Raw genomic sequence first — 51,485 nt, 5'->3', positions numbered from 1 at the left:
CAGTTCCACAGGTTTTAGTCCGAAGTTCAAAGGAACAGACTAATTGAGATGTTAGCTTACTACCAATATAGAAGTATAACATATATGCATTAAAATGAGAAAAAAAGGCAGATCACGCCCACTTTTTCGTTGAGTTCTAGCGTAGCGGGCCGTATTCTGCACTTATGCCTTTGTTTGACTCCCAGAACGAGAAGTTATGCAGAATTTGATCTGAGAAGCTTATTGCGCCAAAACTCGTCAAATGTATTAAATTAAATATTTTAGAATTATTAATTTTTTATTTTATTATTCATCTAAAAGTAGCTATTAGGTATATGTACCATAGTTGAATCTTTATGGAATGCTTGCATTTTTTTCTAAACTATTTTACGTTGTATGTTTTACCTTTTCATGTTTTACCGTTACTTTAAGATTTTTGTAGTAGCTGGTAGGATTTTTACAAAAATGTTTACATTTATTTAGTCTGTTCCAATAGCAGTCCGGTTTACAGGATTTAGTCAGAACTTACAGGAAGTCGTTCCTATTGACATAAAACCTGTAAGTGGGAACACTTTTGAGAGAGTAACTGAGCAACTGTTCCCAGTCAGAAGTTACAGGATTTAGTCCGGAGTTTGTTTTCTTGTAAGTACATGAAAAGTGTCAAACGATCAGCTGATTTGCATTTGCAAACAAAAACAAAAAGCGGTGAAAGCAAAGGACCTTATATTTGTAAAAAAAAACGGAAGCAAACAACGAAATGTTTGAATATGTATAGATTTTAATAATTATTNTTGTACCAATCACATGTAAACAAAATTGTGACTTTTGGTCATTTTTCTAAGGGGTCCCTAGGGAACCATAGGTGGTCGGGAGTAACATTTTTGTCAATGGCGGTTCATGCCCTCTCCATCGATCTCCATCTCTTTAACAACCACTCCTATTGGAAAGCCAACCCATATAGTTATTTATTTTTACAAGCAAATTCTAGATATCAACCTAGTCTAGATATGAACCGCGTTGTAGGCATTATGCCAAGGAGATACAATTAGAAGACTCCAGATGCCGCCCCGCCGGAAGAAGTTAGATATTGCACCTAAATATATGCACCATTTACATACGCTACAGCGGAAATTGACGACACGCCATTTCTTTAAATGAAATTAACTGCTGCTATATGTACATATGTATGTTTATACAAAAAGTAAGCAAACAACATTTTGCTTGCATAGTCTTATGTTCTCTTTCATTGCAAGTTGAATTATTTCAATATCTATTGCAAAATTTGGTACATAAAATAAAATGACACTTTTTAATATACAACGCTTTTATAAATGAACTAAAATTTAGAAAATAAATTAATGTAAAAAAAATACAAACAAATACAATAAACAAACAAAGATATCTTAGAAATCTTTTTCAAAGCAACATTAAATGTGAATAAAATAATGTAAAAAAAATATTTTTTAAAAACAAGCTTTTATTTAACATGTACAATCAAAGGAATAAAATAAAGTAGTGTAACAAAAGATTTTTTAGCAAGAAAATTTTGTCAAAACTGCACTAAAATGAATAAAATAAAATAAGTTAAGGTCTCGTTAAAGTTACTAAAAGCCATATAGCGAAAGGAGTTATTCAAACTATAATGAATATTACTAACAATTTGTACTAATTTTTAAAAAAGCTGTCGGCGAATTCAGCGTACATGCATAATTGGTTAGGTATGTATATGTATGTATGTATATATTTAAATGCCGGTTTGCTATTCGCGCGACAAACTTTTTTAAAAACGAAGTAAATTAGTGCAAATTGTTAGTAATTTTCATTAGAGTTTGAATACCTCCTTTCACTAAATGCCTTTTAGTAACTTTAACGAGACCTTAACTTATTTATATTTTATTCATTTTAGTGCAGTTTTGACAAAATTTTCTTACTAAAAAATCTTTTGTTACACTACTTTATTTTATTCCTTTGATTGTACATGTTAAATAAAAGCTTGTTTATAAAAAATATTTTTTTTAAATTATTTTATTCACATTTATTGTTGCTTTGAAAAAGATTTCTAAGATATCTTTGTTTGTTTGTACCTAATTAATGGTAATTTGTAACAATAAATTGCACAATAAAAACAAAAAATTGTACTCCTTTCTTATGTCATGTACTGCTTTTTTTCTATCGAAAATATAAATGTACTCCTTTCTCCGTTTCAAAACCTGGCAGCCCTAGGTACAAGTGCATGTATCAAAACTAACGAGTAAAGTAACGATACGAAAGATACGGGTCAAGGCGAATTTATACAAGGTGGTGTCATGAACCAAAAATACAAGATCACGTAAGAACGAGACGTTGTATTTGTAACTGGTTTTGAGAAAAATTTTGCGAAAGCGGGTTCGTCAGCTGAGCGTTTGTTTACATCACAAGCACCACTATTTTACACTTTTATGTAAGTAAAGAAGAGTTAATTCAACATGGCAACACATTTTAAAGCATTTTGTTGCACCATTTTACCTAAATTGTGCGTTTAAAGTGGCAGACAATAATTTTAGCTAATTTTGGTTTTCGTAGTTTTCTTTGCTTTGTATACTTTTCGCTCGTTTTCCAGTGAAACAAGATGGCGTAGAACCCGCTAAAAAATCTACTTTTTTCACTCTCTTGTTCTCACATGATCTTGTGTCTTTCGTTCATGAGGTGGTGTTATCGGATCCGCTGATTTCACGGCGAATTTGTACCTTTTGTCAAAAAGGTGTGTTTGTTGTAATTTTGCTTTGTACTGATTGTCAATGTGCGTATAATTTGTTGTTGTAATTTTTGTTTTTGTCTGTCAACACCACCTTGTATAAATTCGCCTTGATACGGGTGTTGATTGGATTAGTAACGGATACATACGGGTATCCGAAATTTCGTTACTTTTATAGCTCTACAGACAAGGCGAATTTATATAAGGTGGTGTTACTAGCTCAGCTGATTTTGTGTATGTGTTTCGCCGCACGGCTTCTGATATCAAATTGAAAAATTTTGTTTGAATTTCTACACACACTCTTACAGATTTTGACAGTTTATGCCGCCAAAGCAAAAACAAAATACATGTAAATTTTTGTTTTTGTACTCCTGCTATCACCTTATATTAATTCGCCTTGCNAAAATCTGTAAGAGTGTGTGTAGAAATTCAAACAAAATTTTTCAATTTGATATCAGAAGTCGTGCGGCGAAACACATACTCAAAATCAGCTGAGCTAGTAACACCATCTTATATAAATTCGCCTTGCAATGAAGTAAAATTTTCTTTGATGCATGTTGTGTGCATTGTGGAAGATTGTGTGTGCATTGTGTGTGTGCATTGTACACAATGGTTGTGTGTACATATGTATGCGAGTGCACAATCGATAGTTTCTTTTTGATATGGTCAGACGTTTTTTTAGGGTTCTTGGTTCAAAAGTATCGATGCCAAAATTTCTTGGTATCGAACGAAAGGTATCGAGTATGGATTTGTATTTACTCGTACCGTTTCATTCCTAGTTCTTATATTTTTTTGCAAATACGGACCTATATTTAATAAGAGGGTTATATATATTTACCCGTAAATTATGAGTATAAATGCTGGACGAGTTGCCGGTGATATGCTGTATGGCACCACACTCTCTGCCGAATCGATGAAAGTGATAGCTGAAAGCATTGGCGTTGGTTCACTGCCCGATGATGCAGCTAAGGAATTGGCGGAGGATGTAAGCTTTAAAATCAAGCGCATTGTACAGGATGCGGCCAAATTTATGCATCATTCAAAACGTGAGCGATTGATTTTAGGCGATATTGATCAAGCGCTTAAGGTGCGCAACATTGAGCCCCAATATGGCTTCACTGCAAACGATTTTATACCATTTCGGTTTGCCTCAGGTGGTGGTCGTGAATTACATTTTATTGAAGAAAAAGAGATGGATTTGAATGATATTGTTCAAAGCTCTGCACCAAAAGTTCCATTGGACATAACGCTACGTTCTCATTGGTTAGTGGTGGATGGGATACAACCAACGATCCCGGAGAACCCACCACCACTATCCAAAGACTCCCAAGCTTTGGAATCTGTTAATCCAGTGGTGAAGTTGGAGCAGGGAGTTACCAAAGATGCAGCGGGCAAGCCAGCAACGGGGAAAATACATAAGTTGCGAAATGTAGAAACTGTGCATGTTAAACAATTGGCTACACATGAGCTGTCAGTAGAACAACAACTCTACTACAAAGAGATCACCGAAGCCTGTGTAGGTTCAGATGAACCGCGTCGTGGAGAAGCACTTCAATCGCTTGCCTCAGATCCTGGCTTACACGAGATGCTGCCACGTATGTGCACCTTCATCGCTGAAGGTGTAAAAGTGAATGTTGTGCAAAACAACTTGGCGCTTCTCATCTATCTAATGCGTATGGTGCGTGCGTTGCTGGATAATCCGTCTTTATATTTAGAAAAATATGTAAGTCATTTCAGATATTTTTAAGGTTTGCTAGTTAAGTTGAAAATATGTACAAACTTGCATATGTGCTCCATTTCAGTTACATGAGCTGATACCATCAGTTACCACTTGCATTGTTTCCAAACAACTATGTATGCGGCCAGAATTAGACAATCATTGGGCGTTACGCGATTTCGCATCTCGTTTAATGGCGATGATATGTAAGACCTTCAATACATCTACTAATAACCTACAAACGCGTGTAACACGGTAATAAGCTACATCTGATTCGGAAAAAGCTGTTATCTACTTTTGTTTCATATCTTAAAACAGAATATTCAGCAAAGCATTGCAAAATGACAAGACACATCTATCTTCCTTGTACGGAGCTATTGCCGGACTAACGGAAATGGGCGCCGAAGTAGTTAAGGTGTTCATAATACCTCGGTTGAAATTTATATCTGAACGCATTGAACCACTTCTACTGGGTAATCAAATGCAGAGCAACACAGATAAAACAGCAGCGGGTCACATACGTGCCATGTTACAAAAGTGTTGTCCACCAGTCCTCAAGCAGATACGTCGGTCGCCAGATTACACTGAAGAATATAGGTTAGCCCATTATGATGTTAACTAGTTCATAATAAAAATTCTATAGTTTTCATGTATTGGCTTCAGAAATGATTACGGCTTTATGGGACCAGCGTTGTGTCAGGCTGTGATAAAGGCACGAAACGCCCCACCATCGACCACCACGCCAACCCCAAGTAGCATTTCGAATGCGCCTATTACATCGGCGGCTGCTACAGCTTCGACAGTAGGGCGACCCCAAGTGACGCAAATCAGGTGATACACGGAAACTAAAATATTAAGCGTTTAATATTTTTGCAGTTTTAATATTTATTTACACTTAGTAGTCCCGTTGTTACGGCTATACCACAGCTGCGCGCAATACAACACCCAAGTCAGCCGCCACAAAAGTTTGTCATTGTTTCGCAGGCTACTACACAACAAGCTCAACAACCTCAACAAGCACAACAGCAACAGCAACACCCACAGCAACAACAAATACCTATTGTACATCAACGACCGGCAACCCCACAATCGGTATTGTTGACCACACAACTAAATGGTAGCGGAAGTAGTGGAGGTAGTGTGGGTAATTCGCTTTTGAATAGGAGTGATAGAGTAAGTGTTAGCTTAGCCAAATAAAAATGAATCACAATCAAAATAAATAATTAATTAACAATTTCTGTTTAATTTTCAGACGTCGGTTGATTCAAACTCAATTATTATTGAGACGGAAGATATACGTGCTCCACCGGAGTTGGACGATTTATCACATTTGGAATAAGACAAAATTTCTATATAATATAGAAGTAGTTACGGTATATAGTATTTTAATTAAGTGTTAAGTCAATCGTGGGAAGAATAACTTTTTTTTATTAGTCTGAGTAAACTATTTAATTTTTGTAATATGGTGTTTTGAAGCCATACACATAGGATAAGGGCTTTTCAATAGAGCTATTCCAACTTGAAAAAAAGTTTAAATAAACATGCAGAGTTACTAAGATGTTTAACTTTTACATTTCGTTCAGTCTTTTTATCAAAACCAAATATCGGTCTAGCAAATGATGCCATATCCCTCCCACCAACTTATATCTTAAAATAATAATTTTTTAAAGTGTTTTAAGCTAAAAATTACTTTATTTTTTTTATTAATGCTGCTGTGGTGTAGTGGTAAGCAGTGCGCGCAAACCTCCGAGTATATTTCTGCCATGAAAAACTACTTCTCATAAAAATACAATCGCTTGGTGTGACAACATCAAGGCGCACGACTCAAATTGGAGGAGAAGCTCGGCCAAACACTTACATATGTGTAGGCGCCAATCTATTATTATTATTATTATTAATGCATATTATGAAAATATGTATAATTTTTCCGTTAGCCACAATTTTGTGTTTTTCGAATCCGATCAACCGTTTACCGCTTATTAATTTTACCCGTTCAACATGTTTTTGTTGCTTTCCGAAATATTAAAGCGCAGACAGTAAGTTCATTGATTTTTCACCGTTTCTAAATATTCGCCACTTGAGCTATGTCGGGCGTGGTGGCACAATTTGCATTGCACCTTGTTGTCTATTTCCAACCAACCACCCTCCCACCAAGTCAACCAACCAGCCTTACAATCACACATCCAGTACTTGAGTGTTATCAGACTTACACACCCTTACAAATTTAGCGCAGGCATACAAATACACACACATACATGGCAGATTTTAACAAATGTGCTCGTTCGCTTTGTAGTCGCACAAGAAAAACCGTAGTGAGTAGATACAAAATTTTTTAAATCTGAACAAAGGACAAGCTTTTCAACAAAGAAATATTAAAATTTCACCTTAAAATAGTGAATTAGCCAACAATTAAATTTATAAATCATAAGTTTATTGAAAATACAATTGTAATGCGCGCACATTTTGCTGGTGATGTAGCCACAGCGGAGGCCCCAACAGATGCTGGTGAAGATAGCATTGATAAAATTGAGGCTGAAGCAGAGCCACTGGATGCACGTATCGACGAATTCAAACAGGACTCGAAGAATATGGAAGTAGTCTCAGAATTTATTGATGATGTGCTGCAAAAGGCCGAGGCTGAGGCTGTGAAGCAGCAGGATTCGAAAAATGACAAAACTTTGCAACAGGTAAAGGATTCAAGAAAAACACACATTGAAAAAGGAAATGGTTTACAATTGGGGGTTAATATAAATTACTGTGTGCCGATAAAAAAAAAATTGCTTCTTTATATTCTTATATTGCAGCCAAAGGAAAAAACGCGTCAGAGTAAGTTTAGCCAAATATTCATTTTGTTGTTTTGTGTGGTTTAACTTAAAATTAAAATGATATATTTACGTTACATATGTATGCATATATTTACATAGCAAATACAAAAACAATTGCACAAAATTATGGAAACTTGAAAGTATCGGGAGCATAGTCACGCACGCATTTCGTTGTGTAGAAAACACGCTCGCACGATTCCTTGTAGTTTTTTTCTGCAAAATATAATATATAGGATGGCATGAGTATATTTGATAGAAAAATTAATATTTATCTTTGTAATTTCAAAGAAACTAATATTATTTTTTGATTTGTACTTACGCACTTCCTTGCAAGCGTTCATTGCTTCCCTGGCTGTGTCCTGCATCTCAGGTGGTAATATAATTGGAATTTGTGCCAACGCTTTTTGCACGCTAAAATCACCCTTCTTAGTTAACTATAAATAGAATGTTAGACGAAAGTAGATGATCATGATTGCACACATACGACAATTTTGAGGAGTTCATAATTTTTAATGTTGGAAGCGAAAAAAATAGATATTTGAGCCTTTATATCGTTACCTCAATATAGTAGAATGCCCTTAACTAATTTTCATTCATGCATATTTTGGAAGACATCTCTAAAGAATCGAATACAATTTATAAACAATTACTAAATCGATAAATTAGTTACAGCGCTTTGAAAAAAAAAAAGTTCGTGCGTAAAGAATTTCAATATTTTAATGTTTTTTTTATCTCATATAATAGAAAACTAAATATCTTATATAGGGAGTTTATAAATGAGGGTAGCGATACATAGGAATATATCGTTACTATAATATGTAAAACCCCTAACTCATACCGTTTTTAGAATTTAAAGACAACTACTACATCAATAAATCAATAATAAAAAACAATGTTTTGAAGGAATTTGTAACCGAAAAATATAGCCTTATTCATAAAAAATAAAGCAGGTTTAAAGAGCTTTATAAAATAACGTTTTCATAAATTTCTCAGTTTCTAAACCTCTTTTAAAGCTACTTAATTTTTTATGAATAAGGTCATTAAAGTTTTATAAAGTTTTTTTGATTACCCTTATATATGATAGACCTTTCTATGAAAGTAACGATATGTATCTCTACGTAAATACATACATGCATACAAAACATAAACATATGTACATCTAGAATATATGTACATACCCTGACGGAAACAAGTGATTTTTTTTAAATCAACTTATTGAAAGACTACTTTAAAACACGTTCCCACGACAGTCGGGTCTACGTAACCGGAACGACCCAGATTTATATCTGGCCAAGGACTGTCACTCCAGCAACACTCCCCAAAAAGTCTTTGGGGAATTTGTATGCTGCTACAACAACAACAACTACTTTAAAACAAATGCAATGAGTAAATGTTTCGAATTTTTATACTCTTTGCTCAAAAAACAATTTGTGTCTTGGAAGTATGAAAAAGCATCTGTGAAGTCCAGAACGCAAGCGTATTCAAAGAAACATACTGACTTTGAAGTTGTGTAAGCCAAATTCATTTTAAAGTAGTTGAAATTAAATGCAGAGTCGGACAGTCGACCTGCTGTTTGCACACAATTCAAGCTGAACATCTGAAAGCGCATTTACATGTCTGGCTGTAGCTGAGCGTGCAAAGATGTTTGCTACAATTGGTCGCAGCCAAGAATGTCCATGTTCAAATCTCATTTAATTTAAAATTTTTAATTTCGGTTTTTCTTAGTTATGAAAAATCATCTGTGAAGTGCAGAACGAAAGCGCATTCAAACGAAACATACTGACTTTGAAGTTGTTTAAGCCAAATTCGTTTTAAAGTAATTGAAAATACATGCAGAAAAATGCAATTGACTGCTTCCTAGGACATCGCCATGTTAAATAAATGAGTTTTTTGCAGGTAAAATAGTGAGAATTTCAATTAGTTATCATTGCAAATAAAGTAGTTTATAAATTACTTTCAAACTAATTCAATTTCCTGCAGGGTAGTTATGCACAATAGATATACGCGCAATATAAAATAAAATAAAGAATTCATTGATAAAAATGTATGTATGTAATATACATTTCGTTAAATGCAACTTACCGTTCCTGCTAGTTGTGCTACGCATCTGGTGTAACACTTTTTTATTTACAAATAAATAAAAATTATTAGCAAAAACGTTACACTTAATTTCAAGATGATTTTTTATTCTACATTACTTTCAATTCAGAATTGTTTTCCACAAAGTCACCATCTCTTAAACGGTCTAGTAGTTCGACTGGAATTTTGAATTTCGGAGCACAACCATTGCGCATCATATCCAACGAAGTCTCGAACTGTTGCATTGTTACCTGGAATGTATGTATGTAGAAATAAAATGAGGTTATTTGTATATCAAATTTTAAAGAAGCAATAACTTATCACCCCAGACCTAACTGCAAACTTTAATTATTGAAAAATATCCGATAGCAAAGAACTAACTCATTGCACAATTAGGAAAAAATGGTTTGGCACATTTACGTCCGTTTTTGTATTAAAATCTGTTAACCTGTGACGTAACACCTTCTCATAAAAAGAAGAATTATAGAAATCGGTTAACGTGGTCCACGTAGGATGGTTCCGTGCGCAGAAGTGGAAAACTTTTGACTGCCATTCACCTGGGAGTAGCCAGAAGCGATTCTTGTGCGTACGGTTCAAATCGCAGCTTACAACGTCCGGATATTTATATCCACGTATCCTCTGGGTAGCAACCAAACACCCGTTTGGGAGCGAGCTAAAGTGAGAAGGCGTAAAACTTCGCGTACGCGCCCGCCCAATGAAAAAGAACAAACAGCCTCGGATCGGGGTCTCCTTTTTTTGATGACGATTTAAGGGTATGCACCTTTAATATCCGGACCCTTAATGGGGACGGTGCCTCTGCCCGGCTGGTTGATGTCCTCGGGAAGACAAATGCTGACATCACCGCCATCCAAGAAATGCGATGGATGGGGCAAGGAAAAGTAAGCGTAAAGCCTTGCGACGTCTACTACAGTTGCCACGTAAAGGAGCACAAATTCGGTGTTGGATTCGTGGTAGGAGAGAGACTCCGTCGCCGAGTACTGGCGTTCATCCCGGTGGACGAACGTCTAGCCACAATCCGCATCAAAGCTAGATTCTTCAAAATCTCCCTCATCTGCGCCCATACCCCGACGGAAGAGAAGGACGTGGCGTCCAAGGATCTCTTCTATGGGCGCTTGGAACGTACATATGAGCGCTGCCCCCGACACGATGTCAAAATCGTGCTTAGCGATTTTAATACCAAGGTGGGCAAGGAAGGAATCTTTGGCGCCACTTTCGGAATATTCAGCCTCCACGACGAAACGTCCGATAACGGACTGAGGCTGATCGACTTCGCCGGGGCCCGAAGCGTAAGATCNACCAAGGTGGGCAAGGAAAGAATCTTTGGCGCCACTTTCGGAATATTCAGCCTCCACGACGAAACGTCCGATAACGGACTGAGGCTGAGCGACTTCGCCGGGGCCCGAAGCGTAAGATCATCCACCAATCTACATGGCTGTCTCCAGATCGAAAAACGAGAAACCAAATCGATCATGCTGTGATAAACGTAAGGCGTATTAGACGTACGTACACTCCGAGGGCCAAACATCGACTCGGATCACTATCTTGTTGTAGCCAAGATACGCACCCGCCTCTGTGCAGCAAAAAATGTGCGCCAAACAATGCAAGGAAAGCTTAACGTCGAAAAGCTGCAATCACAACAGATGACCAATTTAATTTATTCGCCACTCGACTCACACACCTGCTCTCTGAGAGCACTCTTCACCAATCCGACATACGCGAGCAGTGGAACCACATTTCCCGATCATTAAGTACCGCCGCACACTGGGGCCGCCCCATATAAGCGGGTGCTCAAAATTCTGAAATCATTTTCTTTCCATTAGACTCGCTTGAACTACTTTTTAAGAGTAAATTTTTGACGTATTAACCCATTATTGATCATGCATTAACCCATTGGTGACCCATGATTCAATAATTAATTAAAGGTTTGCTCATTATTGACATTAGAGTTTTGACACTCCCTTAGCTCCCTTACAAAAGCTTTGCACACACACACGAACCCACACACAATGCTTTGCTAAGGGAGCCGATTTTGTCAAGAGGGAGCGAGAAAACTGCTTTTTGAGCAAAGCTTTTATTATTGAATGATGTTTGTGACCCAGGTTTTTGTAATATCTTATGTTAAGTTAATTTGATTTTATTATTGTGCAAATTATAAATAATTTAACCCATTTACGACTTTGACTTAACGCATTGATGACCATATTTTAACCCATTAGTGGCCAATTTTTTAATACGAGTCCTTTCAATTTGAGGATAGCTTTATCAATAAATTCGCAATAATTAAAGCTAAGTTAAAAGCGATAAAATGTAATAAAAATTTACGTTTTAATTGTAAAGCATAATGGACCACCGTTGAGGTACCACCTTTCCGATAAGAAAGAATTATGGAAATCGGTTAACGTGGTCCAAAGTTATGCGGTAACATACATTACAAAAAATCCCGACGAACTAATAACCTCCTCCTTTTTTTGAAGTCGATTAATAAAATAAAAGTCAAAACTTTTCAATATGTGGGTGGCTTATAGGTATGATGAGCACTATTAAAAGGATTTTCAGTATGCAGTTTTGTAACCCATTTAATTGTAGTACATTAAAGAGCAACTTTGATGTAGCTGGGTCTTACGTATTTCCATACGAAGTATGTCCGACGATTTTTTTATTTGTAGAAAATGAGCGACACCTTCACAAACAAATTTGCCAAAAATCAACGGCATGTCCTAGCTACTTCCGACTTGCACTCAAAATCTTTTTTAAATATCTAATTAAAAACATCGATATTTTTACGAAGTTTGAAGCTTAGATTTATTCGATTTTTGTTAAGAAATAAACTATATTTGTATAAAAAAAAAAAAAATTAATTTTAAATAATAATAAAAAATAGTCAAAACTTGTCAATATGTGGGTGTCTTATAGTTATGATAAGCACTATGTAATGAAAACTGTGACACTTATTCTTCATAGTCGGAATCTAAATCCCATCCAAGCCCCGTTCAACTAATATAATTCCCTTCAAGTTCCACAAACTCCATTGCTTCAGCAAAGAAAGATCTCCGGTTGGTGACCACTGGCAACAAGTGCGAGCAAGTAATCAGAGGGTCTAATAAAACTAACAATCTCCTAAATTGTCAGCGCGGCCCGTTTTCCTACTATAGATCTAAAGTCTTTTAAGTCCTTATTCGAACTAAATCCGCTTCTCACTAAAGATTTTTAAGTCCTCGTTAGAACTAAATCCGCCTTTTGTTCATTGAGCAACCTATAACTAAAAAACAGTTTAAGTTCGAAATGAAACAGAATCAAAGTTAACCAGAAGTATATGTTTTTGTGTTTAATTAAAATCAAAGAGAAATTTTTAAAACCATTTTATTCAGAAATGCGCAAAGTGCTTTTGGTTTTGATCCCGGATTTTTAGTAAAGAAGGAACATTCTTTATTGCAGTACTGTCAAATTTAAAAGCGCTTTGAGCATTAAAAGAAAGTGATTTTGAAAATTACACTTGCAAAAAACAGAGGTAAGTTTAGTTATTTGTTAATCATAATTTTTTTAAAACACATAATTTCAAACAAAATACACCAAAAGAATAAATAAGCTCCATTTGAGGTAATGCAAAAAACAAAATAACGAAATATAATACCACTTTCTTACAGTAACAATTCGAATTGCACATTTGAATTTCTTAGTTTTGAAAAAACCAGTTTCTTGTTCAAATTTGTCAAGCTTGGACACGCATATCTCCTAGCCGAAAAACGATAGAAAGCTGAAAACTTAGCATTAAATGAAGAATTTAATAGGGAATAAAGCTGCGTTTTTGTTTGTCCAAAAACTATTTTTTCAAAATTAAATTTTGAGCACGCTTGGCTTCAGTGTGCGCCGCCGTAGAAGTAGTTGGATTTCAGCGAGCCTGAAAGAACAACTGGTACGATGAGGAATGTTAAGAAGCCGCAGAAAAAAAAGGCGCCGCTTACACAGGGTCGACAGGAAGAACGCCCAAAAATTCTACCAGAGGGTTAGGCGACTTACGGAAGGTTTCAAGACCGGGGCGAACTCCTGTAAGAACAACAACTGAAAGTAATAAAGAAGACGAACCCGAGTCTCCAGTCGATGTTGATGGAGTAGCTGTCCCACCGCCTGACTATGACGAGGTACGAATAGCGATTACGCGGCTGAAAAACAACAAAGCTGCTGGAGCTGACGGCCTGACAGCCGAGCTATTCAAGTACGGCGGCGAGGAGCTGATGAGGTGCATGCATCAGCTCGTATACAGAATATGGTCAAATGAATGCGTGACCGACGACTGGAATTTAAGTGTGCGACTCCGCCATACGCGCCAACAATAAGGTCTAATCGAGTGTATTATGCGGAAGACTGTAGCTCACCGTCAACGAACTGATTGGACCTTATCAGTGTGGCTTTAGGTCTGGAAAAATCACCGTAGATCAGTTATTCACAATACGCCAAATCTTGGGAAAATACCCGCGAGAATAGGATCGACACACACCATCTATTTGTCGATTTCAAAGCCGCTTTCGATAGCACGAAGAGAAGTTGCCTCTATGCCGCGATGTCTGAATTTGGTATCCCCGCGAAACTAATACGGCTGTGTAAAATGACGTTGAGCAATACCACCAGCTCCGTCAGAATAGGGAAGGACCTCTCCGAGCCGTTTGATACCAAACGAGGTTTCAGACAAGGGGACCCCCTTTCGTGTGATTTCTTTAATCTTATGTTGGAGAAGATAATAAGAGCCGCAGAACTGAACCGCTCAGGCACAATACTTTATAAGAGCGTACAATTGCTGGCGTATGCCGACGACATCGATATTATCGGTAAAAACAAGGGCTACGTCTGTTCTGCCTTCTCGGGATTGGATAGAGAAGCAAAGCGAACGGGTCTGGTGGTGAACGAGGATAAAACGAAGTATCTCCTGTCATCACACAAACAGTCAGAGCATACGCGTCTTGGCACCCACGTCACTGTTGACAGTTACAAGTTTNCGTCACTGTTGACAGTTACAAGTTTGAAAAAGTAGACGACTTCGTTTATTTGGTTACCAGCATTAACACCACGCCTGAATTAGAGTCGTTTATCTACTACTAGTCGACACTTGCAATAGGGGTCTCGGTTTCGGTTTCGTTCCTTTTCAAGTCAAGATAACGGTTATGGTTTCGGTTTTGAAAAACGAAACGGTTTTAAACGGTTTAAACGGTTTAAAACCGATAATTTTCGAAAGCTCAAAGCTGGCAATATTTCTAGAAGGCGTGATTTTATCCGATTTAAAAAATTTTCAAGACGGAGTTTAAACGGTGTTACGTAAAAAAAAAACTTATTGGCGACGGAAAACATATTACAGTTATCAGGCAACTTAAAAAGTGAACGTTGGGTTTGGGTTATAACTCTTATCGGCAAAATAAAAAATATTTCTCACCTAGTAATCGTTATGGAACACCGTGTCCCTGATTTAAATCATTATATTTAAACCCTTTAATATGTTTTTTAAACGACCATAAATACTAAGTCTTCAACCGCTTTTAATCGCAATTAAACCACCAAGAATTTCAGTGTTCGCCAATTTTTTATTTTTTTTTAAATTATGGTAGCGAAAAAAATATCTGGCAATCGGTTTTGTTTTGGAACTTTTGTGATTTTATTCCTGGTGATATTTTAATCCGTCCGTTTTTAGTGATGTCATTTGTAAAACTTTTGCAAAACGAATGAGGAAAATTTAATTTTAGCACTTTAACAACGTTTTTATTACTTAATATATGTTGAAATCTTGATTTTTGCCAAAAGCACAATTTTTTCAAGACTATTTAATTACTTTCATCAATTTTGATTTCTGTAAACTTAAATCTTGTAGGTAGTTTTGCAACATTATGTAATATCACTCACCGCACNGATGAGATTTAAATCTTGTAGGTAGTTTTGCAACATTATGTAATATCACTCACCGCACTAACACCTATAATACACGCTAATAACGGTAGAAAATTTCTTATTATATTCAAACCAAAAAGCATTTCCGTATGTTATTCAATATTTAAAATAGATTCAATTTTTTATAATCTTTTAGTTTTTGTAGAGAAACTAATCGTATAACCGCCTAAAAACTCATGATTCGCCGCTGCGAGGTTCAGTTACTTTTATAATCTTCATAGGACGCAGTACACGGAATAAAATTATTATGAAACTTGGGAATGTGTGGTATAAGACACATAAACATATGAAATATCGCTTTTCATGTGTACCTCCCGACTTTTGTACAACATGGAATTCTGTACCAAATTAGATAGGGCCTTTCGTTATTAGGGTTAGGGAAAGCTCGAATTTGCTTGCTAAATGAATTTCACCACTCGTCTTTGGCCAGATGGATTCCAGTCGATAGTTTTTCTTGCGATGCAATCAGCTGACTTACGTAGCGTGTGGGCAATCCAAGACCACTTGGTCTTAAAAATTTGTTGTGTAAGCGCCCACAGTAATTGGTTGGGAATGACCTCGAGTCAGGTAATGAGTGGAATCTTTCGGCGGCAATGGTTGATGACAGATTGGAGACATCCATAGAGAAGGACAGATTTAAAATTCAAGTTAAATAGCCGGAGCCTTGTAAATTTGAATAATCATTAAGATCATCAGATGCTTTTAACCATTCCAAATGCTTGCTTTTTCCTTGCTAGCATGAGACACTATAGCGTGGAGTTTAGCTTGAATATCTAAAGGCCTCTCAGTTAAAACGCAACTGTCATCCAAGTATTTTTAGCCTTCAAGTCGCTCAAGTAGGCCCAATCCGATTATTTTACCTCTTCATGTTGCATCTCGCATTGCAACAGCCAAGGTAATATTTAATAAGAGAGAGGACAAAATACTGCTGCTGGCTATTTGTCCTTCAAGAAGGACTCGGCATGGGGTAAAGCTCCAAGAGCATGGTTGGTACGCCCTTTACCTTAGGGCATTTCAAATCGCACCATCGCATAAGGTATAGGATGTCTTGTTAAAGTGGATTAATTCAGATTAACGATGTCGATGTTCAGATTAGCGATGTCGGCACAGTTAATATGGGCTTAATAGTGGCAATGCTGAGGTCAGTCCATTGGTAAATAAATTTGACCAGGCCATATACTGCATATGAAAGGCGTAAATATGTATTCATATCGTCGTTTAAAGTACAAAACCGCGTATCGTCATTCTGCAAAACCGCGTAACTGGCATTAGCTGCAAAAAATTGGATTTGCCCACACAAGCTCTTGGCTCAATCCTTATCCACTCGTCCTGAAATATACTGGTCAGGTATGGAATCGCTTTATTAAAAAGAGAACCATTTTGAAATATAAGTGTTTTTACTCTCTAGAAGATAATTTACGTAATTCACATACGCGGTTTTGCATTTTGTTGATACGCGTTTTTGTATTTTAAACGACGATATGTATGTACAGATAAGCCGGATCCTAGACTACCAGTCCACCCCTGTAAAATTGAAGCAAAATATTTTTTATTGAATAACCTACCAAATCGGGGATGCTCTATCTTTTGGTGTATTTCCGCGTCTCGGTTTCGACCGGAATTAGGTTAAACTGACCGGAAGTCCTTTTTTTAATTAGACACGCATATTTTATTGTCCATCCGGATTCTGCGAACAAAAATACATATCATTTGTCGGACATTTTTTTCTAGAATGGACTTCCGGTCTGTTTAGCCGGAAGTCGGTAATACGACCAAAATATAGACCATCCCCGGCTTGGTAATTTAAAATTATCGCTTTCCAATAAAAAGTATCTTTACTAATTTAAGAAGTTCAGAACGAGTTGAAGTTCGAAGGTCATTTAGAGGTTGAACAAGGTCGATGTACCACCAGACGATAGAGCACCCTTGATTTGGTAGGTTTAATTTTTGAGTTTTCAATAAAAATTTCCCTCCATTTTGGAGGCGGTGGACTGCACTGTACATATACATATGTACATGTATGTAGATAGGTCAAACGATCATTCCAGATCTCTAATTGTTCGTTAGATGTACAAATAGTCTCAGCATTCTGATTTTTATCACGCACAGTAAAACTATTACATTCTTTTTTTTTATTTTACTTAAAAAAGTTAAAGAAATTTTTAAATGATATACCAAGCGATTATAAGTGGATATTCAGCGATACTATTTTTTTAAGTGCAACAATCTGAAATGCATTATCGGGTAATTAAAATAGCAGGTAAACAGTTACAGCGTTAGGCGACAAAAACTAATTGCTACAAACTTTAAATGATTTGAAAGCTACTAATTATATTTTGGTAAATATTGATCACAATGTAGCCAAAGTACTGGCATCATCAAATCAATTGAAGCTCGTTAGAAACGCATGACAAACGATAGTGTGGCGTATGAGTGATTTTTATAAGCTCTTGAAGCGGCTATTAAGTCTTGCTGTTGTTTGTAGTATTCGTTTTTTTTTTCAATTGTTGTTTGTGCTTGTCCTTTGTTGCATGTATGATTTCAAATGCTAATGCTGTATTTTTTCGCAATTTTCACCTTTTTGCTCTGCACCCCCATCAAACCTCAATAAATTGAAACCATCGCTTAAAATTAATGCAAATTATGCCTACAAAAATACATCACAAACATATGTATTTAAATAAAAAAACGCACAACCACACAATACTTGACATAAAAAGGTTTTACTATACCAGATTTAAAGAATGGAAAAATGGTGAATCGTGCGCGCGGTTTGGTGGTGCGCATCTTTGATGCCATCTGCAACTGTGCCAACACGGCTGCTGGACCGGCGCAACGCATCAAGTTGCGAGCTAAGCGTGCAGCATCAGCAGCGACAGCACCAGCTACAGAAAATGGCACAGATGGTAAGAAGGACGCAAACGTCAAGGAGAAAAAGAGCGACAAGAAGCAAAAAGATGGTGACATCGCTGCTGCTAAGGCAACTAAAGAAGAAATTAACGGAGAGAAAGGTATTGAAAGCGTTAATACACCTGTCGAGGATGGGAAGAAGGAAGCTGATGCAGTTGAGAAACAGGAAACGGAAGCAGATAAGCATTAATTGTATGCATGAATGTGACAAAATACTACATACATATGCGTTTGAGTAATAAGAAAACATTGCCAATAATATAATTTCCATTGCTTTAAGGAGTCTCCAAAATAAGGCAAGTGGATGGAGAAGTCGAAATTTTCGGGCAGGGAACGTATGTATGTAAATGAGGAGTTGCAAGTTTTGCATTGTTAAACATAATTTGATATAATTAAACTTAGGGCAACTTGGTCAATTTAAAAGCATTTATACAGGAAAATTTTGCATATAATATAGTACATACATATGTACCTATGTATTTACCAGGGATGGAAAAGTATGCACAATCGTGCTATTTTCTCTCTTTTTAATGCCACCCGGCCCTTTGCGTACTTAGATTAAAAAATATGGTTATGCTAATAAAATTTAAATTTTTTCTGCTTTCCAACGTATGTACAATATTAGACTGCCTCGCTCCCCATACAAAAAACAATCGGTATTGTGTTTCCTTTGGAGTTATAATATCTATTAAATTTTAAGACTTGCACCAAAATATTTCGAAAAAATAATAAGATTTACGTGAGCTGAACCGATTTGAAAATACTTCCAAAAATTTAGTTTTTTATGAATAAAAAGTTTCTTAAATAATTTTTTGAAAAAATATCCTCAGATGAGAAAACAGTTCAAGCCTAAAAAATCTGTATAAATACATTAAAAAAAATGTTTCAACGGAATCGTAATAATAAGATTTTTAATACTTTTCTAACTCTTTTCAAATATTGGTGTAAGGAAAGCTTGAATAACTCGACCAAAACTATTCCGATATACACTTATGAGGTATTATTGGAAAGGTATTTTCTCTTTCATTTATTCTTTTATTTCTATTGGTAAAGGGACGCGAATGAGTTAAATTTTGCAAAAAATAAAAAAAATGGTTAAATACCAACCAGTGATACCTCATAAATCTAAATCGAAATAGTTTTGGTCCCACTTAATCAAGTTTTTCTTAAACCAATCTTTGAAAAAAGTTAAAAGCAGCATCAAAAATCTCATTATGATTTCGTTGAAGAATTTTTTAAATATTTTTATGCAGAATCGGGTTTTCATTCTTTATCTTTTTTTCAATAAGTTTTTTAAGAAACTATTTCGTTGAGTTCTTAACTCTTGCTTCATGGAAACTTCAAAAACTCAATCATATCTTTTCCAATTTTCGAGTTCAAGGAACCATGGTTAACACTGATTTCAATCATATCTTTTCCAATTTTCGAGTTCAAGGAAGCATGGTTAACACTGATTTCTACGATGTTATTAAAATATATATATTTTTCTCTCATTTTTATATCTTTGACACAGTAGTCTATTGCCATCCCCGAATTTATAAGCAAATAAATGGTCTGAAATGTTTAGGTTTTCAAGAAAGCTAAAATGGGGAAACAACCTTCCAATATTCGGCCCTTTAATCTATATTGCGGCACATTTTTTATCCGATTGCGGCCTCATTTCAAATATTTAAATTCCATCCCTGGTATGTATATATGTATGGTATGTATGTATGTTTATTATTAAGCGTTCCTACCAGGGAAGTTGCGAATATTTGGATTCGCATTCGTTATGTGAATAATTCGCATCATTTTACACATTCGCATTCGCATCGAATGATACGAATGTTTTGCGAATGCGAATGTGTACATGGGCAGATAGTTCACTCTAATATTGTTGAAATGGCTCTAAGTCTTTCTCATGAACCAAAAATGCAAGATTTCGCCTTCTTCTTAGTAGCCCGTTATAATCGCATTTAGGAAAAAAGTTGGGCGACTTTGACATTAGCCGTTTGTTTACATTTGTTCGTTATTTACAATTTGGTGGTGGCTTTTTGCTGCAATTTTCTTAATTTTCGCTTGTGACAACGTGTGTACACATACGGTAAAGAATAATTTAACACAACGACATGATTTATAGAACAATTTGCATAATAAAAATGATTATTCATGCATTCAACAATTACGCGGTTTTTTTTGTTCTCTTCGTTGTTTACTTCTTACAACAAAGATGGCGTCGAGATTTCAACAGCTAGAAAATAACTTTTTTCTTTCTTTCGGGAAGGCGGGATCTTGTGTCTTTCGTTCATGAGTCTTTCTAACCAGCATGCGGGCAATAACCGGCTTTTAGCTTCAGGCGCTAAACGGTTAAATAGCATATCAAGCAAATTGATGGGCCTTCAACAAGTACTGCTAAAAGTCTTATAAGCAACCTAGAAATAATTTAAACTCTGCATAGGTTAAGCTCTCGTTCTATGTTCTAATAATTTAAAAAAAAATTAAGTAATAAAAACGGTGACTTAAGTTGATTATAGCTTTCTTAACGCTATTTCTAACATTCGCATTTGCGAATGTGAAAAATATGACATTCGAAACATACTAGTTCTTACAATAGTTTGACATACATAAACACCATTTACAAGTGTTCCATTGCCGACTTTCTGACTTTTCTATTCACTTACCAACCATCGCTGATTTACTCTTCTGTCGCCTAAAACATACACACTTAGATATTAAATAAATGATTGCCGTAATAATTAAGCAAAATTAAGTAAGAGGAAATATATGCATACATAGTTTCCAGGCAACCACTCAACGGTTTTCCAAGCACAAGTGCGGCTCAAATGTTGCATTTAATTTGCACAACAACATACATACATAAATAAGCTATAACTTAAACAAAACGTTTAGCTATAAGAAGGTAGAATATACAAAAACAAGTATGTAATAAATCACAATCGATGTCACTCATTCCACAAATAAATTATCTTTACAATTGTCCACTTTTTATAGACCACTTATTGTCTAAACTAGTCAAAAAAACATACTATATGCTTGTATTAATATTTGTATGTTTCACAAATCCACCGTTAATTAGACTTTAGGCATGTAAGCCTTGTAAAAGTGCGCTTTAGTTGACTGAGTAGTAGTTTTTTTGCAACAACGGGAACTTTAAGACTAAAAACCATTTTTGGTGTGAAACCATGTGAAACCTGTTTGGTTTGGGCACTGTGAAATTTTACTTTGTACCAGGGACCGAGAACAAAAGGTATTATCGAAACTAAATGTCGCTCTTGTAGTTTTCTTAAAAACTTGCTTAAAGCCCAAACTGAAATGAAAAAAAAGCGTTTGGGAGTGTTTCCACAGGGACGAAAGTGAGAATAAAACTGACGAGAACGTTCTCTACGGGAATTATATAAGAACAAAACGCTCGGGAACGTTCCCGAAGCAAAAAAATGCAAACAATATGTTCGGGAACTTTTTTAAGAGGACAAAATGGGAACAGAAGTCTCCGGAATGTTTTGGTAAAGAACAAAACGGTAACAGACGTCTAAGGAACTTTCTCTCGTAGAACAGTTTGGCAAGATAATGAAACGGGACCAAATCTTCTCTGAACTATTCGCGAGAATTAAGTCAACTTAAGACACGAACTTTTTTCTTTAGCTCAGAAAATAAAAATTTGTTCCATACATGGATAGTCCACCCTATTAACAAACGATCTGGAAGTTAAAATGATCCATCTTTCCTCTGGCTTAAAATTAACAATCATTGTCCCAACTGAAACGATTTTTCATAAGCACACGCAGACACCCCTCTCATTCTTAACGTTAAATTCTCAAAAATTTTGTTCTATAGCAGAACGTTCCCGAGACTTTCTTTCTCATTGGAAAAATTTCCGAAAATTTCGTTCTCATTCTGTACTTCTTGTGAACGTTCTCGAGAGTTTGATTTCACATTTTAGTCTTTTTGAGAACATTCCCGAGAGTTTTCTTCGCATTTTGTTCTTTGCGGAAACGTTCCCGAGCCTTTTGTTCTCATTTTGTTCACGTTCAAACTAATTTCAATACCTTTTTTACCGTTTGGTTCTTTTGTGGGAACGTTCTTGACAATACATTTTGTTCTCGTGTTGAATTGAACCAAAACCGGAACGCGTCCTCGGTCAATCCTTTGTACTTTTATAACAGGGGTAGGCAAGCCGGTGGTAATAAGAGCTACATTCAAATTATGTTTGTTACAAAGAGTACAAAAATCACTCATAAAATTACTAAACTAAACCAGCTAATGCTTAGTTTTTCTTTTGGGTCTTGATCAAAAAATTCTCCCCGACTTTTTATTCGAGGACTTACATATATATTGCAGACTGCATCACCAAAAAAAGTTGCGGTTTTTCCACAGCAATTACAAAATTTAGTATATTTGAAAACTTCATTGAAAATATTTTAGAAAAATATTAAGATTTACGTGAGCTGGGCGGATTTGAAAATACGTCCCAAAATGGAGTTTTTGTGCATAAAAATAGTCTCTTAAAGGATTTTTTGAAAAAAAAAATCCCCTCAGAAGACAAAACACCTCAAGCTTAAAAAATCTGCATAAACATACGTTTTGTCAGTATCGTTTGAACAACAATCGTTTCAAAGTAACGTGATTTATGCCCAGGTCTTGTTCTGACTGCAAGGACTTTTAAAACGCGGGCAGAAGCAAGCTCTTTCTTCTTCGTCACACTTCCTGTTGGGCTGTTGCCTTAACTTGTGAATGCAGTAGAGACTTGAGTATCTGCGGACTTAACTTTTCAAGTAGTTTACTTTCTTGTTTCCTAAAAAATAGCCAAATACGAAGGCTCCAAACGGTACTCTAAACTTTAGAATTACTTTAAATTTTCTCAGAGAGTTTTTATTTAAAAGCTTTTTAGTTTTTTTATGATTATAGTTTTAAGCGATAATTATCTTGAACATCGATGAATTTTTTAAACTTGTATGAGGACTTGCTTTGCCGGAAAAATTCCTTTATTTTTGATTTTTAATTCCTAATTACAATATAACCCATATCAATACTACCACACAAAAAATATCCACCTGCGTATGCATATGATCATTATCGATAACTATCAAAATTTACTATTACAAGCAAATATTTGTGTAAGGGTTTATTAACCCACGTACATACATATAATTGATGAGGGAATTATACGAGCACACAATCAATGTATTTTCTAACTAATTAACCTCTTATACATATTTACATACCTACTATACATACATATATACTTACTTATAACCGCAATATAAACTAGTTAAGAGATAATTACTAATGAATATTATGCAAAAGATAAGAAGATACTTAATTGAATGTAGGTAAATGTTATATGGACATATATATATATATATATTTGTATATACATACATTTTAATACAGATATCATATAACACTTGATTCGGGATTGTATGAATGTGCAAAAATAGCAAATTAACACTAATCAGAGCATTTTACATTTAAAAAGAAAAATGTTTGTAAAGCCTAAATGTGTACTGATTTTATGAATCCAAATATCTTGAAAGTCCTTAGGTGTTTGCTCACTGAAAATCATTAGCTGTACTTTTACAGTAGACGTACTAAATGTCATTAACAGAACAAAAAGAAAACACGATTTTGCAAGGCACCGTCTTGAGTTAGTCAGGTTTTTGTAAAGCTGTATACACACTTATATACATATGTACTTGCATACATATTTATGTACATATCGTCGTTTAAAGTTCAAAACCGCGTAACTGAAATTTGCACCAAAAATGAGTTTTGCTCACAGAAAGCACCTGGCAGCAGGTCTTATCTATTCGTACCAAAATAGCGATTTGTAACTAGCCTGAAATGGGATTGCTTTATAAAAGAGAAACCCGTTTTGAAATAAGACCCACGGCAGTCGGGTCTAGGTAACCGGAACGACCCAGATTTATATCTGGCCAAGGACCGTCACTCCAGCAACACTTCCCAAAACTCTTTAGGGAATTTGCATGCTGTTAAAACAACAACAAACACAATTTTTACTCTCCACTGTAAAATTTCGATAACGTCATATGTGCCGGTTTGCTGTATCTTGATATGCGTTTTGTATTTTAAACGACGATATATGATTCTGAAATTCGAACTATATACATACATGTAAATCTATTAAAGATGTTTTCACATGATTCATTTATTTTAAACCACCTAAAAATTATTAACACATAAATGTGTATTTTAAACTTATAACGCAAACCGGTTTAAAAGAAGTATGTATGTATTACCTAATAGACTATGCTGTGATCCTTCCCTACTATTATTATTTTCTGTTTTATTTTTAACCCAAAGAAAATATCTATTGTTAGCTGTATTTCTTCCTATGCGTGTCTTTAGAATTGTTAAGTTTGCCAAATTAAATTTTTGTTGCTTCATTCCTGTGATGAAATGCCTTTGACCTGTATGTCTTTAACCCGCTAATGGAACAAAAAATAACAATATAAAATTATAGATGTTGGAATAACAAATGAATTCTATAAAGTTACAGCGCAGATTTTAAATACATAATATGCATATTATTTGCTCAGAAGAAAAAATGTATTTAATTTGATTTCGAAAAGCTTCGCATTATGACAACAGTGTGAATCTGTTGACCACCCGCTTGTTATTTTTATTTAAGTTTCACTATCGCTAATCTGATATCATTAAAATGGAAGAACTAAACAAATTTTGTTTATTTGGTTTTCGAGTATTTTACAATTATTTCAAAAGGTTCACTTTCTACATGAGGAAAGTTAATAAATACCATCGTTAATGATCTCTCTAAATGGTCTCAATTTAAATATTTGTTTTCTTTTAATCGAACATGATTCCACAATGTTTTTATTGTTTTATTTTATTGCAATGAGTAATAAAATAACTACAATTACTTTGATGCCCAAATGATGGGTAAATTCAATTTGTTATTGATTAATAAAATAAAAAGAAATACATACATATTATATTACTATTATATTAAAACTGAATTGATGTAGTATTTTATAACGGCAATTGTAAGCTTAGTAAAATAATAAGCAATCATTAATAAAAATGCATATGAATAAAACTAAATTGTTGTAATAATTTTGAAATAAACAATGAAACGATTTCCATTTCGTTTAATAATTTTACCAAGTGCTTATGAGGAAATTTAGGTGAGTATGGAATATAATGTGTTAGAAATTTATATTTTAACCCAAAAAGAAAGGATTCTCCTTTTGGCTAGCCGTAATAAAACCAGATGCTAAAACATTTTGTAAAAATTAAATCTGCGGCAGTTACAGCCTATTTCACGAAAGCAATTTATGTGAAAAAATTATTTTAACTTTTTGAATTTTATGTGAAAATTGACAGAAAATAAAAAATCATTTTCCACTTAAATTGCTGGTGAAACCGGCTGTTAGAGTAAGTATACTTTATTGAAGTTTCTTGAATCGTCTTCTAACATTTGATTAAAACGATCTGTTCATGTAAGAGTTAAGCGCGGGATTTAAAAAATATACGTTTTCCTAGAAACCGGTTCGTACAACTGGCTTCTTGCTAGAGCTGCGGCTAATGAAGGTGCTAAAAGACAGGGGTTCTTAAACTTTTAAGATGATAGAACCCTTACTAAACCCCATTAATTTTATGAAACCCCACATTAAATTACTAAAAGTTAAAGGCAGTGCAATTTCTATATGAATAAAAACTTTTACTAGAAATAATAAACATACTCTAAAACTTAATGTAGAGAATGAAATTGTTTCACTGTTATTAATTAGGTATTGTATAACATAGTAGTTCGATATAATGTCTGAAAACTGTATGCACATTTCTGGGGTAGCATCTAATTTCGACCTGAATTTGTTTTTTGTATAAGTGTAAGCTGAAAACCCTGTTGACAGAGTACGTTGTAAAAGAAGGAAGCAAAGTTAAGATGGCATTTTTAGCGACTTCATGATATTTACTCTTAACACTAACCCAAAACTCTTTCAGAGACACAGATTCAAAGGTGTGTTTCAATGTCGAAGTATTCTGAAGATTTATGAATGCTTCGTAAATGGATTTTGTACCAAGTTAATATTACTACGACCATCCGAAAAATAATCTGACGAAGATTTCAGGTGATTTACCAAGTTCCCAGTTATGACATTTCACATTTCATTTGGCAATTCATCGCGTTCCTTGCAAAAAGTTGTATATAACCCTTTGACTACAGCGGCCAGCAACACATACCAGTGAGAAAAAAATCAAGCTGACAAGGGCAAGTTCAGCGCTCTTATGTAGGTATGGCACTCAGTACGGCAATCATACTAACTACGAGTACATATCGTCTCCTGTAATGCAAAAAATGTAATAACATCGCAACTGAAATTGAAAAAGTCGTGGCTAATATATCTTTTGTCATAAAAGTATGTGGAAAATGTAATTCTATGAAATCCATCATATAAATCAAAAAGTGAATTTTGAATTTTTTATTAGTTATGACTTTTTACATTTCAGCGATGATGTTTGTTACGTTTTTTTTTTTTTAATTTCAGGTGACGATATGTATACTTCAAAATAGATAATTGCTTGGCGCGCAATACCTCGTATCCGCCAAATGCAATACCACGTATAAGATAGTCCGAAAATTTCACAAAGGAGCGAAAAAATGTACTTTCTTCAAAATTTGTGAATAGTTTCCCAACTAAACGTACTAAATATGAGCTGCTACTATAATTATCCACTATTAAATTTGTAAAGTAGAGAAGCATTGAGACAGGGTAACCAAAATAAATTGTTTTCAATGCCACCTCACGGATGCGAGGTATTGTGTGACAAGTGACGATATGCTATTGAATTCTTTGACAGTTTTGAACCGCCGCACACTGGGCAGGAGACCTTCATAACTGCCATCAAATTAAATAAAGCTTTTAGACCTTCTAATTAAATAAATGTCTACTATTGGAAAAAACTAGTCAACAAAAACAAAAAAAATGCGAAAAATCAGGGGTAAGTCCTATCTACTTCAATATAATTTGGCTCTCAAAGGGCTTAGAGACAAAGGGCTTGACACAAATTAAAGGTCTTGAATAGCACTAAAACGCGCTTGTTCTTCGAGTGATAAAATTGTGTGAAGGATACACAGCTGCATACAAATAAAATAATTATAATAAATAATAAATTTTTACAATTGAGGTGTTCAATTTTTTTTCGAATTTTGAACAGTGGAATCGCGTTGCTCGTCTCAAAATCTATAATATTAGTATAATAAAAATATAAAATTTCTTTTTTTAATAAATCCGGTGGATTTTGCATGTTTTTTCGAAGAACACTATTTTTGACCAATTTTTTTAAGGTCAAAGAGTAATTATGGCTCAATGGCAATATTTTTCGGTGAAAAGGAATTACATTAGCTTTCAAAACCATTTTGTTTCATATCAAAATGCTGCTTCTGTCGAAAGCGCTATGATTAATTCGCATGTAGTGTTCAAAAAGCACACTGTGCATTTATAAAAATATATATAATATAGCAAAATAAAATATGTTTCATACTTGGGCGTACACAATTTTTGATTCTTGTTTCAAGTTGCTAAAATTTTGCGTTGATTTTTAATACATAATTTCGTTTGCTGACGGTATTGTGCATTTTCTTCAATATAGAAAACTTTTAGAACGTCCTTTGCATGGAATAAAATGCGAAATACCTTTAACAAAAAAAATTCTCGAAAATCGACACGAGCAAGCAACTTGAAACTTGCACTTTTATATACTGGAATTGAATAGGCTATAAACCTACATACCCTTCTCTTAAACTCTCATTAGAAATGTTGAAATATTGATGATAATTTTTTTAAATTTTTTGAATTTTCGCAAGTTTTCCACAAAACTTGAAGCTTTAATTTATGGGGTTTCGACATAACTTCCAAGGACATAACTTCCACCGAGCCGTGACATAGGATCCATGGGAGTTATGTCGTGAAATTACTACCATCGATCGATTTTTGGCCCATGGCAGTAAAGTCTGACATTATTTCCACAGATCTGATTCATGTAAGTTATGTCAGGCATAAGTTCAATGATAATTGTATATCACCACCATTGTATATCACTATCTCTTATTCTATGTTGTGTAAAAATTTAATAGATATGTATGTATATCGATTTTTATAGTTAAATTACTGACAGGCTCAATTTCAAGTCCGCTTCTTCTGGGTGAAGTTAGCCAGAATGTTCCCTCCCTGGTATCAAGACACTTTTGTCCCCTATTTCTGAAAGCTTGCAAAACTAATTTTGAATTGCACGACCCACTCCGTTGCTTATGCCAGGATTTTAACTCTCATTCCAGCACGTTTGATATATCTCTCTCAATAAATGAATTATTAACATAAAGACATAACATCAGCTGATGAATTTAGTTCTGTAGCTGAACAGTTTTAGATATCGACACTTAACAAACTCCTGCCTGTCGTGACTCGGCGCAAAAATTGAAAATACTGGTTCCGTACGTCATGCGGACTGCGCCCCTCCATGATACAAAAAAGAAGGTAGTTTCATTTAATGGTATTCGTTGTTGTTGTTAACCATTTGACTTTTAATACAATTATGACATTTCCTTAAATTCGTGCTACCTTATAACGAGCAGTAATATTTTTTTAAGCGGAAGATTTCACCAGTCTACTCAAAGATGTCGAATATGATGAACTTGAAAATTAATGTATAATCTCAAAAAGGGAGTTGACGAAACTAGGTTTCAGAACGGATGAAGAAAGTGATCAAAATTGTACTTATGCTAATTGCTTATCAGAGGGCGGCCTGCGCAAGACGAATTCAAGTTTTTTGCATACATTGGAAATTTTAAATTCGAAATTTGTTGAAGTTGGTGATACGCTAACCACAAAGCCTAATTTTTTGCAAAATCTGATGAGAAATTTAAAAGTAAATTTCATCACGAATCACGAATCTCATGTGAACAAATATTCCCAAAATTATAAAGTAAAACAAAAATAATTTTTCCCAATTTGTTTTTGTTTTGCATGTTAAATTATGAGAACAATTTACTCACATGGAATTGGCGATTATAAAAGGATTTATTTGGAAAGACAATTTCTCAGAATTACATATTTAAATTGCAGCATAATAACAACATAACAACAACAACATAATGCTCTCGTGATTTTTATTATAAAATAAAAAGAACAATTTCAATGAAGTCTCCTTTAACATTACATATTTTATATATCTATACATATAATAAAATTGTAACAGGTCGATGTCTGTACATTATAGATATTAAAGAAAAACTAATGTGGGAGGTCTTTATTAGAGCACCAGAGGCCAAATCAACAATTTTTTGAATTTTTGTCTGTCTGTCTGTATGTTTGTTCGCGCATCACTCGAAAACGAATGCATGGATTTGAATGCAGTTTTCACCGATGTATTGCTAGAGGTCTAACTTAAAATATAGGAAGAAAAAAATTAGAGAGTTGCCACCTGTTTGAAAATCGGAGTTTAAGTAAATTGATAAGAAAAAATGAATATTGCAATATGGGCGTCAAAAGAACGAGGCTGAAGAAGGCTTACAGCCAAAAATATTTTTTAGAGTTGGCACCTGTTTGAAAATTTACATTTAATTTAATTTATGAGATAAATTGAATATTGCAATATGGGTATCAAACTGAAGGGGTTTAGGAGATTTTATTGCCGAAAATGGTTTTAGGAAGGGCTGCCACCTGTTTGAAAAATTTTATTGTATTAAATTGATAAAATAAATGAAATCTATATCTACATCTAGATATACATATAATAAAATTGTAACAGGTCGATGTCTGTACCTTATAGATATTAAAGAAAAATTAATATGGTGGGTTTTTATTAAAGCCACAGAAGCCAAATAAACAATTCTTAGAATTTTTGAATATCTGTCTGTCTGTATATTTGTACGCGCATCAGTCGAAAACATGGAATTGAATGCAGTTTTCACCGTTGTATCGCTAGAGATTTAGCTTCCAATATAGAAGAAAAAATTAGAGAGTTGCCACCTGTGTTTAAAATTTCAGTTTAGGTCAATTGATACGGTAATGTGAATACTGCAATATGGCTGTCAAATGAAAGAAATTTACAAAGGCCTACAGCTGAAAATATGTTTGTGGAAGGTTGCCACCTATTTGAAAACTTTAATTTAATATAATTGATAGCATAAATTAAATATTGCAATATTGGCATCAAACTAAAGACGATAGGAAATTTTAATCCTGAAAATATTTTTAGGGGATTTGCCAACTGATTGAAAAATCGTATTCATTAAAATTTGTAAAATAAATGAAATATTGCAATACGAATATTAAACTAAAGAGGATTAGGAAGCTTACTTTTGAAAATATTCTTGAAGCGGGTTGCCACTTATTTGAAAACTTTAATTCAGTTAAATTTACTATATAAACTAAGTGTTGCCATATGGGTATCAAACGAGAGTACTTGAGAATAATAAAATTGCAACAGGCCGATATCTGTACATAATAGATGTTAAAGAAAAATTAATAGGGGGTTTATTAGATCAACAGAAGCCAAATCTAAAATTTCGGTATGTTTGTCTGTATGTTTGCAAGCGCATCACGCAAAAGCTAATGTATGGAATTAAATGCAGTTTTGCTAGAGCTCTAATTGAAAATATAGAATCCATTTTTTTTTTGTTTTAGTTTATCGTCGATCATTATTCCTAGGTATTTGAACGTATTAACTTTTTCCAGTGCGTCGTTGTTTATATTTAGAGTTAGCAACGCACCGTTCTCAAAATTTCGCCTTGATATAACCACAAACTTAATTTTTTTTTATTTCTGTTTGGAAGGGTTTTCGCTAAAAAAAATTTAAACTTTTCGTTGTTGCTGCCAAAAAAATTAAGAAATCTGAGACGTCACGTTTTACAATTTCATACAGTTCTCTTTACAATGCATTTCACTAAACTACTAAACGGCTGCATCGACTTGGTTCATATTTGGCAACACGTTGAAAATAAATATTCTGACCAAAAATTTACTCGGTATTTAGCTCGGGATATTCCTAAAATTCTTATACAGACTAAAACGTAAAAAACCAATATATCACTAAAACCAATTACGCTGGGGAACTGAAACTTAGCACTGATGCATATATTGCAAATGCATTGGGAAAGGGGGCGTGGCTCCTTCCTTCCATGCAAACTGAACTTCTCATATAGCTTATGTCTGGAACTGCTTACGCTAACGTCCTGAAATTCTACACAGCTACATATGTTATCAATACCGTAGTTATGGCGAAAAGTGGTAATTATTGGAAAGGCTGGATCGATATACATTTACGTAAACGCGCAAGTATCATTCGATTGGGAACCATTTTCTCCTAGATTTCTAAATCCCATTGAACTATTGTAACTTTGTCTTTAATTTTCAGTAAGGTAAAATTTATGTGAAAATTTTGAAGAATTTTTTTAAATTTTTCACAAAGAATGGAGCTTTGCTTTTACGAGTTTCGCTATAAACTGTCCTATCTACATACCTATTTGCATAAAATGATAGCCGTTTTCGTTGTTCGGAATAAACTCAAAAAACACTGAATAGAGTTCCGTCAGATTGTCGGAGGTTATCTTACATACATATATGGTCCAATTACATGCTACTAGAAAACTCGCTAGGTGGTGCTGGAGTAGAGTTATTTATAAAAATCGTATTTATTAACCGATTTCGTTCAAATTTTAAATGTGAGCTATGTACCTGTATGATGGAAAATTGTTTTGATTAAAATTTGCCTGATTAGTGCCGCTGGAGTTAAGGTTGAAATTCATAACATGTATTTATTTTATGGTAAGCAATGGTTTGCAGAAAATGAACCCAATGGATGGCGCTGCAGACGAAATGTATAGAAACCCCGTGTGGTTGGTCTGCTTTGGCCCTATGTTTAAGTTATACGAATTTAGTTTTCAGATGTCTAAATGAAGGATGGGGTTAAGTTTTTCTGACGCACGATCATGCGGTCTTGCATCTACCCAGACATCAGTTCATAAATTTTACCACGAATTGTAAAAGTGGTGAACTAACAAGGAAAGATCACCGTAGGTATATCAATTGCTTCATTTGAAAGATACTTAAGAGATCACACGACTCATTTAGCAATGTACCGGAAAACTTTTCATCCTGTGGAACAGCGAGGATTCTTGGCTCTCCTATAACAGGAAACGCACTTCTGTGCTCTTGAGTTTCCCTATAAGAATTTGTATTGGCATACGCATCGCACCAATGTTGTAGTTGCAAGATCATACAAAAAGATTACGCGTGCCTGACAGAGATCCCACAGGTGGAAATAAGACCATCGGTAAAGCTCATGACACCGAAAGGGATTGGTATTCCATATGGTATCACAGCGTTACTATTATTGGCCTATGTGTGAGGAGGATACTGCACCTTAGTGGTTTCAACTTAAATCAAAAATTTTGACTTTACCGACTAATTTTGTTTTTCAACGCTCTTTTGCATTGGCCAACGCAAAAGCTCTTATTAGGCGCCGCGAAGTAAGCGGGCATTGGCTAGTTTTTAATAAAAAGGTGCGAACCACGTAAGTAAAAAAATTACCAAGCACTTATGATTTTTCATTTGAAGTATTATTAAATTGGTAGAAATGTGGGAAAGAAAATACTCCGATTTATTGTTTTAATTTTATCAAAGTGGCAAGGCCGTTGGGAATGCTCACAATTTATGAAACTTCACAAAATTTTATTATCTGTCAAAAGTTGTTGCTGAATAAGAATAAAGAAAACAGAGAAGATGAAGACACTTCACTCCCGGTTATTGGATCAAGTGAAAAACTTTGCATATTGTCACGAGGAAAATCTAATTGGCTATAATCGCCCAACAACCTAACAAATATTCACGTATGATATAGACGTGTGAGGTGTGAGGACAAGACCACACTACATATAAATATATTCATCTTTTGCGAATTTCTACACCATGGCCGATATTAAAAAAGGTAAAATAATAACTTCACTCACCGAACTGGGTGTGGATGTTCCACCCACAGCCACAAACACTCAACTGCGCCGCCTTTTACAGGGTGTAATCGGAGATGCAGCGAATAATTGCTGATACTGCCGTTGCAGATACAATTTCTACTACTGCCGCTGCTGCCGATATCGTTATTACTTCCACTACTGCTGCTGTTAGATATTATAACCACTTCTATTACTACTGCCGTTGCCGATATTCCTACTACTGTTACCACTGACGCTGCTACCGATACTATTACTACTGCCGCCTATGTTTATATCGCCGCTACCGTCACCACTGCCGCTACAGTCACCACTGCCGCCACTGTCACCACTGCCGCTAGTGCTGCTACAGCAACCTTTGTTAATACTGTCGTTGCCAAAGCTCCTACTACTACCGCCTCTACTAAAACAACGACTTTAGCAGACCTTGCCGCCACCCCCGGTGCCACTAGTATAAATAACATCGACGATGAACTGGCAGCGCTACGATGACAAGTAGAGATGCTGCGTCTAATGAAAGAAGTCGACGAGCTGAGGAACAACGGTTGCTCATCACAACAACGCCGACTAGACTACGGGGATATTGAGCATGCTCTCCGAAAATTTAGCGAGGTTGATATATCGATGCCAATACATAATTTTATTAGAGATTTCCAGGAGGTTACTGAAGCGTCAGGGGCAGATGACCGCTTTAAATTATTGGCACTCCGACGTTGTTTGACCAGTACAGCTAAAGTCTTTCTTTCGTCTACAACAGCTTTAAATTATGGAGAGCTGAAAAAAGCTTTAGAGCGTGAATTTAGTGTACCAGTCACCAGAAATGAAATTTACAAAACGTTAGCACAGCGGCGCTGGGACAAAAAGAAAGAATCCCTGAATTAAAATCATTGATTAACCGATATGAGAGGAAGTATTTAGGAAGTGACGTGGTGGCCACGGCAGGACGTCGGCAAGTAACAAGTACGATTGATGACACTAAGCCGAAGTGTTTCAATTTTTCGAAGAATGGGCACATTAAGCCCAACTGCCCTTACCCATTGCGACCAGACGGGTCACGCTTCCGCTGCTGGCGGATGGGCCATGACCAGGCAAGGGCAGAGAACGAGCACACGCTCAAAGAGCATAACCATCACGTGTACGTATACAAGCAAGAGCGTAACGATGAGAACGCGGCAGCATGCAAAATTAATTAGGCACACTATACATTCTCACTTTCAGCGATCGCTTGTTTGTGGTAGTGCCCACCTCTGGCCATGACCACCGTTCATGCCCGAACCCCGCAGAGATTTTGAAGCCGAAAAACCAGATTGCATCAGTTATGGAAGACGAAGACGATGAGCCGAACATCATAAACGCATATAATTTCGTGAGTATTATGTTTATGGTAGATACAAAAACTTTTTCTAATGTAGTGTTTTCCCTATTTGATACCGGTAGTCCGGTTAGTTTTATTGGAAGGTCACGGGTCCCAAAACAGTTGGTCGAGCACCAGGAATTTAAAAGTACAAACACGCCAAAATACAAAGGAATCGGGGGCAATCAAATAAACATTATTTCGAAAACTAAATGTTATATACAATTTAATAAAATGATCAATAAAAATGAATTTATCGTTATTTCAGATGAAGACATGGTAGTACCTCATCATTCAATAATAGAAAGGTTTTGTAATAAAACAGTCTTCTCGCTCCCACACATAAAATCGGCTCCTTTACTTGTGCACAATGTTGCTCACTCTACAGTATCTAGTTGTATGAGTAGTAAAACCAAAAATTCTTCATACTAAATATTCGTTGGCAACACCTTCGTTTGCGTAATGTTCTGGAACAAGTCTAGAATAGCCACCGTTTAACAATAAAATAATCAAAATTGCCGATTGATACGAACGATACCAAATTTATTTGGCGCAGTTAAAAAATAAAGAAGACAAAAAGAGGTTTATTTGCTTTGTTTGTTTATATTTTTTATTATCACTAAATTCTTGAGACCCAAAAGTAGATTATGATAAAATATGCATACCAAGTTGAAGATAATAACTGATACTGCTAATAGAATAAATTTCTTTGCCATTAATTATGTAGTTTATTTTCAAAAAAGGTTATTTTATAAAAAAATAACATTTGTTCGTTTTTAGTGGTTTTGGTTCGAAAATATAAAAAATAAATATAATAGGGCTATATATAAATATATAGGGCGATCCGGTGCAAATGGCCTAGCATCATTGCATTGCAAGTTTGTATTGCAAATTATTTGCAATACACAAACAAAATACACGCATTTGCATTTGTCATGGCTTGAAAAATTTGCAATACCGAAAATCCATAGCATAAAAGTGCTACGCATTGCAACTCTGGTTGACATTTCTATCAGCTGAATAAAAAAGTTTTACCACGACAGTTTAATAAAGGTCGCTCACAATCCATGGCATATTTCTGCAATTGCATAAATTTGTCAGCTCTTATGCACCGAATCGCGAATAGCCCTAATATATGGGGACGTCATCAGTATCTTAATCGGTTATGTAGTTCATACGATATTAATATTTAAAATATCAAAATTTTTAAATTTAACCTTCTAGAACGTCTTTATTTTTTACTCAACTTGGCATGGTTAAAATGAGCGTAAAAAGTTCTACTGATCTGCATTTTTAGTTTTTGCATAGCTGAACGGTCGATATTCTATATTTGTACAGGAAATGACAATTATAAATGTATATTTTCACGTATTGTTTAGTATTTCCATTAAAACACCAAATATATTGCAAATTCACATAGAATTAATAATACACATTTTACTTCTAATTATATACTTTGCAGACTTTTCTAGTACCTTTCTACTACCATTTTCGCAAAAGGCGATCACATTCTTCCCCTTTCTCCTACTTCCAAAATACAAATCTAGATAAAGGAGTGTCAAACTTGAGCTGTCACAAATTACATAACCTTGTATTATTGAATCATGGTAGTACCTGTTATTTTGGCACGTGACTTCCTCAATAAATTTCACATTAAACTTAAATACGTTAAGAAAGAATATACAAAATCCAAATTGTTAGATATTGGAAGAAATAATAAGTCAAATATGATTGAAGCACAAAAAATTGTAACTGATTCCGACTCATTCTCGGCTATTGTAAAATCACAAACAGGTAAGAATATTCATTGTAGTTGCGATAATCTAACTGCCGTTTGTTTACCTTTTTGTTTTTTGTATCGACGTTTCTTACAAGGAAGACGATCATACTTACCGAGAGACAACGCAATAGATTAAAAGAACTTGTTGATGACATTTACTTCAAATCTTGATATATAACAAGTAATTTTTAGCAAAAAAAACCGACTTCAACTCCCATATAAAAAAAAAAATATATATATATATATATATATATCTCATGATCCACTGATCGGATCTCAACCAGATTAGTATGGGACCACCTCTGAGACACTACCTTTCCGATGCAAAAAGAATTGGTTGACGTGGTCGAAAGTTATGCGGTAACATACATAAAAAAAAAATCAAAAAAAATATTCCGACGAACTGATAACCTCCTCTTTTTTTGGAAGTCGGTTAAAAATGAATGCTGTTCGTGTGTTATCGCATAACTCAAGAACGGCTCAACGGATTTGCTTCGTTTTTCTTTCATTTTGTGTCTTTCTATCTGTAGAAGGTTTGTAAAGAGAAAACTGGTAAAATGGTGTTGCCAGATATTTGCAATATCAGAAAAGAAAAAATTATTACAAATAAGCCGCAATAATGCCATTTCACTAAGAAAGCATAAAAAAAATTTATTCGGGGAAAAAAATTGGATAGGGTTACCACCATTCGAAAAAAAAAAATTATATTTAAAAATGGATTGCTTTTATGTGTTATCGCATCACTCAAGAACGGCTCAACGGATTTGCTTCGTTTTTATTTCATTTTGTGTCTTTCTGTCTGTAGAAGGAGAAATATGGAAAAATGATGTTGCCAGATATCTGCAATATCAGAAAAAAAATAATTATAAATGAGCCGCGACAGTACTATTCCACTGAGAATGTATAAAAAAAAATTTATTCAGAAAAAAGGGTATGGTTGCCACCATTCGAAAAAAAATGTATATGTAAAAATGGATTGTTCAAGGGATTTGCTCCGTTTTTATTTCATTTTGTATCTTTCTCTCTGTAAAATGAATGTAAAGAAACAATTGGAAAACCGGTGTTGCCACATATTTCAAATATCAAAAAAAAATTTAATTTACATAAGCCACAATAATGTACATTACTGAGAATGCATTAACAAATTTAATAAAAAACAAATTTGAAGAGGTTTGCCGACACTGGACAAAAATCTTTGTATATAAAAATGAGTGCCTGTTCGTGTGTTATCGCATCACTCAAGAACGGCTCAACGGATTTGCTTCGTTTTTATTTCATTTTGTGTCTTTCTGTCTGTAGAAGGAGAAATATGGAAAAATGATGTTGCCAGATATCTGCAATATCAGAAAAAAAATAATTATAAATGAGCCGCGACAGTACTATTCCACTGAGAATGTATAAAAAAAAATTTATTCAGAAAAAAGGGTATGGTTGCCACCATTCGAAAAAAAATGTATATGTAAAAATGGATTGTTCAAGGGATTTGCTCCGTTTTTATTTCATTTTGTATCTTTCTCTCTGTAAAATGAATGTAAAGAAACAATTGGAAAACCGGTGTTGCCACATATTTCAAATATCAAAAAAAAATTTAATTTACATAAGCCACAATAATGTACATTACTGAGAATGCATTAACAAATTTAATAAAAAACAAATTTGAAGAGGTTTGCCGACACTGGACAAAAATCTTTGTATATAAAAATGAGTTCCTGTTCGTGTGTTATCGCATCACTCAAGAACGGCTCAACGGATTTACTTCGTTTTTATTTCATTTTGTGTCTTTCTGTCTATTAAAGGTTTGTAAAGAGAAAATTGGAAAAATAGCGTTGCCAGATATTTGCAATATCAGAAAAAAAATAATTATTATAAATAAGCCGCATAAAAAAAATTTAGTCGAGAAAAAAGTTTTATAGGGTTGCCACCATTCTAAAAAAAAATTTTGTATATAAAAATGGATTGCTTTCATGTGTTATCGCATCACGCGAGAACGGCTCAACGGATTTTCTTCGTTTTTATTTCATTTTGTGGTTTCTGTCTGTAGAAAGTTTGTAAGGACAAAATTGAAAAAAAATGATGTTGCCAGATATCTGCAATATCAGAAAATAAAAAAATTATAAATGAAAAATTAGAAATGAAAATTTTATAATTTCACTGAGAATACATCAAAAAGAAAAAAATTTCGGTAGGGTTGCCACCATTTAAAAAAAATGTATATGTAAAAATTGATAGCTTTCGTCTGTGATCGCATAACTCAAGAATCGCTTAAGGGATTTACTTTGCTTTTATTTCATTTTGTGTCTTTCTGTCTGTTAAATGCATGTAAAAAAAATGGAAAACCGGTGTTGCCACATATTGCAAATATACAAAAAAAAATTAATTTACATTAGCCGAAATAATGTACATAACTGAGAATGCGTAAAAAAATTTAACATAAAAAAAAATTTAACAGGGTTGCCACCACTCGACAAAAATCTTTACGTATAAATATAAATTGCTGTCTGTTTGTTATCGCATAACTCAAGAACGGCTCAACGGATTTTCTTCGTTTTATTTCATTTTGTTTCTCCTTGTCTGTAGAGGTTTGTAAATAAAAAATTGAAAAACCGGTGTTGCCAGATATCTGAATTATCAAAAAAAAAATTAATTTAGATAATCCGCTGTAATGCTATTCCACTGCGAATGGATGAAAACACTTAAAACAGGACAAAATTTGCATAGGGTTGCCACCATTCGAATAAATTCTCATGTCACAGTGTTTGAGGTCAACTCGTCCGAAACGGCTTGACCGATTTGTATGAATTGTGTATATTTGGAAATATATGAAATCAATCGCATGCTCATGGTAAAAATGGATGTTATTGGAAAACCGCATTTTTCATGCCGCATAACTCTGAAAGCATTCATTGTAGGGTACTGGAACTTGGTATGAAGGTATATAAAATCAATTTAGAAAATGGGCGCGGGGAACAGGTGGTAAACTGTATTTCATAGCGCTAAGTGAAAAGGTGTGGCACCTACTATAAAATCAAATTTTTCATACTGCATATCTCTGGAAGTGTAGGTAGAGTACTAGATCTTTGTAGGGATATATATGAAATCAATCGCATACTCTTGGAGAAAAATTTGAGCTATTGGAAAAGGGGGCGTGGCACCTCCCATACGAAATCAATCGCATACTCATGAAAATATTGATGTTATTGGAAAACAGGCGTGGCCCTCTCCTATAAATCGAGTTTTTCATACCGCATATGGGGCTGTTCGAGTTGAAATCACAACCACAGTGTTGCGTGTATTATTAAAGTATCACGTTCGGTGTGAAATTCTAACAAGGTTTTATCAGTTGGGAACTTGCGACAGTTTTGCAAACTTTCATCAGTGGTGCCTCGAACATGGCCTATTTCTGGATGTGTTCATTGTAGTCAAGTACTCTACTCTACTCAAATAAACCGAATTTTTCATACTGCACATTCCTGGAAAAGTTCATGGTTGAGTACTCGAACATATAGTAGTATAGAGATATGCGAAATGAATCGCAGACTGTTAGAGAAAATTGGGGATATTTAAGAAGGGCGCGCGGCGTCTTCCCAAAGGTTCTGAAAGTACCTATCTTGGATGTATATATGTACATTCGTGTGTTCGTGTGTTTGTGAGTGAATCGATTTTAACGAAACTTTTTTGTGTGAGTAAGGTCTCTTCGTAGTTGTTCAGATTCCCAGTTTGACCTGCCAGGTGGCGCTGGAGTCGTGTTATTGTTAAGATCTTAGTTATGATCCGATCTGGCTTATATACGTAAGGGCAATACTATTGCAAAAAACAGCCGCCGGGTGACGCTGGGGTCGAGTAGTTACTAAAAGTCGTCAAGTGAGAAAAAGTGCCGTGAATGTCTGATTACATCGACGTGCTATACCACCGAGTGTGCCGAGCTCCCGTGTGTTGCGATTGGCCCAATGAACATTATTTGCGAGCTTCATTCGGATATACCAGGATTGAGTTGTCCAGGGGTCAATCTCAAATGACCAGCATTATGTCTACCATCAGAACCATTGCGCTCCTTGATAAGAACTTTAAGGNTCCTATCTTGGATGTATATATGTACATTCGTGTGTTCGTGTGTTTGTGAGTGAATCGATTTTAACGAAACTTTTTTTGTGTGAGTAAGGTCTCTTCGTAGTTGTTCAGATTCCCAGTTTGACCTGCCAGGTGGCGCTGGAGTCGTGTTATTGTTAAGATCTTAGTTATGATCCGATCTGGCTTATATACGTAAGGGCAATACTATTGCAAAAAACAGCCGCCGGGTGACGCTGGGGTCGAGTAGTTACTAAAAGTCGTCAAGTGAGAAAAAGTGCCGTGAATGTCTGATTACATCGACGTGCTATACCACCGAGTGTGCCGAGCTCCCGTGTGTTGCGATTGGCCCAATGAACATTATTTGCGAGCTTCATTCGGATATACCAGGATTGAGTTGTCCAGGGGTCAATCTCAAATGACCAGCATTATGTCTACCATCAGAACCATTGCGCTCCTTGATAAGAACTTTAAGGTATTTCGACTGAAATAAGTCTGTGTATATTGGATNGATCTTAGTTATGATCTGATCTGGCTTATATACGTAAGGGCAATACTATTGCAAAAAACAGCCGCCGGGTGACGCTGGGGTCGAGTAGTTACTAAAAGTCGTCAAGTGAGAAAAAGTGCCGTGAATGTCTGATTACATCGACGTGCTATACCACCGAGTGTGCCGAGCTCCCGTGTGTTGCGATTGGCCCAATGAACATTATTTGCGAGCTTCATTCGGATATACCAGGATTGAGTTGTCCAGGGGTCAATCTCAAATGACCAGCATTATGTCTACCATCAGAACCATTGCGCTCCTTGATAAGAACTTTAAGGTATTTCGACTGAAATAAGTCTGTGTATATTGGATTTCTGTAGAATAACGATACTCACAAATTTTTAAATTTCTACCAACTATACCAAGGACAGATGAGAATGATGAATGGGAAAAAGTTCTTCAAATTAATTTCATTTTGCGATTAACCGTGCTGTGAAACGCCAGATCGTTGGAGAATGTCAAGAACTTCTTCACGAACATATACTTTCGTTAGGTTATTAAAAACGACAATGGAAATATGCCTTCTGACTACCACCAACCCGTAATACATATTAGCAGATAAATGTATCACTGGAAATCGTGAACGTGAATTGTTAGTGAAAATGGATCGACCAAAATATTTCAATAAAAAAAATTAATTTTGGGCGGGACGAAGTTCGCCGGGTCTACTAGTCTAACATAAAAACTGAACCACTTAAGTATGAAATGAAGATACACTTAAAGACTGACGTCCCTTTCCATCATGCCCTCGCCGTCTGTCTTATGCAGAACGCAACGAAGTGTCAACATTGTATTAATAAAGAAGAAGAATCGTAAAACCCGTATGTGTGTGGACTATAGGGCCCTGAACAAATTGATGGTTAGGGATAATTATCCATTGCCATTAATTGAAGACTGTATTGAGTATCTACAGAATAAACGTTTTTTTTTTTCGTACTAGACCTGAAGAGTGGATTTCACCAAGTTAATATGTCTCCCGATTCAATACCGTTTACCGCCTTTGTAAACGAAGTAAATTAGTACAAATTGTTAGTAATTTTCATTAGAGTTTGAATAACTCCTTTCACTAAATTGCTTTTAGTAACTTCAACGAGACCTTAACTTATTTTATTTTATTCATTTTAGTGCAGTTTTGACAAAATTTTCATGCTAAATCTTTTGTTTCACTACTTTATTTTATTCCTTTGATTAAACATGTTAAATAAAAGCTTATTTTTAAAAAAATATTTTTTTTACATTACTTTATTTTCTAATTTTTAGTCCATTTATAAAAGCGTTGTATATTAAATAGTTTTATTTTATTTTATGTACAAAATTTTGCAATAGATATTAAAATAATTCAACTTGCAATGAAAGAGAACAGAAGACTATGCAAGCAAAATGTTGTTTGCTTACGTTTTGTATAAACATACATATGTACATACATACATATAGCAGCAGTTAATTTCATTTAAAGAAATGGCGTGTCGTCCACTTCCGCTGTAGCATGGCATATATTTAGGCGCAATATTAAAGTTCTTCTGGCGAGGAAACTTCTCGAGTCTTCTAATTTTATCTCCTTTATATGATGCCTTCAACGAGGTTCATATCTAGACTAGGTTGATATCTAGAATTTGCCATAAATGGCTTTGCTCTGGTTTTACGTTCTTTGGCAAATTACGCTCTGTTAGCCATAAATTTTACTAATTTTTGACCGACTTTGAATCAAGACCCCTGGACCATATAGGGAATTCATTTATATTTTAAATTGCATTGTCATCGTGATTGGAACTATGCTGAAAATTTCAAGTCTCTAACTTGTCGGGAAGTTAGTTTAAAATCGATTGGAAATTTCCACGATTTGCGCGGGATGACCAAGTTAAATAAAAGCTTATAAAAACTGATGGTAAAAACGTACTATATGTGCCTCATGAAATGGAATCTAATGTAATATAGTCGATACACGAGAAGTTGGCCCACTTATCTGTTGATAAAACGTTGAACAAACTAAGCCTTTATTATTGGTTCCCGGAGATGCGCACGAATGTGGAAAAATTTTTTAGGAACTGTTTAAAGTACATTATGTATGCTAATCCTCCCCAAGTAAGAGAAAGAAACCTATACCCAATCCCGAAAATTCCTTTACCGTTTGAAACTATTCATATTGATCATTTTGGACGATTACCGTCACTAAAATCAAAACGAAAGCATATTCTGGTAATTGTCGATGCATTTACCAAATTTGTAAAACTATATCCCATGAACTCCACAAGTACTCGAGAAATCATTGCTGCTCTTGATAAATACTTCAGTTAATACAGCAGACCGAGACGTATTATAAGCGACAGGGGAACTTGCTTTACCTCATTACAGTTCGCCGAATTTTTGTTAAAGAAGAACATAAACCATGTGAAAGTAGCGGTTGCATCACCCCAGGCTAACGGACAAGTAGAGAGAGTCAACCGGGTTATAAAGACAATTTTGGGAAAATTGACTAATGACCTGAACCACGTCGATTGGACTAAAAAATTTACTGAAACTGAATATGCCATTAACAACTCTATCCACAGCTCTTGCCGAGATACTCCACGCCGGTTACTTTTTGATGTGGAACAAAGAGGAGAAATAATAGTCGAGTTTACCGAGTATTTCCAAGACAAGATTTGTCCCGACGGGAATCGAGACTTAGAACGTATACGTACTGACACGTCCAATTTTATACTAGCGAAACAAGAATATGACGTTAACAGATCCCTACAAAACAGGACTGTACCCAAAACTTTCCAGGTAGATGAATATGTCGTCATAAGAAACGTGGATACTAGTCCCGGTACAAACAAAAAGCTAATTCCCGTGTACGAAGGTCCGTATGTAATACACAAGGTACTCGGTAACGATAGATACGTCATACGCGATATCGATAACTGTCAACTTACGCAGTTACCTTATGACGGAGTAGTTGAAGCTCACCGAATCAGAAGCTGGCAACAAGTACCCGAAAAGAGGCTTCAGAAATTGTTAATCATTTTAGTTAGTCTTGAACGAGGCTGAGTTGTAAGATCACAATATAATGAAAGTATAATAATATTGCAACAACCCTGTCAATTATAAGATCACAATGTAATGAAAATATAATAATATTGTAACAACCCTGTTGTTTATAGCAATCCTGGATTGTGATATTGTAAAAATAATGAAAATGCATCCCTGAATAAGAATAAAGAAAAGAAGGAAGATGAAGTCACTTCACTTCCGGTTATTGGATCAAGTGAAAAACTTTGCATATTGTCACGAGGAAAATCTAATCGGCTATAATCGCCCAACAACCTAACAAATATTCAAGTCTATATATTATTATTATTATTACCAGTACAATAGATCGTCTAAGTATGCTCTTTCTTTTTTTATTATAATTATTTTATTGCTATTGGACCTAAAGATGAAATAATCGTAAATGTAATCTAGGACCACTGTAGTTCTTCAAAAATAAAAGCAAAACAATTACTAATAATCTGTAGAGTGAAGATGATATCGCACTATAAATAATAAAAGGTGGAAGCTAGAGAAACGAAATAATTAACGCGCAGCCACATTAATATCATAAAAAATCTAGGAACAATTAAATGAGAACAGAAGGAATTCCCGATTGCAAACCGGCATAACATTCAAATTGAATAGATGTGTATAGATGTGCACATACATACATATACAATATATGAACTAAGGCATCCAATCCCGGACCATTTTTTTAATCCCGGGATTTCGGGATCTTAAAGTGGTAATCCCGGGATCCCGGAATTTTTCGGGATATTACTACCATTAATTAAAATATGCTAACAAACTAGTTTTGGGGTCTTTCTTTAGTGCGAATACTAGAAATAAAAACCAAATTTGTGTTAAGCAAGGAGATATAAATGTCTTTATTTTATATAAGTTTAAAAAGCTAATTACAAACTGAATAAACTAAAACCTATGGAATTGAAATTCATTCATATTACAGTCGCAGTCATTTTTACAAAAAGTAAAAAATAGGAGATCATCTTTACACTCACATATAGTATTTATTTTTATATATATATGTGTAGTAATATTAGTACACCAAAACATACATATGTATATATTCTTAAGTATATTCATATACAAGTCGGACGGATTTCGTAAAAAAATATGATGTCATGTCTCCAATTCGCTTCAAATTTTTTTATGGGTTCTATACATGAAACAAGCTAACACGAATTCGAGGATTTTTTTTCTGTGGAGATATGATCTGTCAAAGTTCGAATTTTTTCGTGATTCTGACCATTCATGTACTTCTTCAAATCGGGATCCCGAGTCCCGGTACTAGATGCCTTCATAAAACATACAGTGCGCTGTAAGTAATTCGCTAGCGACAGGTTATGCGATGCCCGTATTGAAAATATCAAAATTTAGCGATTTTGTGCATTACTGGTTGTTAGGCAATGCGCTACCGATTAGTAATCGCCACGTTTATACCAGGTAATCGCTAGCTAAAGGACAAACCACGCGCACCGCTCGGTACGCTTCAATGACATTGCCATGATAAATTCTTTAGGCAAAAAAATTGGTGTCGCAATTTTTGTGACTAGTACCCGCCTGGCTACCACTAATGATTTCGCTGGCCCGCCAGTAGTGAGTACTGCAATGGGATTCTGACAATCGCTAGGCTACATTTTCATCGCCAAAATTCTCAAAGGAAAATCAGTGTGGCCTAAAAGCACGCAACATGGAAAAGTAACGGAACCAATGTGTAATCTACCAAAGCCGCCAGTATGAGGGGCATGTCACTAGATGTTGCATGTTGTTAAGCGCGGCTGCTATTATTTTGGAGATTTTTAGCGATCAAAATTAGCTATAGCGAATGCTGGAATCCGGTCGCTGTGGTCATCCGATATTAGCGATACCAATTCCTTTGCCTAACGAATTTAGCATTGCAATGTCATTGAAGCGTACCGAGCGGTGCGCGTGGTTTGTCCTTTCGTTAGCGATTACCTGGTGCAAAAGTGGCGATTACTAATCGCTAGCGCATTGCCTAACGAGCAATGCTGAAGTTGCTACCGAATTGCCTGACAATCGGTAATGCATGGAATCACCAGCACCAGTCATCAGCAAAACTCCAGCAGAACTACAGGGTGGAAGCTCGACAACTTCCAAGCAAAAAAAAAAAACATTACCTTAGAAACTGATGTGGAATCCAAACAAAATTGGTAAGCGCTGCCTCTTTCGCTTCTAGTAGGCATTAGAAGGGCGTGTCGTTGGGGGTAATGGCTTGAAGGCGACTTTGCATTCCCCGTAATAGCTTCTAGAGCCGCGATTCCATATTTCTTTGCTGGGTTGCTATCCAAGTATTACGAGTCAGCGACTTTTTAAAAAAAAAGAGAAGCTTCCGTTTTTTCCAATTCGGTAATTGCAATTTATAAGGTATCAAAGACAAATATTGCGAATTACTGAAATGTATTGTCAGAAGCAAACGACTAAAAGAATTTACGAAACTTTTTGGCCGATGAGTTGTAAGGCAAAATATCGAACTATACTACTCGTTATTGCAATTTTCAACTTATTGAGTTTCCAGTGTATAAGTACATAAACATTTTAATCAGCACTGCTTCCTCTCTTTGCAAAACAAAAAAAACGGCAATAATAATCGCAAAAACCGACAATTGAAAAACCTCTGGCAATGAAGCGGGTAAGCGTTGACGCATTCGAAAATCACTGTCAATAATGGTTTGAGAATAAAAAATTTGGTTTGCTCGGATTTAGTTAGCGATGTGTTGAAAACCTGAACGGATTTACTAATTAGGCGGCGCGCAAATAAAATAGCAGCTAAGTAAGAAAAAAGTGGTTAATAATAGTGCGATTGGTTTATGACGTTTATACCAAGAAAAAGTAAGTGAAGCAAGTACAATAAAAATGGAACTAACTAAAACAAACTGTTTTAATATGTAAATAAATAAAAGTAGAAATTATAAATTTATCAAATACTAAAATTCTTCCAATAGAAATAAATAAGTTGAGTTTGAATGATGAAAATGCGAAACGAAATGTGAATAACATACATACATACATAGGGAACATATATACATACATACATACAGTGATGAACAAAATTATTGGCACAGCAAGATAGCTAAACTTTAACACTGCTTTTTGGCCACTTATGAAATGATTTTTAATTGCAAAAAAAAAAGAAATGAGAGAGAATGAAAAATTATCAATTATATTCAGTTCAATTCATTTTATTATGTGATGTATTTAATTACAGTAATTATTAAAGAAAAAAAGTACCTATTAATACAAAACAAAATTATTGGCACACTTCACACAATAACAAAATAGTTACATATGTACTAATGAAATTAATATTTTGTAGCTAAGCCCTCTTGTTTGATGACTTGGCATCGAAGAAACCAATTTTTGGGTGGTTTCTGCTCCAATATTCTGCCATTCCTCTACTAGTGCCACCTTTAACCCTGCTTTTGTTGTTATAACACGCTTCTTAACGCGCCTATCTAGCTCTTCCCACAAATGTTCTATTGGGTTTAGATCAGGCGATTGAGGCGGATGCGGCAATGTATGTTTATTATGGTGCGCAAGCCACATACGCACATCATCAGCAGTATGCTTCGGGTCGTTGTCGTGCTGAAATGCGAATGACTCTGGCAATTTCAACNTTATGGTGCGCAAGCCACATACGAACATCATCAGCAGTATGCTTCGGGTCGTTGTCGTGCTGAAATGCGAATGACTCTGGCAATTTCAACTTTTCGGCACTTTTTTGACATTTCTGTTCAAGATTTCCATGTAATATTTCTTGTCCATAATGCCATCAATGAACTCCAGCTCACCGACACCTGCAGCGGACATGCAGCCCCACACAATGACTCCTCCACCACCATGTTTTACACTCGCAGAAATGTTCTTTTTTTGCAGTTCGGTGTTGGGCTTTCTCCACACAATTTGCCGGCCATCAGATTGAAAGATGTTGAATTTACTTTCATCTGAGAAGAGTACATGGTCCCAAAAGTCACTTCGCTTGCTTAGGTACTCCTTAGCATAGGCTAAACGCTTCTTTTGGTTAGCTTTCGAAATTAGGGGTTTGCGTCTAGCTACACGAGAATTGTAGTTATACTCATGCAGTGCTTTCCGGACTGTTATTGGATGAATATCCTTTCCCAACTCTTCCTTAACTTCTGTTGCGATTTGTGAGGAGGATATTCTCGGTTTTTTTTTTTACCTTCCTCACTATTTGGCCGCATTCGCGGTCGTTTAAAACCTTAGGCCTGCCTGTACGTTTTGCGCTTTGCGAAGATGAAGCCCCCTTAAAGCGTTGTACAATGCTCCGTATAGTGTAGCGGCTCCTGTCCATCATTTCACCAATCTCAGCATATGATTTTCCCTGATTATGCAAATATAATATTATTTTCCACTGAGATTCGGTAGTTTCACTTTTTTCTGCTCATTTTAATAAAAATTAAGGAAACTTCACAATATTTTAAGGCAAACTGATGTTTGAAGTTTGCCTTCTGTCAACATCGCAATTTCTTACGTAGACAAAGAGGGACTTAAAAAAAAAGGTTGCTAGATTGATAGAATTTGGACGAAATAGCCCGGTAACATTTAAGTGTTCCAATAATTTTGTTTGTCGAAAATTAGTACTTTTTTATAATTTATATTTATTTTTAATTAAATATAAAACATAACAAAATTAATTAAAGTTCATATAGTTGATAACTTGTCATTCTGTCTACCGCTTTTTTTTGCAATTAAAAATCATTTCATAAGTGGCCAAACACCAGTGTTAAAGTTTAACTGCCTTGCTGTGCCAATAATTTTGTTCATCACTGAATGTACATACGTATATTTTCGGCTATATTATTGTAAATAAAATAACCTAAATCCATGTTCTCTCGTTTTCAGTAAAAAACACAATGACAATAAATGTACAAAATTGTTTTAAATTTTTTGTTTTTGAACACAAGTTTTTTTGTCGAAAGTGAAAATTGTGAAACAATTTTACGTACATTCATACATACATATTCCTTCGATTAAGCTCTGCATGGCTTTGAAACCAATTAAATGTTAGCCGTAATAAGTTGACCAAAAGTTACCTATTTTAGTAGTCGACTACGAACTCCCGACAGGGTACAGATGAATATACATATGCATGCACGATATCAGGTTCGAAGTATATCTAAACGAATGATTTGATATCATAATTAGGGTACTCACAGTTCTATATTATCTACTGTGTTAATTTTGCCACCTGGTAACTTTAAAACATTTTACCATGTGGTAACTTTGTTTGTTGTTGGTTCCCATACTAATTAGAGATAACACTTTTGGGCAAAATTACTAGACTTTGTCTCATGTTTATGTTCTGTGTTAAACTGGCATCTATCGCTGCTTGTACATACATACATGAATTTCGCTTTGGGCGCAGCGCTGCTTGTACATAAGTTTCTCTTTGCGCCTGCCTGGAGCTGGCAAAGGTTATTTTTTTTTTATTTTTGCGCTGTGCTAGCTGAGTATAAAAAAGAGAAGAGAGAATAGAGAGAAATATGTATGTGGTTTGTTGATGCTCTCTAAACACAAACGCGTGAAAGGCAAACGGTCTAGCAATGCGTGGTATTGTTGATCAACTTAATACTTTATTTAAACATAAGGGTTGCTCACAGTTCGAGTGTGTTATCTTGTTAAAGTTGCCACCTTTTAACTTTAGAAGTAAACTGTGAGTACCCTAATTGAGAATGCGTGTACTTAATATTAAAAATATTTTTTTTATAAACTGCCATTCCACAAGAATGTATTTTAAAATGTAATTTAGCCTCTAAATCCATTTAGTAAAATTATTATTTTTTTGTTAGATATTATACAAATAAAAAATGTTTCTTACAGCACCATGTCTACAAAAAATAACATATTTCGGCTGCTGCTTATCGTTTACTTAGCACACTGGACACGAGCAACGACTAAAGATTATGTCGGTATGTACAATAAAAAATAAATATTCTGAGAATAGAAACAAGTTCAGATAATATAATATGCATTTACGACTAGTACTTTAATTTAGTCTTGTAATAACAGCAAACAGAAAGAATGAACCTAATAATTTAAATATCAACGGTTTAGTTGTCTTTGCAGAATACCTAAATCCCTGTGCTCTTATCGCTCAAAAGCTTTTATTAGCCGCTTCATTATTACTAATGGGTAGAAAATTTAATTTAAGTTTGAAGTTAAATATAGGTAGAACAGTAATCCTCCGTTCGAACTTGCAGAAGACAACCCTCACAAATTGGAAAATATCCAAAAATCTCACAATAGCACAGATTGTATAAATAAAATTAAAAAATTGTCTAAAGCAGTTTGGTAAGCAATCGTAAGAAAATTAGTAATTTACTAATTTCCGCACACTATAAGTTCTAATAAGTTATTTTAAACTTAAAACTCATCCTAGTAAGAATGTTTCTAGCAAGATTTTGCAGCTTCCTCTCCAAGTAAACTGTCACTTTGCTCTCTAAATTTGCCCCACTCTGCAATTTTTTTGCATATGGCTCATTCCATCCCAAATCACCCAGGCCGGCGGAAAGTGAATTTAAGATTGCGATAAAACTCACAGGGATTGTTCCTTGAACAATTTAAGGAGACACGTATTTTTTCTTTTTGCTCAGAAATGCGAATTTTTCGAATAATGATTTTTTTCTTTTTGAGTACGAACGCTTCTTTTTTCCTCTCTTAATAGCAACTTTTGATGAAATCGTTTATAACTGCCGCAAAAAAGCAAGGATTCTAACGATTTTTTTTTTCAAATGCGTTTACATGGTCCCGATACACTGCACTCAAAGTTCTGTCCACTGCGGAAATCAAAGGGAATAAGACAATAATGGAGATGCATAACTCTTTCCAAGAGGAACTCCGGAAGACACCTTGAACTTAGAACTTACTGGAAACCTGACAGCACACTGCAAGTTAACGTATCGTTTGAATTAAATGGGTCTTTCTGTAGAGGCTGTAGGTTTTGTGGGCTGATTGAGGAAAGCCCAGAGTATATTCTATGTGCCTTTCCACGCAGCATGAATCGTAGATTGATACACCTTGGAGAACGATTGTCTTCTCCATCTAAAATTTGGATCATACATCATCCAAAGCGCTGATAATAATTAGGATTTAGCACTTTATTTATATTATCTTAGGTCGCGGGTATCTCCTACGTAATAATAAAATAATAATATCGTCCCGAGACACGAATAAATACGCACGGGTGTTTAGATGACGAAAAAGGACGCGTGAAAAAAAATTGCGAAAAAAGACGCGTAAACATGAATTCAACATCATTCCGGAAAAACTCTTTGGGGAATACGTATACTGTTACTCTCGCAAACATAGTTGACCGCGAACATAAGTCTATGTGTCTTTCTTTGCCGTCAAAGAGGTTAACGCAGCTTTCTTTGCCGTCACCTATGATAAGAGTCTTTCTTCGCCGACATTTTTTACGCGGTTTTTTTTCGCTGTCAACTTTTGAGCTCGTGTCTTTATTCATTTTTAATGACGATACGTACA

The 51,485-nt window shown here is 35.0% G+C and overlaps 4 protein-coding genes across 10 annotated transcripts in view; 3 read left to right on the top strand and 1 right to left on the bottom strand.

Moving 5' to 3' along the window:
* Window positions 1-3,380: 3,380 nt before the first annotated feature.
* Taf6 (TBP-associated factor 6) lies at window positions 3,381-6,006 on the top strand. 2 transcript variants are annotated; one of them, XM_017621895.1, is made up of 6 exons: window positions 3,381-4,436; window positions 4,516-4,685; window positions 4,749-5,027; window positions 5,094-5,261; window positions 5,333-5,603; window positions 5,683-6,006. In XM_017621895.1, exons 1-6 carry the CDS (start codon window positions 3,561-3,563, stop codon window positions 5,767-5,769), a joined length of 1,851 nt encoding a protein of 616 aa, XP_017477384.1. In that variant the 5' UTR covers window positions 3,381-3,560; the 3' UTR covers window positions 5,770-6,006. The 2 variants fall into 2 exon arrangements, with proteins under 2 accessions (XP_017477384.1, XP_017477383.1); XM_017621894.1 differs by having other exon boundaries at window positions 5,330-5,603.
* Window positions 6,007-6,337: 331 nt separating this feature from the next.
* On the top strand, window positions 6,338-18,952 carry LOC108367303 (uncharacterized). Of its 3 annotated transcripts, none has more exons than XM_017621888.1 (4): window positions 6,338-6,742; window positions 6,909-7,117; window positions 7,235-7,256; window positions 18,007-18,952. In XM_017621888.1, the coding sequence occupies exons 2-4, from the start codon at window positions 7,019-7,021 to the stop codon at window positions 18,384-18,386; spliced, it is 501 nt and encodes a 166-aa protein (XP_017477377.1). In that variant the 5' UTR covers window positions 6,338-6,742; window positions 6,909-7,018; the 3' UTR covers window positions 18,387-18,952. The 3 variants fall into 3 exon arrangements, with proteins under 3 accessions (XP_017477377.1, XP_017477375.1, XP_017477376.1); XM_017621886.1 differs by having other exon boundaries at window positions 6,338-7,117; window positions 18,007-18,388; window positions 18,477-18,952; XM_017621887.1 differs by having other exon boundaries at window positions 6,339-7,117; window positions 18,022-18,952.
* On the bottom strand, window positions 7,263-26,480 carry lush (general odorant-binding protein lush). 4 transcript variants are annotated; one of them, XM_017621891.1, is made up of 5 exons: window positions 26,165-26,480; window positions 9,454-9,585; window positions 9,338-9,373; window positions 7,575-7,689; window positions 7,263-7,467 (listed from the first exon to the last, which is right to left on the bottom strand). In XM_017621891.1, the coding sequence occupies exons 2-5, from the start codon at window positions 9,577-9,579 to the stop codon at window positions 7,322-7,324; spliced, it is 423 nt and encodes a 140-aa protein (XP_017477380.1). In that variant the 5' UTR covers window positions 9,580-9,585; window positions 26,165-26,480; the 3' UTR covers window positions 7,263-7,321. The 4 variants fall into 4 exon arrangements, with proteins under 4 accessions (XP_017477380.1, XP_017477381.1, XP_017477382.1 ...); XM_017621892.1 differs by lacking the exon at window positions 26,165-26,480 and adding an exon at window positions 11,034-11,318; XM_017621893.1 differs by lacking the exon at window positions 26,165-26,480 and adding an exon at window positions 15,301-16,541 and having other exon boundaries at window positions 7,266-7,468; window positions 7,571-7,689.
* A 20,118-nt stretch (window positions 26,481-46,598) lies between these two features.
* The window catches only part of LOC108367301 (proclotting enzyme), a 26,787-nt gene continuing 21,900 nt past the window's right edge, over window positions 46,599-51,485 (top strand). The window contains exons 1-2 of the mRNA XM_017621885.1: window positions 46,599-46,814; window positions 49,824-49,912. Coding sequence (XP_017477374.1) covers window positions 49,828-49,912 — 85 coding nt within the window. The 5' untranslated portion in view covers window positions 46,599-46,814; window positions 49,824-49,827. The remainder of the gene's footprint in view (window positions 46,815-49,823; window positions 49,913-51,485) is intronic.

The sequence above is a fragment of the Rhagoletis zephyria genome, unplaced genomic scaffold, assembly GCF_001687245.7.
Source record: "Rhagoletis zephyria isolate East Lansing unplaced genomic scaffold, Rhagoletis_zephyria_1.1 Rzeph_scaffold_02625, whole genome shotgun sequence".
Lineage (NCBI taxonomy): Eukaryota > Metazoa > Arthropoda > Insecta > Diptera > Tephritidae > Rhagoletis > Rhagoletis zephyria.
The sequence above is the reverse complement of the archived record's forward strand: the minus strand, read 5'-3'. Positions and strand labels throughout refer to the sequence as shown.

Bases quoted from the DNA above. Each gene is read 5' to 3' on its own strand.
- lush (XM_017621890.1), bottom strand. From the start codon at position 15,369: ATGCTTTTTGGTTTGAATATAATAAGAAATTTTCTACCGTTATTAGCG. The intron at 9,586-15,300 runs GTGAGTGATATT...CATACATTCCAG, and splicing joins GTATTATAGGTGTTAGTGCG to GTAACAATGCAACAGTTCGA. The intron at 7,469-7,574 runs GTAAGTACAAAT...TATATTTTGCAG, and splicing joins GAACGCTTGCAAGGAAGTGC to AAAAAAACTACAAGGAATCG.
- LOC108367303 (XM_017621886.1), top strand. From the start codon at position 6,881: ATGCGCGCACATTTTGCTGGTGATGTAGCCACAGCGGAGGCCCCAACA. The intron at 7,118-7,234 runs GTAAAGGATTCA...CTTATATTGCAG, and splicing joins ATGACAAAACTTTGCAACAG to CCAAAGGAAAAAACGCGTCA. The intron at 7,257-18,006 runs GTAAGTTTAGCC...TGACATAAAAAG, and splicing joins AAAGGAAAAAACGCGTCAGA to GTTTTACTATACCAGATTTA.
- Taf6 (XM_017621894.1), top strand. From the start codon at position 3,561: ATGAGTATAAATGCTGGACGAGTTGCCGGTGATATGCTGTATGGCACC. The intron at 4,686-4,748 runs GTAATAAGCTAC...ATCTTAAAACAG, and splicing joins CTACAAACGCGTGTAACACG to AATATTCAGCAAAGCATTGC. The intron at 5,262-5,329 runs GTGATACACGGA...ATTTACACTTAG, and splicing joins CCCCAAGTGACGCAAATCAG to TAGTCCCGTTGTTACGGCTA.